Below are 62,433 nucleotides of genomic sequence, written 5' to 3'. Positions count from 1 at the left end.
GCATGATCCAATGCTTTTGATTATATATGTTATGTCCAGTTTATTTCTTTCTTTTCTTTTTTTCTGGCTGAGTTGTTTTGTTCAGATACAAATGCTGAAGTACTTGTGCAATCTTTGGCAAAGTTTGCTCATTCAGTTGTCCTCTTTAAATTGTGGTGTTAACCAAATGTTCTTTCTTCAACTATGGCCGCATAAGTTGTCATATATGGGCAGATACCTTTGAGTGGTAAGTTTTTACATTCAAAATCTTTGTGGTTTGGTCAAATAATTTGGTAGGTTGAACCTTTTTGTTCACTAACTGACTATGGAAGACACTCGATTCCTGTTATTTTCATTTCAAAGAGCTATGACATATAATACTTAGTAAAGCTTTAATCGTATGATTCTTTTTGGTCAACTTTTATTGTAAAGTGGCCTGCAAGGACAACTATTAATACAATTAACATAAGCAAACAACAATATTTCTTTATCAATTTTAAAGTAGTTTTCATTCTTTTACAATTAGTTGAATATATATATATTAGGGAATTTTTTTTTTTTTTTTAATAAAGTTTGGGAAAGGATTCTTAAGAGTTGCAAAACATATACATTGCATTAGTTTGACTTTGTAATGCTCTTACGGCTGCAAATATAGCTAAGGTTTGTTGAATAACCACTATTTTTGCCATTTTTTCATAACCTATTTTTGCTCTTACTGTATGCGATATGACAATCTTCATGTTCTCCACAATATAGCAACTTATAGATATTCTTTTGGCTATTGGATAACAAACAATAATAAGTACAAGTTTGGTCTGGCATTTTTAACAACGCACTTTTTAAAGTACAAATTTTAAAAAACCCACTTTGGTCTTATATACAGATTTTAAAAACCAAGTTTTACCTCATTGTTTAATATAAGTTATAGACACTAAGTTTGATTAAATTTGTTTGATTGCTTCATTATTTAGGATATGTGCCATTGCTTCAAGCTATCTGATTTGGAATTGCTATACATGACTTGCGTAGGTATGTTCTCACTCCCAATGTGTAGTTTTTTAAAACCAAAATTTATATGTCTTATCACTTATGTTTAAAAGCATTGAAAATTGAGTCTAACCTAATTTTAGAGAAATTGCCACAATGGAGGCCGATTGTGCAAGAGATACATAGGGAAGCAACTAACTAAATTAAAATGAGAAATGTTGTTAGCATAAGTTGAATTTATTATTCTAGGTTTTGCATGGTAATCATCCTCTTTTAGGATAATAGGAATGCCAATTTATTAATGAACACTGAGTTTTCAAATTGATGTAAGTTGTCTTAAAGTTTTTCTCATGAAGTCAAGTTTAAGCTAACGAAAACTAGCTCAACTTTGTTATTGGAAAAAAGAAAGAAAGAAATTTAAGCATATGTATATGCAAAGATGAGAGCTCTTGGAATTTCCTTTTTGATATCAATGCTATATTATTTTCAGATCTAGCATAAGTGACAGTGACCTCTGAATGATTTGCAATTTTCTCCTCAAAATGCTATCAAGACTCAAGTCAAGAGTCCTTACTATTTGTCTTAACATTATATCTTGTCATGCTTTATCTGCATACTTGTATTTGTTTCACATTAGCTTCGATTCAGGATTATCTTATCTGTGATTGTCATCTGCATCCAATTTGCCACAATTTAATTTTCTTTCTTTTTTGTTTACACTCATGATGGAAGGATGGCATCCCAATTTCTAATGGGGACATATTTACAACACAAAATGATTGCTTTTGTTATTCTAAATTTTTGTAATATACACGCATTAAACATTAAGGCTTTTCATAGTGAAACATAAAAAAAGGGGATTGTTATATACTTCAAAGTCATAACTATTAGGTTAATCTCCTTTAATATTTTATAACATGTACTAAATTATAGCATCACCTAATAGAATGAAGTCTTAAAATAAACCAAGCACATCCACTAACACTGGTTTAATGGAAGAATGTTAGGTATATTCAATGCACTGCAAACAAAATTGTGTGTAAGGCCACAGCTAAATTAAAGACGTTGCTATTGCCTCAACAATCTCAAGAACACATAAATTCTTCCAAGAGTTCGTCAAAAATCAAATCTTCTAGCTCAAGTGCCACACACTCATTATCAAATTGGAGGTTCATCCAACCATCACCCTTTGCCATGTCTCGAGCCACAACATCATTTAATGACTGGTCCAACTCTGGCCTCAAGATCAAGTACGAACTAACTTTTGCCCAAACCTCCTCTAGAAGGTAGTTCCCTTTAGGCATTGGATGAATGTGGCAATTAAAGGAGAAGGATCTTGGGAAGTAGGTGAATGATCTCTCATAGATCTCAAGAAGTGTGTCATTTATTAAATCATATAGAAGCTGGTGATCACAATTGCCACTAACATTCTCTCCGTAGCTTTCAAGTTCAGGGTGTAAGCAATTCTCCAATTCCTTGAACAAAGAAGGATCCAGTGGCTGGTCTAGTGAGTACCATTCTCCAAGGCACTCATTATTGATGAAGCCTGACAGCTCAAGAACATCTCTCACATAGTTGAAGTCAGCCTCATCCATTTTATCCAAATCAATGCGTAGGAAGTGGTTATCAACATTGTTATTTGCATTTTCAGTATCCTCAGGGTTTACTGAGCTGCAGAAGGTTGGTGAAGAATCTGTGATGGGCCTAATTTTTTGGTCAACAGAAGTAAATGTCTCATCTGTTTGAGTGCTCCTAGGATTTAACCCTGGACCTGCAACAGCCAGCCAAAACAATCAGTAGAAGTAAATTTGAGCTTCAATGGTTAATCATTAGTTCGATTATCAAAAATGAATTATATTTCAATGAGAAAAAACAATGCACTATAAACTTCTTGTTGGGGGATATATATAAATATTAATTTTGATTTTGATAATTAGTATAGTCTTATTTTGAATGCCATTATATTAAGCAAGAAGTTTTGCAAGCCTCAAAAAATTGCATTTTTAAGAGGTACGTATGAATACCTTCATACATTGGAGGCTCTGCAATGCTGTTTATATCATCTGGAAAGAAAGTTTTTAGATCAGAAACTAGACCTGGTTCTCTCAGCTCTGCACAAGGATGTGCAAGCTCGCTGCTGAGGTTCATTGTCAAACCAATCTTCTGATCTTGGTGAAGACTGCTTTCCTCAATTGCTGACTCTCTAGGATCATCAATCTCATTAATTCCCTCATAATTTTTCCCTGCTATTAAATCAGCCGAAGATTTGATATTCCAACTGTTGTCACTTACTCCAATCACATCTTTCAGAAATTTACTCTCTGCGGCATCATGTGTTGGTTTAGATGTATGTGCTTCAAGTGAAGTGCTGACTGACTTTGGTTCACTATGATTTTTACTTTCAGCCATTGTACTGCAATCTGCAGTAGTCCTTCCTGGCATCACTAAAGTTTGAGCATTACCAGATGCCTCATTTAGAAAGGTACACAAAGAATCAAGATCAGGCAAAGAAAGTCTCCTTATGAATGACTTTGGAGGATGCCCGCTTGATGGAACCTTAACTTCATTTGTCAATTTTAGGCTCTTAGAGTGATGCCACTTGGCCTCTCTGCCAAAACTACGCTCAAACAACTCAGTGTATCTATTGAGAGACTCATTCAGAGAGGACGTTCTTCGCATGCGGTCTAGTCTTCCCCTGCTGGGATCATAATCAGGACCATTAGCCTCATAACTTCTAGGGTTGTCTATACCATCTTGGTGCGTGGAAATCTCTGAACTTTTAGACATCTGTTTTCCATCACTGGAAATCTGACATCCAGGAGGAACACTTTCATGGAGTGCTTCCATAAATGTGTGGTTACTTTCATTTCTATTCTCCTTAAGTGCATGCATTATTTTCTGCTTAATTTCTTTGAAACGATTAATAACCCGTTGATTCCACCCTTGGTTACTTAAGCCCTGTGATGATTCTAAAGAAGAAAGGTCTGTTTCTTGTCTTATGGCACTGACTGCACTATTATTGTCAGCCATAAACAGTATTGACTGCAATTGATATTCCTTCTGAGACTTGGATGCACCAGACTGTGATTCTAGAGAAGCAGCAAGAAATTTTTCTCCTCTTGGAAAATACCTACTTTCATTTTGCTTGTGCTTGAGTGTACTAGGCCTAATATTTTTTGTTGATGATGGATTGGCTACAGGAAATGATCCAGACTTGGTTAATCTTGCTTTGGTATTGGAAGTCCGCAGACTCAAGTGCTTCATTCCAATGTTTGGTTCTTGTAGAATCTTGATAAATGATTCCTGGTTAACCTTGAGTATCTCCAGAACATCAAAATACTCATTAAACTGGTTATTGGAAATGTCTCTGCTGGGCTGATTAGATTCCATCGGCTTTTGGTTTGCCGAGGTTTGCATTCTTTCATCATATTTTTCAGGAAAATGTGCATGCCTCACAGCCGACTGCTTATGCCCCAAGTAGTCAACATCATTTAAGGTACTGCGCTCTGTGAACTTTTTATTGCATGTAACTAGCTCCTCTGGGGTCTTTGGAGGAGATGAATACTGGAATCTGGTAGCAGAAATGTCAGCACTCTGTGGAAGGAGACCAATTGTATTTTTCCCATCAGTGTGTATTTCATCAAGAGAATTGTCTGAAGGCTCTAGGTGATGGATCGGAAAAATTCGCCGCAACCATGCCCGTGCAGCAAAGCTTAAATTCCTGTATCTGTGGTTATCTTCCTTAGACATCTCTTTAGCAAATAATTCTTTGATATGAGCTTTCCCTGATCTTTTGTTGTTGGTGGTGGGGCTAATTTTTGTACCATGCTGCTCAATCTGATGTATGTTTCATACAGTTACTGTCAGTTTATGTTTCATTTTATTCAAAATAAACATTTTGCATATACAATAAAGATCAACAAGTCCTCAAAACATTGATGACCACATCATTAACAATATTTCAGATCACAGTTTGCACCTGTCAAATTCTATGGTAAGTTAATGTACAGCGTGAACTTACCGGGAAGGGTTCTGCTTCAGAAGCTATAAATCCCTGTACTTCAATATCACGCGTATTTAATATTTTTCTTGGACTTTTTTTGCCTACAAACAATGAATAAAGCTTTTAAAGCACGTAAAAAAAAAGGAATGGACACAAACATCAAAAATTATATGTATGATAAAGAGGACGATTGCTAAGTGAAAGACAAAATCCACTCCTAACGAGGGTTACTTGCACCACTCTTGAACCAAACTGATGGTAGCTACCATCCTACTTTTCACACTCTTTGGGGGAAAGAAGAACCTCAACAAGCTTCTTCAGAATAGGATTTAATTATCAAGTGGTTTATGACTCATGGTCTCAATTATCTAGGTGAAAGCATGGAACACGTCTGGCGGATAGGTCCAGAAAATCCATAGCTAAATAGGGGATCTGAAAGGATTGCTTTAGCAGCAAGCTAGGAACTACAGATAGAGCACATGCAATTCGTTATACTATAAAAGCAAAATATTTTCCAAACATAAGTGGCTTGAGAACAACTTCAAAGTAAATTATGGCAGCAGATACTTCACATCTTTTTCTTGTGTACCAGAACCAAAAACTTCTAGCCAGAAAGCTCTAGCAGTGGTACAAGGTTCACACTATTCATTCAATTGAGAATCCAACATATTTACTACCATCTGCTTTAATGCCTCAGAATAATATTTGATCATTGCATTCAATTTTACATATATTAAAATTTACCCAACATATTTCTGATTTCACTATAGATACAAAACAGTTCAATTGTTCAACCATAAACAAGAATTTAAATCATGGACTCACACTTCAACACTCCACCTAGATTGCAAACACATGCTGTTCATCAAAAAACGATTGCAAACACATGCTGTAACAAGATTTATGCGTAAGCCAATCTCAATTAGCTATATCAAATTCCTATTTTCATAAAATGGCCATATTTCTATGTAGTATCTAATTCAAAGTACATATCTATATATACATTAGTTTATATGGGGTTTCGGCACCAATCAGTTGGCTAAAGCAACTATGCAAAACAGTACCAATGATGGTCCTGTAGACCTTCCATTAGTGATTTTAGAAATTCCATTTGGTTCATGTAATCCTTTATTTCTTGATAGTTGTTGTAAAAAGTAGGTAAAGACACCACCACTATGCAACTTCCATGTTTCTTTAGTGGAGATGCTAAGATTGATGGAACGAATAACATGGGTATAGAGTGGAAGAGATGCTTGCTGCAGAAAATTGAGATTTACTCACTTCTGGTTTGCCTTCCTCTGTGCTTTTTGTGTGGAAGTATCTTTTTGACATTGTGCCAATGGTGGTAGTCAAGAATATGGACTATGCCCCACATGCAGCTTGGATGACTTTCCTCAAGTTGAAATCCGGAGATGTTGTCCTCTAAGTGCTTTCCCATGTTCAAGACAAAAGAAAGTGATCCTTTCAGTTCTGAAACCCACTTGAGCAACAATTGGTTTCAGCTACTAGGGAAACTGTCTTGCACAAACCTGTTATAACATTAAAAAAAAAAAGGGGGTCTTTAAACAATATGGAAAGCTTGGGACCTTATTAAATATTTCACTGCCAGATGCATGAGTATTGATACTCTGATACAGAATACTAATTACCTAAAACTTATACCTCAAAAGATTCTCAATCCTTATCATTCATTAACATGAAAGATCAAGAACCAAGTAATGAGTTGGAAATCCAGGACTTCAAAAAATATTCTGACTTTTTCAAATATGAAATTCCAGCTCCACCAAATCAAAGGCCAAAATAGTTATGTCCAATCGTCTATAAAGGCTAAAGCTTCCGAATTTTCATTTTTCTTTCATTTTATAATCTGTTTTAGGCAACTGTTTCGAAAATTCCATAAAACACATATTGACACCTGGAAGTAATCAAATTGGTAGGAGCTACAAGAGATTGACCAGAAGGTAACGTAATCATATGTGCCTACTACTAGAAGATGAAAAACGTCTAACTTAAACTCCAAAGCTAGAAGATGACTAAAAAAAGAAGCAGACTAATCAACATAGTATGTATGTCAATTAAGGCTGCAACCTTGATGTCTTATCAAAAAACAGCATCAAACCCGAATAGTAATTTAAGAAATTGAATCCAACTTGAATAGTCAGGGAACTATAGGAAAAAAAAAAAAGAGACTTGCAGATCACATAACAGGAAAAATTAATACAGCTAATAAATGTTTCAAAAACATAAAATCTATGAGGCAACAAAAATAGCCATAACAGAAACCAACTACTTCAACTCATTTATTACGTGAATTCAAGCAACAAAAAGAAGTAACAGAAAAAGCAATATTTGTAACCTTCTTTGTCTGCTCCTCTTGAGTCATGCAAAAGTTTCCAGAGTCAAAGGACGGGCTTTGAAGGTGAAGCAAGAGACTGATAGCAATAAATAAGATAATGAGTGGTATAGATAATAAGATTAGTAAAGTAAACTTATGGGGTATATGAGATTAGGAGGTATATTGCTATGTTTTGTCGTACACGAGAAGATGTAGTAGAAGAAGGTCGTTATAGTAGTTAGTACAAAAGACCCAGAAAAGGAAATAGACGCCAAAGCTATTTTGGCGCCCACAAGCAGCCAAACTAGGTCCAAAATTTCTGTTTCTGACTGAGTTTGGTCTAAACTCTTAGCTTAATAGCCGAGTCTATGAAATACCAGGTCTTTGAAGTGAGGTAAGGGCCACGTTAGATGACCAAACACTATAAAATAAGGTATATAATACAATACATGCAGTGGTGCAGATTAAAAATAATCAGCTTAGCTTAGTGCAGATTACCTACCATAAAATATGAAAATTTAAGAGTAAAGTTGGGCTGGTGATGTCAAGTTGTTAACACTGCTGATTTCAAAGTAGCAGTTAAAATGTAACATTTAACTCTTGGTCATTGTTGGTTATCTACTATACTTATTTCTTAGCTTAGAATGTTGAAATTATTATTTATATAGTGACTGGTAGTATGGGTTTGGTCTCCTAGAATTATTTTTCACAAAAGTATTTTGGTTGGAGAATTTTTAGTTGCAAGATGCCTATACATTTCGGCATTATGTCTGTTACAATTATATGGTAGAATAATTAAATTCACTATTTCTTCAAGCTTTTGAGTAAATCTGTAATTCAACATGATATCAGAGCAAGAGGTCCTCAATTTTATCTCTATTTTCACTCTCTACTCTACCTCTCATTTAAACCCCACACATGATAAAGGGCACAAGAATTATATTGTTAAATAATTAAATTCACAATTATCTAAAAAATTAAGTTTTTTCTAGATTTTATCCCCAAACAAAAAAAAGGGAGATAATCATTAATTTAACAATGTTTTCATGCGAAGACATTAGGGAATCAATCATAAAACACCTTCAAATTGTCATCATTCAAAATGTTTGAAGACAAATTGGGCATACCTAAAGACTGTATCACTTTCTTTGGTCCAAATTTGTCATTTCTAATAGTTGTGCGTGCGTGTAGGTTTTGGGTATTTTCAGTCAGTTTCAAAGTTTTGGGGTATTTTTGGTTATTTAGAGGTTTTGGGGTATTTTGGTCATTTTCTTATAGTTTTTGGATATTTCAGTCATTTCAATGGTTTCTAGGCATTTTGGGTCATTTTAGAGGTTTTGGAGGGGTTTTTTGGTCATTTAGAAAGTTTTGCGAGTATTTTGGTCATTTTAGAGATTTCAGAGATATTTTGATAATTTTAAAGGTCTTAAGGTATTTTTGATGTTTTATTTGAGTAATTTGGTCATTTTAGGGGTTTTAGAGATATTTTGGTAATTTTAAAGGTTTTAGGATATTTTTGACATTTTAAGAGTAATTTGGTCATTTTGGATCTTCCAAGGGTATTTTGTGGTTCAAGGATAGTTTTGACATTTTTACATGTTAAGGCAATTTTAAATCAATTTTAGTTGTTCCTAAGAATGTTTATGAATCAAGTACAGGAATGTTACATTCTTTGATTATGGTGGAATGTAATTCAAACGGCATAATCTTATAATGCTTTAACGTGATTTCATGGATCAAAGATTACAAGAATCTAACACTAGTGTAATGTAACATAAAGTGAACCAAATGCCCCTTGAATGTATAAAATTAAAGAATTTTGTACATTAAATTAACAAATCCTGCACATTCTTTGAAAAATTGTGTACTTTGAATATACAAAATTGTATACAATTTTTTAAAAATTGTGTACATTGAATGTATATAATTGAAAATTTGTGTACGTTAAATATACAGAATTATGTACATTCTTTGAAAAATTATGTATATTAAATGTATAAAATTGAAAAATTGTGTACGTTGAATATACAAAATTATGTGCATTGAATATACATAATTGAAAATTTGTGTGCGTTGAATGTACAAAATTGAGAACTTGTGTACATTGAATGTACATAATTATGTATATTCTTTGAAAATTTGTGTATATTGAAGGTACGTATTTGAAAATTTGTGTACGTTGAATGTTTAGAATTGTGTAAATTTTTTTTTGAAAAATTGTGTACCTTGAATGTACATAATTGTTAACATTTTTTTTTTTTGAAAAATTAATACATTGAATGTGCACAATTGTGTACATTTTTCAGAAAATTATGTACATTATATTTATTAAAATGTGTATATTCTTTTAAAAAAATTTACACTGAATGTACATAATTATGTACATTCTTTGGAAAATTATTTATATGTTGAATATACATAATTGATAAATTGTGTACATTGAACATACAAAATAATGTACATTATCTAAAAATTTGTGTACATCAAATGTACAGAATTGAAGAATTGTATAAATTGAATATAGAGAATTATGTACTAAATTGAAAAATGATGTACATTGAATGTACAAAACTCTATACATTCTTTGCAAAATTGTGTACATTGAATATACAAACTTTTTTTTACATTCTTTGAAAAATTTTATTCAATGAATCTATAGAATTGAAAAATTGTATACATTGAATATACAAAATTACATTAATTATTTATAATTGTTTAAATTATATAGAATTGCGTACATTTTTTGAAAAATTATGTAGATTAAATATACATAATTGAAAATTTTGTGTACAATGAATATACAAGATTATGTGCATTCTTTAAAAAACTATGTATATTGAATATACCAATTGTGTACTTTTTAAAAAAAATTATATACGTTGAATGTACAGACTTATGTACATTCATTGAATGCACATAAATTGTTTACATTCTTAAAAAAATTGTGTTCCATGAATGTATGGGATTTAAAAATTGTGTATATTTGGTGTACAAAATTGTGTATTTATTGCGAGGGATCTTCTACCGCTAATACCTTCTTTTCTTTAAAATAAATAACTATTTGTAATGGTCAAAATGTTCATCACTATTAAAAACTCAATTAGAAAAAAAATTAAAATACTTGAGATGGATAAATGTCATCACAAATGTGAATAGCAAGGGCGGGAATTCTCCCTCCAAATAATTTGACCATTTTTTATGGTTGTATGTTTGTTGCTAATACCTATTTTTTATTTACGACAAAAGAATTTCTATTGTAAATACTTTCACCATAAAAAATATTTATTTCTAACGGACAAAATTCACACAAATGTCAATAGTTCTAATAGTTTTTCTTCGATCGTTCTAAATAATACTTTATTATCAACAGACTTTTTTAGTTCGTCGCAAAAAGTGTGGTAGGAACACCTCCCTCCAAAAAAAAAATCATATTTTCGGCAAAAATTATAAGCATTTCTAATATACTCTATTTGCCGTAACAAATGTTTTAATATTTGACGAGTAATTTCTGACAACAAAGACTTTCCTTCGAAAAAGCTTGTTTTTCGAAAACTTTTTGTAGCCATCGGGAAAGTTTCATCACAAATAGAAATACTTTTTGTTGTAAATGGGGGAGAATAGTTCTTCATGAACTTTCAAGCTTATCTAAGGAAACAAGGGATTGACTCTCAAGCTACCAACCCTGGGAATATTGAACTTAAATATGTACACAAACCTATGCAAACAAGGTTAAAAACAGTAGATATTCTAGTTCCTACGTATTATGGTCAACGAGAACTAATAATCGGGGACTAACAAACTAGAAAAATAGCTCTTGCTATTGATACCATATTAAACTAAAAGCAAATGATCTCAAAGGCTACCTTTGATTATATTGTGTCTATGTAGCGGTTGGGCAGAAACACTCAACCGTGGCACAATTAGTCCAAATCTTTTTAGAAACGAATGCTTTGGAATATTTCATTATTGTAGCAGTAAAATGAAAATTTTAATTAGATGAATTCATATTTTAATTAATCCAATTAGGGTTTATGAACAATCTGAAAATTAGTGGGCGATTCAAATACATAATCTGCTCAACTTATGTAGGTTCTCAATTTTAGTATGATGAAGTGATTGTGTAATATCATCTGCTGGTGTTCTAGAAATCCCTGTCAATTTCATTATGATTCACGACCAATCCCTTTTGAGTTTTGAGTGTATGCAAAAGTTGACTCGTATAAAATGCCTGAAATTTCAAAATTCCCGTGCTGCCGTGCATGTAAATTGTGCCTTTAACTTTAAGAATTAAATTAGAACTTGGACAATGGTGATATTGACCGTTTGTTGACTCGACTTGAACAACTGGATGAGTTCATTTTGCTTTTGCTTGTTTGTCAATTCATCCATGTCCTCAAAATTGAGTCTAAACTTTCAGCTTTAATTTTCCAATGCATTTGGTCTTAATCAACGTCCCAACCGAGAGTATTCCATGGACCAAATTTATCTTGACTGTGTCAACCATGGAATTGTTTGTAAAGCAACAATTTTAGTCTTTGCCATTCACAGTTCACACAAACACAATTAGATTTTTATAATATTTTTAATGAAGAATTGTTACTTTAACACAATGTTTGATATTTAGCTATTGGGAGACCTACCGAAAGGGTCACACAAACACAATTAGATTTTTCTATGTATTAATGACGATTGGCTACTTTAACACCATGTTTGTTAGAAATTTATATTAATTTTCACATCTGTGACACGTCGAAAATATAAAGAAAAATAACACAAAAGCAATTACATGATACAAGAAATTACATAATTTGGCAATTTATCTACGTTTATGAAATTACAATAATTTCCCTATTTTGAAGAAAATATATAAGATGCAGCATTTATCTCTCTAAACCACACGACATACCATGATTTGAAGCAATAGTATTTATATCCTGCTCTATGAACTAAGCTTTAGAAAATCTTTCATTAAAAACGTAACACTTAGTTGAGAATGTAATCCAGATCAGACATAACTAACCATAAGATATCCTAACAAAGTTTGATATTTAGCTAATGGGGACCTACCAAAAAGTGCACCAGCCAACGACCAGCCTGGGCTAACTTTCTTTTACTTTTCTTCTTGGACAAAAATGTCTGGGCCAACCTCAAACTTGTGGTCTGTGGATTAAGATTTATGAGGCCCACAGAAATGTAAAGGGTCAGTGATTAAAACGTGAAACTCAGACATCCACCTGTGAGCTCAAGAAAATAGTAAAAAGTAATCTTTTAAATGCTACTTATGCCTGCGTCGTTGGCCCATTTATTTATTAAAAGCTTGGGTGCCTGACCCAACTTTTGGCCCATTTTTTAACCGAACTTTGGATACAACATGTAATTGTTTTTATAAATATCAATCATAATGTGGTTATGCTCCATTTCTCCTTAAACACACCTTTTTGTGTGCCAGTGCCTCAACTCACATAATGAGAAGAGAATGAAAGGCTGGTGATGGTGGAGAAATTTTTGTCTTTATTTGGCAATGGCATTAGCAGCTGTAAGATTCATATGCAAGTTGATCCAATAAAAAAGTGTTCTGCTGTTGCTGTAAGAGGAATATTTTATAGAGAAAGCAACATAAATTACCAGGTATAAGCATAGAATTCTTTCTCTCTCTTTCTTTATCTATTTTTCCTACTCAGTCTCTCTTTTTATCAAATAAAAAATGACACAACTACACGGCAACAACAACAAAAGGATAGGATATTCCCATCTTTATTAATATTATTTGCCCTTATTATCCAAAAGAAGTTTTCTTACACGAAAGTTTATGCAATTGGCACAACTGTCTTCACGATTGGGTCTGAATGTTTGAGTAATCTGATTATTAAAACTCAATTATTAGGCAAAAGGATTTCAAACAAAATGCTCTTTAAATGCCTACAGTCTACCATGGACATTTTGCCTTATTATTACTTTGAAGGAACTTCTCCAACATATGTTCAAGGATTAGTTTAGAATTCAAAGAGTAAAAAAAAAAATGTATTTGCACTAATCCTTAGCAAAATCTCAAGGATTACCAGTCCATTCAGTGCTTTTTTTTAATGTAAATTATTTGCAATTGCTAAATAATTGTTTAATTGGAAATTTCCTTTTCTTCTCTTCTGGAGGAGGTAAACTAATTATTCTTTTTCAATTCACATGTTTAACCAACCTGTTTAATTACGTTGGATTGAGATTCTTAGGAGTTCTAAAATAATGGATTGAGATTCTTAGAAAGTTTTAAAATAACTTCACAAAATTCTTAAATCTCAAAATTTATAATTGGATAAGTAATTTCAATTTTTTTCATCTTCAACATTTAAATAAATATTACTTAGTACTCTTTTAATATTTAGGTAAGTAACGAATGATGTTACAAATATAAACCAATCATTTAATCTTAGAAGTGTAATATTGCAAAGATAACAATTTTTACAATATTTTTCTTAACAATTAAGTTTGTAGGTTTTTATTGATTTTTATCTGGGCTTATTACTGATATTACTTTATTATCCACCATTCACAACTAAATAAACCATTTGATTTTTTTTTTGGTGAAAAATTTTGTGATTCTAAAGTCTAAACTTATTGTATTTTTGAGATTTAAGAGCATTTGCGCCAATTCGTACAAAAATTCTTGTCCACTTTAACATAAGAACCTACATGTTTTATTTTACATAACCATTTTTTAGAAAACTCATATTAGATTATCTATTTTAAATTACGTTTTATTTAAGTATTATTTCTTTATCAATTTTTTTTATTCTCCCTAATTATCTCTCCCTCTCTCTTTAAAGTATTTTTGTCTATTTTAGAATAAAAACTTGTTTTTTCTATTTTGCATAATCACTTATCAAAAAACTCACATTAAATTATTTATTTTACATTTCATTTCATTAAAATATTATTTCTTTATTACTTTTTTATTATTCTCTATCTAAGAGTAAAGAAAGTATTAAAAAAATAAACTTTCTTATAAACAATAATTGTGTATATATTTTGTGGATCAATACATAAGTTGATATGGATGATTATTGGGGTTAGTTTAGGGGGTGTTTGGAAGAGAAGTTTGAGTTATGTTGTTTGAGTGTTTTTGATATATGTGTAGATGAAAAAGTGTGAAAATATGTATAATATCGTTTAAAATGTGAAATGATGTATTTGAACTAATCTCTCTCTCTCTCTCTCTCTCTCTCTCTCTCTCAATTATCCAAAATTGGGCTACTATGCCACTTCATACCGACTATGTGAACGCTCTAAGAGAGCATCTTGATGGGATTCTAGGCTTCTAGAAGAGTCATGGACAAAAAACTACAAGAGAATTGAGTACAGCCACATGCATGTTTGTACTTGACACGTACGCACAAAAACCCACAACAATGTTTGTCATGGGGCATTCACGTGCAAACTAGTCCCAAGACCAAGAGCATTCTTGTGCATATACGATCATCAGTAAGACCTAGCCATCTCCACTCCATACACGTGCAATCATTCAAGAGTTTCCAGATTAACTATGATTGATGTTGTCGCCCACACTCCAAGAATTACACACCGTTCGTACCAAATCAGGGCCCCATGTACGTTTTTTGGAGGAATTCATTCAGAATGTATTAATAGTGATGTCATTGCCTCTGCATTGGGGAATTTATAGCATACTTCTCAATCCTCATCATCTTTGAAGAGGCAGAGCTATCTGTCATTTGTGGAAGGAGAAAAAAAAAATACTTCATTTCAAATTTGTTTAGAGAGATTTAAAAAAAAAAATTTCATGGTTTTAAAAACCGAACTGAGAATCAAACCGTTTTTTTCAAAATTTCCGGTTTTTGACCGGTTTTGAGGTATTTAACCGGACCAGACTGCACCGGTTGAACCGGTCGGATCAGCCGGTTCGGTTCGATTTTTAAAACAGTGGGTATTTTTATTGAATATAAATTTTGAAAATTTAACTGTTGGATTGTATATTTTTATTATGTTCTCCATGATTGCAAAATTTCAGTAACATGTTTAAATTTCAAATTTTTATAGTAAAAAATTATATACAAAAAATAAGTTTATTGATCGAATAGTAAATAACATTTAATTTAAACAAAATTTGACATGCATGTTAAGAACACAAAGAACATATAATCCAACAGTTAGATTTTCAAAACTCACATTAAAAAAAATATATATATAAGATAATTTATAGGGTTTTTACTTCACCAATCATCTTATGCCAAATCTCATAGCTAAATTACCTTCAATTTGTTGTTTCTTTGCCAGGAAATTGCTTGTGTCACTAACTAACTAGACATGCAGGATCTAATCTCTCCCGATAAAGAGAACAACAATGTTCATACATGATAAATTTTACAAATTTATTTTTTCACAACATGTTGAGATGATAAACTGTGATTAGTATAATATCATTATTTTCACTTTTTTTGAGAAGAAAAACATTTTGGGTCCGTTTAGATACCGCTTATTTTGCTGAAAACTGAAAAAATAAAAAAATAAAAATAAATACTGTTCACGCACTTGGCATTGTTCATAAGCCTAAAATCACTATTCATGGACAATGAACAGTGCAAGAGGCGCTTAGCTGGAAAAAAAATAGGCAAAACCCAAACGCCACCTTTATTTCAATTTAATAGAGGCTATAAGAATCAACCTGTAAAATAGTAGATACATCTGGTGGTATATCTTCCATCCAGACTTGTAAATGAGGAGTGAAAATTGCTGGTATCACAAGCGAGTGAGCTATAGTATTACAATGGCTATGAGAATAATTAAACTCTAAAAAAGAAAAGGGCAAGGTATTGTATATCGTTTGCCATGTGGTCAAAGTGAGATAGAGAGTAAGAGCCCGTTTTGAGTGCTATGATTAGAACCTACGAGTCACCTTCCAAAATAACTCGTGTGAAGTCCGTTTCTCTAGCCAACTCCAGAGCCCTTCTAGCCCCCAAAGCTTCCACTTCAATTGCTGTGAAAGGTAGAGGAATCCTTTGGGAGAAGGAGACCATTACCTGCCCATGATCGACCCTAATTACCACTCCAATCCCTGCACAATTTTCTACTTGAAACAGAGCTCCATTGAAGTTCACCTTATACTGTGAGCTTTCTGGAGGCTTCCAGCATGTAGGTGCTTTGCCCATAGGTGCTGCTGAGGTCGTGTTCAATAGGGAGAACTCCTACAATCTCTCTTTTGCTTGGGCAAACATCTACTCCAAGGTCCCTGTATATTTTCCAAGCCAAAGATTATTGCGTTGATTCCATAATGCCCAAACTGTCATAGAGAACAAGGTCGGGTCTCCATTTTTTTGCAAAAATACATCCCATTAGGTTGATGAATGATGATGCTTGCCTTAAACTGCTGTGATTCCATAATGGGACCCTTTGCCAAAAATCATGAAGTTTCGGGCATGAATAGAGAGCATAGGCAACATCCTTTTTTATGATTCTGGCAGACCTCACAAACATCATTGGTGATAATTTTTCTTCTTACCAAGTTCGTCTTTGTAGGTAAAGAATTTTTCATCACTCTCCAAACTAAATTTTTTTACCTTACTCGGAACTTTCAAGCTCCAAACTGCTTGCCAAAGTGGCTTCAAAAGCCCAATATCGAATGGACCCGGTTGTTCATTCTGATATTCCAGGTATAGGAACTAATAACCAAACTTGACCGAATAAGCTCCATTTGCGTTGTACGGCCAGGTGAGTTCATTAGGTTGATCTGTGTGGCATAGGGGAATTTTTTTGACCATGTCCACTTCAAAACCTAGCCAAGTAGCATCAAGCATATCCCCATTCCAGGTCCTACGTTCCTGATCAATGAGAATGCATACCTTTGCCTTAGGTAATGAGTCCACATACGATGAGAGAATTTTTGGACGATGTTTTACTAGCAGCCATCTATCTCCCCATATTTTAGTAGTCCTTCCGTCCCCTATCCTCCAAATTGCCCCTCGTTTGATCACTCCTCTTCCTTTAATAATACTCTTCCATGCGTAGGATTCTAAGCATGGATTTGCAGATTCCATAATTGTGCAGTTAAGGAAGAATTTCACCTTAAAAACTCAGTAAAAAAGCAATGTTTTGTCATGAAGCAGTCTCCATGTTTGTTTTGCCAAGAGTGCATCATTGAATCTGGATAAATCTTTGAAACCCATCCCCCTTGTGACTTTGGCTTGCATATATCCTCCCAATTAATCTAGTGAACTTTTGGGCTATCCCCCTTTTGGTCCTAAAAACTTTCTAATGAGAGCCTAAATGTCATGACATAGCCCAATCGGTAGCTTGAAGCAAGACATTGTGTAGGTAGGAAGTGTCTGGGCTACTGCCTTTATTAAAATCTCACGGCCTGAAACCTCATAGAAACTGCTTCACTGACATCACTACCTACCAAAGACCAGTAATTTTGATAGAAAAGAGGTGGCATATCGTCTAGTCCAGGTGATTTTAGAGGCGCCATCTATTTTAGTGCTTTCTCAACTTCTAGTATAAAACTCACAGGTTAATTGCTGATTCATATCTGAGGTCACCATATGTGGAATTCGCTTTATTATTTCCTCAAAACTATCCATATTACTTGAAGTGAACAGATTGTGGTAAAACTGTACCACTATGTCAGTCACACGGCTAGATTGAGTACACCACTCCCTTCCATCATCATATAGCCCTTTGATGTAATTCCTTCTTCTTCGTTGCGATGATTTGCTATGAAAAAATCGTTCTTTTCCTGTCACAGTCCTTCAACCATTGCACTTTGGACCACTGTCTCCACGTTGTTGCTTCATGGTCCATGAGTTTGTTTATTTCATTTTCCAGCAATCTCATTTGGTTCACACTACCCCCATTGAGAGCTAACGGTTCTGCCTTTGCCAATAACTTCCTTTTTTTTCTCAAGCTCTCGCCTAACATTCCCAAAACTATTCTTGCTCCATGTAGCCAATTTTTTCCCACAATTGTTAACTTTTTTTAGCATCTTTTGCTCACCTGAAACCTCATAGTTTTCCTTCCAAACTACCTCAATTGTATCCCCACATCCCCTTTTAATCATCCACATTTTTTCAAATTTAAAAGGCCACTGCTGCTTGCACTCCATCCCTTCCAGCATAATCCATAATGGTTTATGATTAGAAGTTGTAACATCAAGGTGATAAACTTTAGTATTTGGAAACATAAAGAACCAATCACTAGTTTCCACGGATCTATCTAGCCTCTCCCATATTGTGTAATCTTTAAAATGTTTGTGCCATGTGCACATAGGTCCCACAAAACCCAAGTCCATAAATCCACACTCATCTAAAATGTCCTGAAAAGCCTGCATTTGAGCATGATGCCTTGCCCTTCCCCCCATCTTTTCAGATTGCTTTGCAACTTCATTAAAATCCCTAGCATAAAGCCAAGGCATTGTACCTCCTGATTTCAAACTTCTGAGCCTCGTCCATGCCTCATGTCTATTCCTTGTGTCTGGTTCACCATAAAACCCTGTAAACCTCCACTAATTGCTTTTTTTTTGTTTATTGTAATATCAATGTGATTTTTTGAGAATGTCTCAATGTCTAAATTAAAATCACCAAACCCCCAGACTCATTTCTTCTAGGAGCCATAAATTTATTTTTAAACTTCAAACAATCCTGAATGAGAACTAGCATTGTTTCATTCGTCCATGTTTTGGCTATAAACACAACGGAGGGAACTTTTGCCCGCACCGTCTCTGCAAGCTATTTTTCTATTCATTGGTTCCCAAACCCCCGACAATTCCAATATAAAAGACTCATTGCTTCTGGCAGGGTTGGAAACCACAATATCTTTTTATTTGCTCTGTCTACACAAGGAACTACTCATCTTTTCTTTTGTAACTCAGATTGAGCTTCTATGTGCTGTGTACCTCTTTTATCCTCCATAACATCCTTCATAATTACATCTGCTCTTGCAGTGTGCCCGGTTAATCTCTTCCACGTACCTTCTATTACTTATGGTCTGTTGAGAGTATCAGATAAATCTGCTAGTACAGCCCATGTTGGATAGGGGTGTGGGATTGCACGTGTTTGCAAGTCGACTGAAGGATTAATCTCATTAATTGTCAAGGCATCCAAAGAATTTTCCTTACCTATGCATGTATTTTTGGCCAACATATTTTCTGGGGATAAATCATATCTGCTTAATTCTCGGTCTATCTCCTCAATTCTCTCCTCAAAATTCTCGGTTGACTTCTCACTTATCTCATAGCCCGGTTTCGAAATATTCGAATCCTTGGAAATCCCACAATCCATGGGAGTGGGCATTGATTTCCTCAAATCTTCCTCCAAAAAATTTGGGGAAATATTCTCTTTCTAAAATGTCTCTGTTCTTTCCTTTTCTGGCCTGACAATATCTGGTGAAGGTTTCCCTGTACAAACCACCACTTATTGTGGCTTCCTACTTGGTGTTAAAGAGGCTGCTTCACGGCCATCTTTTTTCCTGGTGTAGAAACTAGGGACAATAACAACATTCCTTCGTGATGACCTAAAGGGGGCAGTACGTATCCAAGGTCCAAACTGTTGAGATTCAGTTGAAAGAGTACCTTCGTTCTTGAACCATAGTTCACGGTCTCTGTCGTCGTGTGTGAGACTACCACACCAGTAACATAGATTAGAGACTCATTCATACTTAAACTATACCCATAATTCCTTACCATTCTCCAGGGATATTATTCTACCTCAACACAGTGACTGGGAAATATAAATGGTAACTCGAACCCTTATAAAACCATATCCCTCCACTTCACAATCCTCTGCTGGTCTAGTCACCTTGCCAATGGCTCCACAGATTTTTTCCGCCACGTTTCAAGTTCTTAAATGGATTGGTATTTCATGAACTTGCACCCAAAATGTAACGATGTTGAAATCCATATCAGCTGAATACGTATCCTTGTTAGCTTTGTAAAACCATGAGGTGTTTGTCAAAACTCCAGGGTTCTATCGATGGGATTTTTTTTTTATCTCAATTTTGATATCGAAAGTGAACAAAATCACATGATCTCCTTCCTTCTTGACCTTAAAGCCGTTTCAAGACCTCCAAAAAGGGGTGGACGTTTTCGCAATGGAATCAACGTTGAGTGCACGCTTGGTCAAGAACTTTGTTGCAGTAACAAAGTCACTGCCTCGTCCTCTGTCAAATGAAGGACAGATCCTTCCCGGTCAAAGAATGCCAAACAACTCCACGATTTTGTTAGGTCCTCCATCTATGAGAAAAAAATAAAAAATAAAAATTGTTTCCCAAACCCCAAAGGAAAAGAAAACAATCACAAAACCTGAAGGTAACCTTGTTACCTCAGATACTAAGACACTTTACAAGAAGTGATAGTTATTCTATGACCTAGGAGAAGATTGAGACCCAACTTTCGCTAGCAAAGAGAAACTTTACTTAAAATTAGGTGGCTATTCATACTTTCACTTTGCTGTTTTTCACCCGTTCGTTGAATGTGAATCATTTTTGAATTAAAAAAATGAATATTATATTTAGGAAGTAATTGTTAGAAGGCATGAAGATATTTATCACACTATATATGCAAACTTTGATGTGGAGTTAATTCATTTATTCAAACATTTGGAGGGGGAGTCATTTTAATAAATTTCAAATGCGGGTAGTATAATTTTCTCATATATATATATGTATGTATGTATGTATGTATGTATGTACGTACGTACGTATGTATGTATGTATGTACGTACGTATGTATGTATGGAGCAATAATCTGAGGCCCAAAGGATGATTGGGCTTGGATCAAGGCCCTTACTATTAATTTGTAGAGATGGGTTTGCTGGCCAACACTTGGACTCCTAAATGTTAGATTCTGTTCAAAAAGAAAGTATAGACAAAAAAAATTGGGTTTAAATAGGTTGATTAGGGACAAAAATTTAAATTTATCTTCCTCAGAATGGTCAAGGAGCCTTTTACACTTGATACATTACAAAAGTTAGTAGTTTTCTTCCTAATGAGTTTGATTTGATCTTCGTTCATTGGAGATTTCTTCTTCTTTATAGTGTTCCTGTTTTGTTCCTAGCCCTCTACATGGAGGACTGTTGATCTTCCTCCAGGATACTTGTCACATCCTATATTTTAAGGCCATGTTGAGTAGGTTATAGACTATGTTGGCACTGTTCAGGTGTCATTCAGTCATTAATGCGGCTAGCATAGTTGGTGCAGTGCATTCAATGTAGAAGTGATGAGAGCTTTTTCTGAAATGACTACTCTGTCACTCTACTTGGGCATGCTTGGATCAAATAATTTGATAATTAGGCCTTCATACTCCTCGGACCGAACCTCATAATAATAGTTCAATTGGCCTCCCACAAAAAAAAAAAATATATATATATATATATATATATATATATATATATATATATTTATGGACACTATTTATTAACCCATGTGCCGATGTAATGCATACAAACTTTAACCCAAAGAAAAATTTGAGTAAGCCATAAATTTTGAGAGATAACAAAACTAGTATCATTGGGAAACTCTAGATTCAAAATATTTTATTGGATTCTTCAACATCATAAATTTTGATTAGATATACTATCTTTTAAATTAAAATTGTAAAGTTGTTATTTATAAATATTTTGTGTTGGCTTTAATTCCGTACCAAATTTGATTGTAATTTTGTTCAATCATGTTTACCCTGCATTGTATGTGGGATTCCATTGTATGGGTTGTGTGTGTGAAAAAGTGTGAAAACTTAAGCGTGCATTGAAGAAATTGTGGATTTTGCGGGTATTTCGCGAGTAAGCTTCCTGCGAAGTGAGCCACGTGCAGAGCACATGACTGGTATGTAAAGAGTCATGACAATTTGGTGACAGTTAGTTTTCGCGGGTATTTCACGCGTAAAATACCCGCGAAACATTTTGTTTTGCTATTTTGGCTTATCAGCCCCACCATGTCTTCACCCACACTATATATACCCACATTATCCACATATTGTGAGGAGTGCTTTTCAGAGAGAAAACCATATCATACACACTCGAGAGTTAGAGATTATCATACCCACAATCCTCTACACAATCCTTTGTGGTTTTTCTCATACTTCTACCTTTCTATATCTATATCCTTGAGAGGTTGATAGCCCAAACACTTACCACGCCCAATTAGAGTGTCAAGTGAGATTTTGGTGCTGCTGGGAAGCATTGGAAGAAGCAAAACTTTGGCGGATGCGATCGGGCGTATTGCTGGATTCGGAAAGCTAGACAAAACACGAATCCGAGAAGCCTTGTTGGAGTAGGAGATTGGAGGGCTTAGGTGCAATGGGTAGATTAGGCTTGGAGGGTCTCTTGCTATTCGTGTATCCCAACTTATTGTCTAGTGGATCGATTTACCACTTGGAGGGCAGCAGAGAGGTTTTTTGCCGAGTTCTTCGATTTACTCTTCGATAACATATCGACATGTTATATTGTATTTACATCTCTCTTCCTTAATCTTTTAGTCTTCATTTTATTGCTATTATATGATGAATATGGCTTAAAGTAGTTTTATTATTTGCTCGATCGCATTTACTCTATTCCGCACTTATTTTAAGTTAGAGTAAAATCAACTGAGCCGTAATTTTTTAATTTGGGGTTTGAACAGCTCTTGTGTTTTAACACAAATCTGAGCTTTCAAAAATTAAGTTAGTCATATAGTATTATTTGTGCAAATGAAAGGTTTGTAATTTCAATATAAAACTTTGAATTTAAATTAAGCATTTATTTGGTATTTGTAAAATATTTTTATCTTTATTCATGTGAGATAAAATTTTCAAACTTGTAACTTCTTAAAATTTTGATTCTTTAATTAAAAAAAAAAGTTCATTTATGAAGTTTTTGGATTACTCTTGATGCATAGCATATATACAATCATTTTGTCAAAAAATAACAAAACAATAAACTAATCATGAATCATATTAGGACATTATCATTCCAATTATTTTCTTTAAAAACCCAATCTTCTTCTCAATTGATTTTGCATCAGACTCTGCACACTTTCTTATACCGAATATCAATAACATATTTTAAAAAAAAAGAAAAAAGAAAAAAGAAAAAAGACAAGAAACTTGAGATTTTATAATTTTCAATTGTCACTCGTCTATATTAAATTGGTAGAGAATGAGAGGATTTTAACTCAAAGGGGAGCCACTACCAAAAAAAAAACCTAATAAAATCTTAATAACTTTGAAGTGAAACATCATTTCTAAGAAAAATTTAGAGAAAATAAATGGAGCTGATTAGACAAGATAATGAAAATAAATTATTGTTTTGGGTCATTTGTAATGTATTATCACTTTTGACTTTAATCAATTTGAATGTGTATGTTATGAACACATATTAATTTTATTTATTTAGTTAATTTGTTAAATATTATTGCATAAGTGATGATTAAATTAGTCATTAGTTAAATATTTTCCAAATTTATAATAAATATACTCTTTAAATATGTATATTTATAATTTTTTTTTTTAAATTTTATGTAGTGTTTGTGTATCTTACGATATATAATACAAAAAAATAAAAAATCGATTCACGATACGATTCACGTTTTGACATTTTTGCTCCTATGTGTCATTGGTTAGGTTTTTAGGGTATGGGATAGGTTACTTTTGTTAACTTTTCTTTCTTCCTCCCATCTAGTGTTGTGCATTCAAATTTCAACAATTTTTTAGCTAAATTACCTTCAATTTGTTGTTTCTCTGCCAGGAAATTGCTTGTGTCACTAACTAACTAGACATGCAGGATCTAATCTCTCCCAATAAAGAGAACAACAATGTTCATACATGATAAATTTTACAAATTTATTTTTTCACAACATGTTGAGATGATAAACTGTGATTAGTACAATATTATTTTTTTTCACATTTTTTTTTTGAAGAAAGACATTTTATTTCAATTTAATGGAGGCTATAAGAATCAACCTGTAAAACAATAGATACATCTGGTGGTACATCTTCCATCCAAACTTGTGAATAAAGAGCAAAAATTACTGGTCTCGCAAGCAAATGAGCTGTAGGATTACAATGCCTATGAGAATAATTAAACTCTACAAAAAAAAAAAAAAAAAGGAGGCAAGGTATTGTATATCATTTGCCATGCGGTCAAAGTGAGATAGAGAGTAAGAGCCTCTTTTGATTGCTATGATCAGAACATGCGAGTCACCTTCCAAGATAACTCGTGTGAAACCCGTTTCTCTGGCCAACTCCAAAGCCCTTCTAGTTGCCAAAGCTTCCACTTCAATTGTCGTGAAAGTTAGAGGAATCCTTTGGGAGAAGGAGACCATTACTTGCCCATGATCGTCTCTAATTACCACTCCAATCCCTGCGCAATTTTCTGCTTGAAATAGAGCTCCATCGAAGTTCACTTTACACTGTGAGCTTTCTGGAGGCTTCCAGCATGTAGGTGCTTTGCCCACATGTGTTGCTGAGGTCGTTTTCAATAGGGAGAACTCCTACAATCTCTCTTTTTCTTGGGTAAACATCTACTCCAAGGTCCCTGTATTTTTTCCAAGCCGAAGATTATTGCGCCGATTCTAGAATGCCCAAACTGTCATAGAGAACAAGGTCGGGTCTCTATTTTTTTGCAAAAATACATCCTAATAGGTCGATGAATGATGATGCTTGCTTTAAACTGCTGTGATTCCATAATGGGACCCTCTGCCAAAAATCATGAAGTTTCGGGCATGAATAGAGAGCATGGGCAACATCCTTTTTTATGATTCTGGCAGACCTCACAAACATCATTGGTGATAATTTTTCTTCTTACCAAGTTCGTCTTCGTAGGTAAAGAATTTTTCATCGCTCTACAAACTAAATTTTTTACCTTACTCGGAACTTTCAAGCTCCAAATTGCCTGCCAAAGTGGCTTCAAAAGCCTAATATCGGGCGGACCCGGTTGTTCATTCTAATGTTCCAACTATAGGAACTTATAACCAAACTTGACCGAATAAGCTCCATTTGCGTTGTACGGCTAGGTGAGTTCATTAGGTTGATTTGTGTGGCATAGGGGAATTTTTTTGACCATGTCCACTTCAAAACCCAGCCAAGGAGCATCAAGCATATCCCCATTCCAGGTCCTACATTCCTGATCAATGAGAATGCATACCTTTGCTTTAGGTAATGAGTCCACATGCGGCGAGAGAATTTTTGGAGGGTGTTTTACTAGCAGCCATCTATCTCCTCATATTTTAGCAGTCCTTCCATCCCCTATCCTCCAAATTGCCCCTCATTTGATCACTCCTCTTCCTTTAATAATACTCTTCCATGCGTAGGATTCTAAGCTTGGATTTGCAAATTCCATAATTGTGCAATTAGGGAAGAATTTTGCCTTAAAAACTCGGTAAAAAAGCAATGTTTTGTCATGAAGTAGTCTCCATGTTTGTTTTACCAAGAGTGCATCGTTGAATCTCGATAAATCTTTGAAACCCATCCCCCCTTGTGACTTTGGCTTGCATAAATCTTCCCAATCAGGCTTGGTTTGGATACGGATGAAATATTAGGCATCTGTGTCTGTAGCATTTTTTTTTCCTTCTACTGCACGCGTTTTAGAGGGGACAAAATTTACTGTTCACACACTGTTTAACACTATTCACGCACTGTTCATGAGACCCACAACCACTTTATTCAGAATTTTTTTTAAAAAAAATGGGTCCCACGGTACTATTCACACATTTAAAGTTTATTTTGCTACGGTGTTTTCAGTTATATCCGAACGAACCTTTAATCTAGTGAACTTTTGGGCTATCCCCCCTTTGGCCCAAAAAAAATTTCTAATGAGAGCCTCTATGTCATGAAATATCCCAATCGGTAGCTTGAAGCAAGACATTGTGTAGTTAGGAAGTGCGTGGGCTACTACCTTTAAAATCTCATGGCCTGAAACCTCATAGAAATCGCTTCACTAACATCACTACCTACCAAAGACCAGTAATTTTGATAGAAAAGAGGTGGCATACCGTCTAGTCTAGGTGATTTTAGAGGCGCCATATATTTTAGTGCTTTCTCAACTTCTAATACAAAAAACTCACAAGTTAATTGCTGATTCATATCTAAGGTCACCATATGTGGAATTCGCTTTATTATTTCGTCAAACCTGTCCAAATTACTTAAAGTGAACAAATTGTGGTAAAACTGTACCACTATGTCAGTCACACAGCTAGGTTGAGTACACCACTCCCTTCCATCATCATATAGCCCCTTGATGTAATTCCTTCTTCTTCGTTGCAATGATTTGTTATGAAAAAATCATGTTTTCTTGTCATAGTCCTTCAACCATTGCACTTTGGACCACTGTCTCCACATTGTTGCTTCATGGTCCATGAGTTTGTTTATTTCATTTTCTAGCAATCTCATTCGGTTCACACTACCCCCATTGAGAGCTAACTGTTCTGCCTTTGCCAGTAACTTCCTTTTTTTCTCAAGCTCTCGCCTAACATTCCCAAAACTATTCTTGCTCCATGTAGACAATTTTTTCCCACAATTACTAACTTTTTTCCGCAGCTTTTGCTCACCTGAAACCTCATAGTTTTCCTTCCAAACTGCCTCAATTGTATCCCCACATCCCCTTTTAATCATCCACATTTGTTCAAATCTAAAAGGCCTCTGCTACTTGCACTCCATCCCTTCCAGCACAATCCATAATGGTTTGTGATCAGAAGTTGTAACATCAAGGTGATAAACTTTAGTATTTGGAAACATAGAGAACCAATCATTAGTTGCCACGGATCTATCTAGCCTCTCCCATATTGTGTAATCTTTAAAATGTTTGTGCCATGTGAACATAGGTCCCACAAAACCCAAGTCCATAAATCCACACTCATCTAAAATGTCCCAAAAAGCCTGTATTTGAGCATGATGCCTTGCCCTTCCCCCCATCTTTTCAGATTGCCTTGCAACTTCATTAAAATCCCTAGCATAAAGCCAAGGCATTGTACCTCCTGATTTCAAACTTCTAAGCCTCGCCCATGCCTCATGTCTATTCCTTGTGTCTGGTTCACCATAAAAACCTATAAATCTCCACTCATTGCTTTGTTTTTGTTTATTGTAATGTCAATGTGATTTTTTGAGAATGTCTCAATGTCTAAATTAAAATCTTCCTTCCAAAAAATCACCAAACCCCCGAACTTATTTCTTCTAGGAGCCATAAATTTATTTTTAAACTTCAAACGATCCTAAATAAGAACTAGCCATACTTCATCCATCCATGTTTTGGCTATAAACACAACGGAGGGATCTTTTGCCCGCACCATCTCTGCAAGCTATTTTTCTATTCGTTAGTTCCCAAGCCCTTGACAATTCCAACATAAAAGACTCATTGTTTCTGGCAGGGTTGGAAACCAACCTCCGCCAATATCTTTTTATTTCCTCTGTCTACACGAGAAACTACTCATCTTTTCTTTTGAATCTCAGGTTGAGCTTCTATTTGCTGTGTACCTCTTTTATCCCCCATAACATCCTCCATGATGACACCTACTCTTGCAATGTGCCCAGTTAATCTCTTCCACGTACCTTCTGTTACTTGTGAGTCTTTGCCTCTCTGTGGGCTTCAATACTTCTCTGTGGATCATGAACAAGTCCTACTTGCTCTTCCTTGCCTAATGAGCTTTTCCCTTCACTAGTGCATCATCCCTGGGCCTTCATGTGTCAACCTCGCACGATTTTATCCTCCATGAGAACCTCACACGTCACCTTTGTCTAGCACCATTGGCAATAATACTCCTTTGATGAGCTTTTTCCAAGATCGTTTGTGTAGGCTTTATGGGCTTACTTGGTGCAATACATCGTTCCTGCTCCAATTGTGAAAGGGGCCCGTCCTGCTCCATTTGTAAAAAGGCTTCAAGTACACATACCCCATTCCCGCTCTAGCTACGAAAGGAACCTTGATAATCTTGCCACATTTGCCCCACACCACCATAGGTCCTGATACCACTTGTTGGAAAGATAAACACCTTGGTGATCTTCTTTGAGTAATTAATATAACATATAGAGACACTTTAACCCAAAAGGCCTAAGCCCAATGGGTATGTGATCAATTATGTTACATTAACCACTCATTATTCTTATCATTATTCAATATAGAACTTCATTCACACGTGTAAAACAACAATTTGGACTCCCTTATAACAGTAAAAATGACGTTTAATGGTGTACTTGATACTCAACTTTTTTTTTTTTATCTTTATTTCCATTTAAAAAAAAAAATTAAAATGTTTGCAATAATTCACTAGTTACTGAAATTACAAGTCTAGTGATATAGGGGATGTTTGGTTTAGAGATAGCTCAATTTTCAATTCTCAAAACTCATTTCTCATCACTCTAAACTCTAATTCAATTCTCATATCTTTATCTCTACTTTTCTATAACTCATTTCAAACTTGTATTTGGTTGCTTTTATCAGCTGTAGTTCTCACTTAAAAAAACTCAATTTCAGACAAAATTGTGGACCCACACACTGACCCAATGTCAAAAGACTTTTCTCTCTCCTTTTTTTATTTTTACTTTTTCCCCAGACTCTCATCTTTCTCTGCCTCTCACTCTCTTCTTTCTCTTCAATTTTCTCATTCACTTTAGCACTGTCTCTCTTGGTTTTCTCTTAGCTTTTGCTTGGGTTTACTAATTATGGCTCAAATCTCTGAATAGAAGCTAGATCAAAGACATGCAAGACCAGTTCCACCCCTCTCCTCTCTTTCATTTCTTACTTATGGGTTTTGTTTGTGTTTGGAGAAGAAAATTTTAGGTTTATCGTGTGGATGAACATGTTTGTGGGTTTGAATTTGTGTGTTAGTGTGTATGATCGGTATCATGTGTTTATGGGTTTGATTTTCTAGGTTTGAGAAATCAGTACCCATGTGTTTCTTCTTCTTCTTCTTCTTTTTTTAATAAAGTTACCCATTGTAGATGCTCTTTTTTTTTTCTTTTTTCTTTTTTTGTGAGCCCAGTAAGGAGGAAGGCCCAAAGTCATGGGCAAAATAAAGTATTGTGGAAATGCCATTAAGCAAGTGGTAGGAATAACGGATAGTGGGTCTAAAAAGCAAATAAATGAATCTTGAGGAAGTAAGTGAGCCTAGAAAGGCTCGGAAAAAAGTAACAACAAACCTATGGGCTGTATGGATGTGGAAAAAGTGAGAATGAGCCACGACTGGTACAGCAGGTCCAACGTAGTGCAAGTAAAGAAAGTAAGGGACCGTGGAAAACCCATGAGCCCCAAGGGAAAGGTGAGAAATACTTGGGCCGAGGAAGCCCAAGAAGTTAGTAAAAGCTCATGGGAAACATAGAATTGAAAAAGAGCCAAGGACGCCTAAAAGAGTAAGTGGGTCGAGGACGCCCAAGTGGAAGTAGGTGGGACAATGGGAGCCCACAAGTAGCAAAGGGCCTAGTGAGATCATTGGGCCCTCAGAGAAAGAATAAACAAAAAAGGTCTAAAGTGGCCCAGCAAGCTTAAGTCAAGTAGGCCTCACGGCAGACATAACCGAATTGTGTGGCAGGAAGCAAGTAATAGGGGCTGGGAATAAAGGCTTGGAACAGCCCACGAACAGGCATGGCCTAGCCCTTAGAAGATGCAAGCCATAAATGATAAGTCAGGCGAAATAGCCTACGCCAAAAGAAGCCAAAAATGAGCAGCAGGCGGAATTTGAATAAGCATGGAGGCAAGGCACGCGCAAGGCCCCGGCACCACTAGCCTGTACCCAGCTAATACAGGAAATGGTGAGGTCATGGGTCAGAGGTAAGGGGGGACGGTCTGGCGGTGGGGAGGGGGAAAAATCTATTTTTGTGTTTCCTACTCAAGCCCCTTTGGAAGTAATGTCCTGCTGGGAAGGCATATGACCCAAAAGAGGCAAGGTTGAGTGGGAACCACTAGGTGCATGCCGTGAGAGATAGAGGGAAGGAAAGTATTCACACCATGGCAGGAAAGAATGCCAGAAGGAGCAAACAAAACGAAAAAGCCTTCTCTGACTGAGGCGAAGTGGCACTGGCTGGGTGACTAACCAGTCAGTGATGGTCGGTAAAGGAACCCATATTAGACAAAAACGGTTAAAGGCTAAAATGGTAAAAAGCCAAGCACGGCTAGCCCTATATAAGAAGCCCTACAGTGCACCGCTAAGGGGACGGCAACCTCTGGGAGATAGTGGCTAGAATCACCAAAAATAGGGGAATAAGAAAAGAGAGTAAAAAACGAAAGAAAAAGAAAAGGTTAAAAGAAACAGAGAAAAAGAAAAAGACGGAGGAAATAGAGCGATTGGCATGCACCAAATGGATTAATCTCCCTCTCCCCCTTCAATCCATGCCCTTTGGTAATAAAAAGGGAGAAACTTCATTCAACCCAAGTCACTTAGGCCCGTTCCTTCAAAGCAGCTAATTTCCTCCTCAGAAAAATTAGTCGTGTTGAGGGAGTGATTCCTTTTCCTGACGTAAACTCCGTGGAACAGCTTATCGCGGCAGGCTGACATTCGTTTCTTTAATACACTCCTGACTCTCCATCTAACATTTATTATTTCGATACTATAGTGTAAAACGGCCACCCTTCATTAAGGCCCCCTGACTATTTTGCCTAAATCCCTATTACTTTTATTATATATGCCTGCTGTAGTTAACGTGATAGTTCTGCATGCAGTAAAGATCTGATTACCAAAGGGCATTGTTTGCGCACAAGCCGGACCAAGAAAGTTTGCTTTCGGACTGGTCTCAACTCCTTAACCTAGAAGAAAACTTTGGGCCTAGTGTAGCAGCAAGCGGCCCAGCCCAACACTTGCAAAAAAGGTCCACACATTTAAATTGGTGACTCCACTAGGGAGTTGGGAAACAGATAGATACAGAGATCCTCGCAAACAAATGCCGCCAAGATCCAAAACAATACGTAATATGAGCGATGTCCCCTCGCAGGCTGAGTCAAGGCCAGCAACACCTCATCAGCCCAATCAGGCAGAAAACATCAATGAACCGGGGGCTGAGCCCCAGCCACAGGCAAGGAATCCCGCTGACGGGATTGATGCTTTTGTCGAGGTGCTACAAGCACTACAACACTCACAGTAGCAGATGTGGAGGAAATACACCAGTTAAGGATAGAAAATACTAAGGAAAAAGGAGGCCAATATGACCCTGAGCTTGCGGCTGACAAAGAAGAGACGCCAAGTCAGAGGCGTCTCGCAGGCAGAAGGACAACGCTTATCACCATGGCTGAGGTGGCAACTCTCTTAGAGCAGGAGAGGGCCAGAGCATCCAAAGAAAGGTTCTACGCACGCAGACCTCCCTATCCGTTAAGGGTGCTTAGCAAGCCATATCCGGAAAGATATGAGCCACGCGCCTTTGCACAATATGAAGGCAGAAAGGGTAGCGTTGTTGAGCACATGAGCAAATTTATCGATACTCTAGGCCCGTATGCGGCAGACGAGGACTTGTGCCTGCGGGAGTTTTCAAAATCACTATGCAACCGTGCTTACACTTGGTACATAGGTCTGAAACCAAGATCCATCCCAACCTGGGATGATATAGTGGATGTATTTTGTACTAAGTACTTCCATGGAGAAGAAACAGTAACGCTTGCCACCTTGCAAGCTACTAAACAGAGAAATGGAGAAGACTTGATGGAGTACATCAAGAGATTCAAAGACATAGCGCTGGATTGCTATGACCATTGCGAGGAGACGACATTGGTGGAGATGTGTATGACAAATATGATCAGAGAGTATAGAGCTGTTCTGGAGAACTTGAAAATTTCCCAGTTTGCGCAGCTACTACAGAAAGCTAGGAAGACCGCCCAATTGGTGAAGCCAAGTTCCGACAAAAAGAACGCCCCGTAGGCCATGGCGGCATCCACCAATGAAAGGAAGAATAAGACAGATGGGAGGGAATACGACACCCCCCCTCCCCGCCAATACCATGTACTCCTAAGGAATTGGACGTTCTCTTAGACAAGTGGACAGCAGATGGAGTTTTTAAACCCAATCAAGTTGCTAGAGAACCCACAAAGGAAGAACGGAGGGACCCACGCTTCTGCCGCTTGCACAATTATGTGCAACATCCTGCGGCAGAATGTTGGGTGCTCCGCAGGCTGGTGTATCGCAGGATTAAAGAAGGGACCCTAGAGCTGACACAACAGGAAGTTCAGAGGAACCCACTCCCGAACCACAAAGGGAAAGGCATAGTAGTGGTGGTAATCTGTGCAGACCCAGGGGAAGATGAAGAGGAAAACCCAACCCTACCTGCAACAGCTATCACCACTCTGCAGAGAAGCTCTAAGTTTAAAAATCCGTTTAACCAACTAGGTCTCACAGCGAAGGAGCGAAAGACGGCCACAGAGGCTCTGGTAAGCATTGCTTCCAGGGCAGGAATAGAATGCTTGTCAGCAGAAGTTGCAGAAGATAGGGCTCTCCTTCAAGAGTCAACTGAAATCACCTTCAGTGATAGAGACATGGAAGTGGGCTATCCTGACCACATGAGACCCCTTTACTTGGCTGAGTCTATAAATCAAATCCCCATCAAAAGAGCCTTGGTGGATATTGGCGCCTCAGTAAACCCGGTACCATTAAGCACCCTACAGGCGGCAGGAATCTTAGAAAGAAAGATCCAAAGGTGCCCAATGGAAGTAGCAGGGTTCGATGGAAGCGGAGAATACACTGCCGGTCACATTCAACTATGGCTAAAAGTAGGTCCTATAGCCTCTTTGGCTTGGTTCCATTTGGTGAAGACGGAGGTTTCATACCATGTGCTCATGGGGAGGCCATGGCTGCACAAGCACCAGCTGGTACCATCTGCTTACCACCAGTGCGTAAAAGGGAGGCTAAATGACCGCATGATACATATAGCGGCAAACCTATCACCATTTGAGTAGGTAGAGGCTCATTTAGTGAAAACAATGTTTTACGACCAATGGGCACCATTTGGGGAAAGCTCAGTATCAAAACCGAGGGGTACTTTTGTCCCTAGGTGGGAGGACGTTCGAGAGGACCTAAAGCCCGATCTAAGGGAGTTACTCTCTTGGAAGAAGAAGAGAAAGGAAGCGCCTGCCGTAGAACCAGGCGATACACCACAATGTATCAGGGTTCAAGGACTCGACGGCAGGATCGTGTATAAATTATGAAGGTGCGTGGGGCCCACGAGTGAAACACAAGTGGGCCCCAGACGAGAAGAGCAGCGCAGAAGCCTGATGTATTGCATAGCCCAGGAAAACTCAGAAGAAGGAAATTATGAAGAAAGTGATGAAGAGGTTACGACAGACAAGGATGTGCAGGTTACAGCAGAAGAACAGACGAAGGAAGTCGATTTGGGACCTAGCCCGCACGAGCCAAGGCCCATCTTAATCAGTTCGAAGTTGTCAGAAAAAGAAAAATTGGAGTTCATACTATTGTTAAAAGAATACAAGGACGTCTTCACATGGAATTACAATGAAATGCCAGGATTGGATCCTGGGTTAGTAGTGCACACGTTGAACGTGGACCTAGAGGCCAGGCCAGTAGCCCAGCCTGCCAGAATTTTCCATACTGAAATAGAGGAACAAATAGCCAAGGAAGTACAGAAGTTGTTGGCCGCAGGATTCATTAAACCCATTCAGCATCCACGTTGGTTATCCAACATCGTGCCAGTAAAGAAGAAGAATGGGCAGATAAGGTGCTGTGTAGATTTTAGAAATCTTAATAAAGCCTGCCCAAAGGATGAATTCCCATTGCCAAACATGGATATGTTAATAGATTTTGCAGCAGGAAGTGCCATGTTCTCCTTTATGGATGGGTTCAGTGGATACAACCAGATCAGAATGGCACCGCAGGATGCGGAGAAGACTGCCTTCAGAACACCTATAGGCAACTTTTACTATACAGTAATGTTGTTTGGGTTGAAGAACGTAGGTACAACTTATCAAAGATCAATGACGGTCATATTCCACGACATGATGCATTGAGAGTTAGAAGACTATGTAGATGACATAGTGGTGAAGTCAAAAAAGCGGGAAGAGCACATTTAAGTGTTAAGAAGGGTGTTCGAAAGATGTAGAACCTTCAAGCTTAGAATAAAAACCCTCAAGTGCGCATTCGGAGTATCTTCAAGGAAATTCTTGGGTTTTCTAGTCCATAGCAGAGGAATAGATGTGGACCCAGGCAAGGCTACAGCCATAGCCACTATCAAACCTCTAGCTATAGTAAAGGAGTTGAAAAGTTTCTTGGGGAAGGTCTCATACATTTGAAGATTCATCCTAGGGCTAGCATCCATCACCTCTGCCTTCGGAAAATTACCTAAAAAGGGGGCAAAGTTTCGAATAGGGGGAGGTACAGTAGGCAGCCTTTAACAGGTTGCAGCAGATTATGATAAACCTCCCTACCGTGCAAGCTCCAGTCCGCAGGAAGCCACTATTATTATACTTAGCCACCAACCAAAATGCTGTGGGCGCGCTGATCGCTCAGGAAGATGGAGATGGAGTGGAACAGCCAGTGTACTACATCAGCCAAGCCCTGAAAGATGCAGTGACCCGCTACCCAAGGGAAGAAAGGGTATGCTTGGTCATTATGTATGCCTCGTAGAGGTTACGACACTATTTCCTGGCCTATGAGGTGTGGCTGATGACTAAGTCTCATGTTATCAAAGTCTTATTGAGACAACCAATTCTCTCCAGCAGGATATTCCAATGGTTACTGCAACTATCACAATACGATCTGAAAGCAGGAATGCCCAAAGCGGTAAAGAGCCAGGCTATAACAGATCTGTTAGCACAGTTCCCAGGAGAAGAAGAATTCCCGCTGGATGATGGAGTCCCAGGGGAAGTAGTTGCGGTAGAGGAAGTTGGGGAACGGTGGTTAATGAAGTTTGATGGGTCTTCTACTACCCAATCGGGGGGAGTGGGAGTGGTTCTGTATCATGAAGAAAACGAGGCTGTAGTGCTATCATTCAAACTGGAATTCCCCTGTTCAAATAACACAGCAGAATACGAAGCCTACCTAACTGGGTTAGCCACGGCCTTTGAGATGGGGGTCAAACACTTGAAAGTAATAGGAGACTCGAACCTAGTGGTTTGCCAGACCAAAGGGAGCTTCTCCTTGAAGGAACCCAGCCTATCTCCTTACCAAGCAATGGCCCCGAAGATGGAGGAAAGGTTTTCAACCTTTGAAATAGAACACGCACCGAGAGGTGAGAATCGGTTTGCAGATGCTTTGGCCGCTTTAGGATCGTAAATAATGTTCAAAGGAAATAGTGCCAAGATAGAAGTCAGCAAGAGGAGAGAATCGATCATAGAAGTTTTGAAGGAAAAGTTCCAGGAAGAACAGTGCGAAGAGGATTGGCAAAATCCCATAAGGGAGGCCTTGATCAGGGAAAGTGAACTTGCGGAGTTGAGAGCATGAAAAGACTATACTCTGATAGGAGGAGAACTGTATCGCAGGATGCCAGGAGGGATCCTATCAAGGTGCGTGGGGCAAAATGAGGCCCAGAGAAAGCTGAAGGAGATGCACGACAAGGCTTGCGGGTCCTGCGGAGGGATCAACCTCTACCGCAGACTCCAAAAGGTAGGCTTTTACTAGTCGAATATGGGGAAAGATGCGGACCAGGTCCAAGTTCAATGTGGGACCTGCCAGCTTGCAGTTGACAAGGAGGAAAGCTACGTTGTGTTCGTTAGCGAGGATTGGAGAGAGCCATTCACTCAATACCTGGAAGAAGGTGTCCTATCGCAGAAGCACAATGAGCGATATAAGCTTAAAAGGCTAGTAACACGCTACTTTTTGCACAATGGGGTCCTCTTTAAAAAGGGGTATGATGGAGACCCAGTGCGTTGTCTGGGCCTCGAAGAAGCAAAAAGTATGATAAGGGAAGTGCACGCAGGAGAATGTGAAGAGCACCAGGGAAAGAAAAAGTTATACAGATGTCTACTGCAGATGGGCTATTACTGGCTTGCCATGAAAAAAGACACAACAGAATTTGTAAAAAGATGCCACAGCTACCAAGTACATGCCAACTTGATTCACACCCACCCGCAGCAATTGCACAGTATAGTCACCCCATGGTGTTCCACACCTGAGGGCTTGATTTGGTGGGGCCCGTTAACCCGCCATCGTGTGGATATATATGGATCTTGGTTGCCACGGAATACTTCACCAAGTGAGCAGAGGCAGTGCCACTTTGCAAAGCTACTGGAGGAGCAGTGGCCAACTTTATCAAGGAAAATATAATAGTAAGGTTCGGGGTGCCCCATAGGATTATTAGCGACAATGGCACACCATTTGTCAACAGCGATGTAAGGAAGATGCTGGAATTCTACCAAATTAAACACCATCGATCATTGCCCTATTATCCACAGGGGAATGGGCAAATGGAGGCGACGAACAAATTTCTCATAAAAATCATCAATAAGATGAGCCAAGAGTATACAGGAGGATGGGCAACACATCTGCCAGGCGCCCTTTGGGCCTACAAGAATTCGCCAAAGTCAGCCACAGGATTTTCACCTTTTTCTCTGGTCTACAGAACGGAAGTAATGGGCCCGGCAGAAATAATGACCCCTTCCCTATGGATTATGCAAACGAAAGAAAAGGAAAAAGAGAAAGAGATCTTCGTGGCAGAAAGATATGAGGACCTAGAAGGACTTGATGAGAAGAGATAAGAAGCCCAGGAACGCAGCCGCAGATTCAGGCGAAGGCTGACAGAAGCCTACGGCTGGATGACTAGAGAAAGGGTATTCGCGGAAGGGCAACTCGTACTGAAAGTGGCAGATTACGTCAGAAGAGGCATGGCAGGACCGTCCAAGTTTGCGCCTAAATGGGAGGGACCCTTTGTGATAAGGGAGGCACACCCCACTGGATATTACCGCCTAACTCAGACAGGTGGCAAGGACTTGATGGACCTAATCAATGGGAAATGGCTGAAGTGTTATCATGCGTAGAAGGAAGGAGAGTGGAAGATCATGAAACCGCCCTTTTTTTTGTCTTTTCCCTTAAAACATTTTTCTCTTTTATTTTCCTTTGTTTTTCTTCAAAGTGGCTATGTTGCAAGAACAAGGAATTGTAATATGCTTTCATGAAGAGAATATGCAATGAAAAGTTATAAAGCATTATGAAAGACATCCCATGTCATAATAAGTAGCTAGAAAAGAAGGCAGTAGCATCTCATAGTTACAAAACCCAAGTTGTGGCAAACCCGCCAAATAAGTGCATAAGAAAAAAAAAAAGGGGGAGAGACAAGGGAAACGTAAAGGGGAAAAGGAAACTGGAATCACATCAACGGAGGCCGGAGATAAGAGTCTGGTTACCAAAGCGGCTAGAACCACCAATGCTAGAAATAAGGTGCTCGCGACGACCCTCCAAGTCTGCCACCTCTTTCCTCAGAACCTCAAGGCGCGCGTCAATAGCTTCGATGGCAGGCTGAACCTTCCTCATGAAATAAGCATGGGCAATCTCACGAAGGTGGTCTAAAAAAAACCCCACAGCAAACCCCACACAGACAAGTTCTTGAATCGCTACTCTCCACTGAAGAATCCTCTCAGTCGAAACGGTGTCAACAAAGTTGTGCTTAATATCGTTCATCACACTTCCTAACAACTTCAGTAAATGCTCCCTGGTAGAACGGTCAAACCTGAACTCTCGCATAAAGTCACCACGGCTATTGTGAATTGCCTCAAGATGGGAGGCACAGTCCTCAGGAATCCTAAAGCCATAGAAATCAACATAGGGAGGCCCGGAACCCCATAAAATCTGCAGGACCGAGGTCGTTAACCTCGTGCTGATCAAATCGGGTAAAGAAGGCTGCAGCCTTACTCGCCAGATCAGGCGCTGTGGCAGAACTACTACCCACCTCAAATTGAGAAGGAACAGCAAAAGGCGAACTTGGCGGAAGGCATCAAAAGCAGAATAAGAACACACGACTAATGGGGTCGAAACACACAGCGAATGAAGAATGGAGAAAAGAGGAAAAAAGAGACTCACTGGGGCCTACGGGAGTGGGGACTGTGGGAATGGCAGGAACAGGTGCTACAGGTGTGGCAGAAGAAGTCACAACAGGCATATCCTTGTCTGTTGCCACTTCTGGCTCGTCGGAGGTCTCTGCAAATAAGAAGGAACAGGCATGCAAAAATGACGGGAAGCCGTGGCAGGAAGAATGTTATATTCAAAAGAGAGATAACAAAACGAAAAGGGGGAGGAAATTTGGTAACACATAAGGATACGTACCCATGTATTCGACTCCGTGCCCAAAACTTTCCTCCTCTCCTTCAAATTCTAAGACCCTCTTCTTCTTGGCTGGTTCATCATCAAAATCTTCCAGAATACCCTCGGATTCTTTGGAGGACAAGTCTACGGCAGGACCACGCGTGGCAGAATCAAGAATAGAGGAAGGGGTGACCGCCAAAGAAGAGCCGTCCTTCACGGCCTGGGATAGAGATGCAAAGGGGTCACTAGTAGAGATAATGAGCAGCGTGACCGGGGAAGCAGCCTCGGCTTGGACAGCAGCAACAAGAGTATCATTCTCCTGGGAAGCGGGCATTGAAGCGGGGCTGAGAACGATCTCACTGACCCCCTCAGCAGGAGCTCCCAGCGGAGCAGCAGGAGTAATAGGGATCCTAGCAGGAAACACCGTGTCTGCCCCATCAAAGATGCCCTCCGTTGGAACACCCTGGGAGGCAGAAATTTCCGCGGCCGTGGGACGGTACACGAAGATGGGTTGAGGATCAGTCTAAAAAAAAACAAAGGTTGAAGACGCAAGTGTAGATAAAAGAAAAAAAAAAGGTATAATAAGGGAATGAAGGGAGAAAGTCATACCTCAAGCTCGGGCTCATCCAGCGGAATGGGATGGGTAGCAGACGAGTCCTCCTTGTACTTTGACTGCAAGAGAAGAAATAAAGAGGAAGAAACAAGCCAACATGGATTAGCCGCAGGAAGAGATTCTAAACGAGAATGACAAAGAATAAGGAAGAGGGTTAGAGACGACATACCCTCCGCTCAGTAGTGGTGGGCGCTTGGGGGGGAGAAGTGTTCCTCTTACTGTCTCGTGTCCTACTGGAGGGAGGAGCATCAGTGGATGGCCGAGGAATGGCAGGCTTGGTCTTGCCTGCGGCAGAACGTTTGCTGGAACGAGTGCGAATAGGGGGAGGAGGGGTGCTCTCTAACGCTATATTGCTCATAGGAGGCAAATCGCTTTCGAAAGGGACAATATCTGAGCAGGTTTTAGAAGAGTCATCACCTACCTTCTTCTTTGCAGGCTTGGACTTTCTAGAACTTTTCTTCGCTGGCACTAGGACATTGATCACTCTCGCCTTCCTTTCCCAGCCTTCGGGGTAATCACCGTCATGCCAATACCACCCTCTCTCCTCCTCGACCCACTCAAATATGGCCGAATGACTTTGCTTCCTAGCATAAGCCCGCACAGTTGCAGAAGGCAAAAGTAGGCAGGGATTGGCGGAGACGACCATGCTAAGCCCGCTGGGTGGAATAAGGGAAAATCCATGGCTACCCAACAACTCTTTCTCAAAAGAGATCATCACTACTTGCTAGTATCCATGCATAGCGGTAGTACACATACCTTCCCTCTGAGAACCTGGGATGGTAACTGCTGTGAAGTGCTGGCTCCAGAATTCGAAGGCAGTATGCCGCAGGAAGGGTCGGATAAAAGTAGGAGACTCTACAAGAAAAGACGGTCCATCAGGAATGTCATGGTCCAGTCCAAATTGCCTTCGCACACGGTTGGCAGGATAATGTACATACCTAACACCTTCATCGGCCAAATAAGGTAACCACCTAGCATTGGTGGCTATCAAATATGTTATGCCCCTCTCATCAAATCAGTCAACGGGGTGGTGGTGCCAACAACGTCATTAAAAGTGCCCATAACAGAATCCATACATGTATAACCCTTACCTAAGTCCTTATATGCCCTCTAAGAAAACCCAACTCCTTTGTCAAAAAACTCAACGATAGGATGCCCAATCGGCTTTAAACTAGCCCAATGAAAAGCCAAGGAAAAATCGGAATCAAACCTGCCACAGAAGTCCGTAATAACCTCTGGACACGAACTATACTTCCCTTTGGCAAAGCGCACGGGCCTACACTTGGTCAGATGCTTGGTGCAGCGCTCATACAACATATGCTGCAAAATGGTGCTGTGAACAAAAGTAGTGATTAAATGACAAGAGCCTGCTTGACTCTCATCGCTCCGCAGGATGTCTAGTTGGACATATAGATGCCCCAGAAACAGAGGTGCCAGCGGCAGACTCGCCCTAGCAGCGACCTTGATAGCCAAACGAAAATACAAAGGTTTCACGGCGTAATGGGGGTGAGAACCAAAAGCATACTTACATAACCAGAATGCGACAAAGGCTGCACGGCTGGCAGCGACGGAAAGCTTCGAGCGAGAACTAATTTAGAACGACAGTTTGGCGTTACCATTCATCTGTTTCTTCAATTTGGCCTCATTGGCCTCTTCTTCTGAAGAAAGCTCGAGGGTGGCAGGATCGACATCACCAAGAATGGGCAGAAGTAACTGGTTAGCCACATCTTCCAAAGTTACGGTAATCTCACCGTAGGAGAGAAAGAAGGTGTGGGTAGTGGTGCACCACCGGCGGACTAGGTGGCGGAGGTTGAATAGGTCCCTGAAGTTGGCCAAACAACGAGATTGAACAATGGCCTTCAATACGCCGGCCCGCTGAAGCAAACCCATGAAGTGTGTATTCGTCGACTCTCGGTCTGCCCACTCCTTCCAACCCAAGGCGACACCGGACCCAAACTCGAAATGAATAGGAACAAGAAGAGAAACCCCTTGGCGGATAGAGAGATCAAAGATCAAAGAAGGCAAGGGATCCCAAGAGACGTCGGGACTGCGCTGGCAAAGAGCGAGCCATACGCGGCCTGGCGGCGGCAGCACGTAGTCACCAGGAACCTTAGGGAAATGGCCGTGAACATCGTACCAAGGGTCTAGGAGGGGCGCGCACTCGCTGTTGGGGTCGCGCCTCTCCGCTTCTTCATCGGAATGATCCGACTCGGAGTAGGCGACCTCTTCGTGCATAACAGGATCATCAGCTATCTCTTTCCCTTTACAGCGGGAAGAGGGTTAACCTTTGGCCGGAGTCATGTTGTATCGGTTGGTAGGGGAAGAAAAGTCGTAGTGATTAGGAAGGGAAGCATAGAGAAGAAAAGAGAAAAGAAGGAGTGTTCGTGGCCGAAATCTGAAAGGACTTGGCTTTAAATACCCGTGCCATGGGGAAGGGTGTGAAGGGATGCGATGGGTTAGTCAGAATTGAAGGAAGAAGTTAATGAAGCGGAGGCTATGCTTCAGAATAACTGCTAAACTGGAAAATTCAAAGAGACAACACCATTCACAGCAGGAAAAGAAAAGAAAAGGGAGAGACGTATATGGGTTGGGGTCCACTTTTCAAAAAAGCCCGCGAAGGAAAAGAAGAAGAGGAAAACCAAAAGCATAGAAAAGTCTTTATTCGCATATGAACTACAGAAGCATTTCATATGTTCAGGGGCTAAATGTAGATGCTCATTTTTTTTTTTTTGCGAGCCCAGCAGGGAGGAAGGCCCAAAGTCATGGGCAAAATAAAGTATTGTGGAAATGCCATTAAGCAAGTGACAGGAATAACAGATAGCGGGTCTAAAAAGCAAATAAATGGATCCTAAGGAAGTAAGTGGGCCTAGAAAGGCCCATAAGAAAGTAACAACAAACCCATGGGCTGTATGGATGTGAAAAAAGTGAGAATGGGCCACAACTGCTACAACAGGCCCAAAGTAGTGCAAGTAAAGAAAGTAAGGGACTGTGGAAACCCCATGAGCCCCAAGGGAAAGGTGAGAAATACTTGGGTAGAGGAAGCCTAAGAAGTTAGTAAAAGCCCATGGGAAACATAGAATTGAAAAAGGGCCAAGGATGCCCAAAAGAATAAGCGGGCCGAGGACGCTCAAGTGGAAGTAGGTGGGACAATGGGAGCTCGCAAGTAGCATAGGGCCCAGTGAGATCATTGGGCCCTCAGGAAAGAATAAACAGAAAAGGTCTAAAGTGGTCCAGCAGGCTTAGGTCAAGTAGGCCTCATGGCAGACATAACAAAATTGTGTGGCAGGAAGCAAGTAACAGGGGCTGGGAATTAAGGCTTGTAATGGCCCACAAACAAGCATGACCCAACCCTTAGAAGATGCAAGCCATAAATGATGAGTCAGGCGAAATAGCTCACACCAAAAGAAGCAAAAAATGAGCAGTAGACTGGGCAATTTGACATTCAGACCGCAGCAGATAGATGAGCAGCAGACGGAATTTGAATAAGCATGGAGGCAAGGCACGCGCAAGGCCCAGGCACCACCAGCCGGTACCCAGCCAATACAAGAAATGGTGAGGTCATGGGTCAGAGGTAAGGGGGTATGGTCAGGCGATGGAGAGGGGGAAAAACCCATTTTTGTGTTTCCTGCTTAAGTCCTTTTGGAAGCAATGTCCTGTTGGGAAGACATATGACCCAAAAGAGGCAAGGTTGAGTGGGAACCACTAGGTGCATGCCGTGAGAGATAGAGGGAAGGAGGGTATTCACACCATGGCAGGAAAGAATGCCAGAAGGAGCAAACAAAACGAAAAAGCCTTCTCTGACTGAGGTGAAGTGGCACTGGCTGGGTGACTGACCAGTTAGTGATGGTTGGCAAAGGAACCCATGCCAGACAAAAACGGTTAAAGGCTAAAATGGTAAAGAGCCAAGCACGGCTAGTCCTATATAAGAAGCCCTACAGTGCACGGCTAAGGGGACGACAACCTCTGGGAGATAGTGGCTAGAATCACCAAAAACAGGGGAATAAGAAAAGAGAGTAAAAAACGAAAGAAAAAGAAAAGGTTAAAAGAAACAGAGAAAAAGAAAAAGACGGAGGGAATAGAGTGATTGACATGCACCAAATGGATTAATCTCTCTCTACCCCTTCAATCCATGCCCTCTAGTAATAAAAAGGGAGAAACTTCATTCAACCTAAGTCACTTAGGCCCGTTCCTTCAAAGCAGCTAATTTCCTCCTTAAAGAAATTAGTCGCGTTGAGGGAGTGGTTCCCTTTCCTGACGTAAACTCCATGGAATAGCTTATCGCGGCAGGCTGACATTTGTTTCTTTAATACACTCCTGGCTCTCCATCTAACATTTATTATTTCGATACTATAGTGTAAAACGGCCACCCTTCATTAAGGCCTACTGACTATTTTGCTTAAATCCCTATTATTTTTATTATATCTACCTGCTGTAGTCAATGTGATAGTTTTGCCTACGGTAAAGATCTGATTACCAAAGGGCATTGTTTGCGCACAAGCCGGACCAAGAAAGTTTGCTCTTGGACCGGTTTCAACTCCTCAACCCAAAAGAAAACTTTGGGCCTAGTGTAGCAGCAAGCGGCCCAGCCCAACACTTGCAAAAAAGGCCCACACACCCATGTGTTTATGTGAAGAAGAAAAGTAAGAAAAAGAATGAAAAAGAAGAAGAAAAAATGGCCGTTGGAGTGAGTCTGTGAATAAGAAAGAAAGAAAGAAAGAAGAAGGAAAAAAAAAGTAGTGGGAGTGAGCCTGTGAAGAAGAAAGGTGAGAAAAAGTAAAGAGGAAAAAATAAATAAATAAAACCCCGTTGAATCTGACTTGACAGAGACAAGTCAGGAGGGTGGGTTCTACCAATTTGATTTTTTTTACAACTTTGCCATCATAACTCATATTCCATAATTTGCAAACACAAAAAATCCGTTTTCATTTTCCATCACTCAAACCCAATTTTTTGAGTTATGAGTGATGGAAACTGAGAAAAAAAAACTAAGCCAAACAAATGGAGTTGATATGGGACCCACAAAAAGTGAGTTATGGGTGATGAAAATTGAGTAATGAGTGATGAAAATCACTTAAACCAATCAAGAGCCATATTCAATAAAGGTATCAGAACAAAGACAATTAAGTATCCCTAAAGGAAGATGAAAAAACAACAAAGTCTTCCGCTTGACTGTGAACCAACCAAGGCAAAACATCAACACTTTGATTAGCTTCCCTAAATAAATGAAGGATCTTCCTACAAGGGAAGCAATGGAGAGAGAAACCTGCAATTATCAACCAGGGAAATATAAGACAAGGTTAACTTTCATAGAACTGTTCAAGAAATAGGCCATAAGCAGGCATCAGGGCATCTAAATTTACCAAAAGACTAGTAAAACCTATAGCAAGCGTTAATTAAAGATCATCTCTAAGTGCACATAACTCAGCAATCAAACTCTAGGTTTGTACAACTTCTTAATAAAGTGGTATATCACTTCAATATTTATGTCACACTTAGGATATGTCAATTTCGTTTCAAAATTGATTTCATAGTTTAAAATGTTTTTCTTTGATTTTTATATTTTAAAAATATATATTTTTATTCGATTTGGTTATGAAAAATGTTGATGTAACAAATAAAAGCCATGTTACATTGTAGGCTTCGTGTCACTAAAATAACCTCAATTTAAAAAAAAAAATTTGTTTAATATGTGAGGATTTTCCATTGGTTGTAGACGACAGACATAGTGTAAACGATAAGTTCAATAATTAAAAAAGGTGTAAAACCATAAGGACCTAAAATTAAATATACTAATGAACCTAAAAAAATGTAATATAAGAAAGATGTGTACTTTGCTAAACAAAGAAAGGAGATGATGAAAGTTTGAGACCCTCGTTTACTAGATCAGGAATTCTGGATTGCATTTGGCAAATCTCAAATGGCAACTATACTTTCCTTCCCAAATTCCAACCCCACTGTCCCATATCCCTCAACTTCGGCTCTGTCCTAACCCACGTGGCCTCTACTCCCAGCGCGTTTACTCGTTCCCATCTCCACCGCGCGTGGAGAAACAAATAAAAAATATCAATTTAAAATTAAAAAAAAAAAAAACAAAATCAGAAAGACCATGATGATCATCATTCATCAAACCTCATCCTCCACCATCGAACCCAACTCACTCTCACTTCCTCACACTACTGCTACTACTGCTGTTTCTTACTCCTAATCTAAAGCACCACACACTGAGTCCTCTCTCTCCTAAAGTGAGTGAGAGAGAGAGAGAGAGAGAGAGAGAGAGAAAAACCTTCAAAACCACACCAAAAATAATGGCCATTTCAAATCACATTCCCCAAATTACCCCTCTAACCCTCTTCTATTTCCTCCTCCTATCCTCTTCCTCTCCAACCTCAACCTTAGCTATCAACATCACCGCCCTCCTCTCCTCCTTCCCTGACCTCTCTTCCTTCGCATCCCTCATCTCCTCCACCACCATCTCCGCCGACGTCCTCCAACGCACCTCCGTCACTCTCCTCGCCGTCCCTAACTCCTACCTCTCTTCCACCTCCGACCTCCTCACGCGCCACCACCTCTCTCCCACCAACCTCCCCGACGTCCTCCGCTACCACGTCCTCCTACAATACCTCACCTGGTCCGACCTCCACCAGATCCCTCCCTCCGGCACTCTCGTCACCACTCTCTTCCAAACCACCGGTCGCGCCACTAGCAATTCCGGTTCCGTTAACATCACCTTCAACCCTTCCAACGGCGTCGTGTCGATCCACTCGCCGGGACCTTACTCCTCCCCTTCGCAGTCGTCGAACGCCACCGTTTTGTCCTTGATCAAAACCCTCCCTTACAACATCACTATCTTCACCGTTGATTCCCTCCTCATCCCTTACAACTTCGATCTAACGGCCTCCGAAACTCGTCCTCCTCTAGGGCTCAACATCACCAAAGCTTTGATCGACGGCCACAATTTCAACGTCGCGGCGTCGATGCTCTCCGCTTCCGGTGTCGTGCAAGAATTCGAAGCCGACGAAGGCGGCGCCGGAATCACACTCTTCGTCCCTACAGACGAAGCTTTCGCCGATCTTCCGAGCACCGTTAAACTTCAGTCTCTACCGGCGGACAAGAAAGCAGTGGTGCTGAAATTCCACGTGCTCCATTCTTACTATCCTCTAGGCTCTTTGGAGTCAATAGTGAACCCGGTTCAGCCTACATTGGCCACGGAATTCATTGGAGCTGGAAGATTCACGCTCAACATTTCAAGAGTTAATGGCTCCGTCGCCATCGACTCCGGAATCGTTCAAGGATCGGTGACTCAAACGGTGTTCGATCAAAACCCCGTGGCGATCTTCGGCGTCTCCAAAGTGCTATTGCCAAAGGAGATTTTCGGTAAAAACTCTGCGATGAAGCCCGGAAACACCGGCACTCCAATCATCGCGGCACAACCGCCAGACATGTCGTTGTCGCCTGAGAATCCGCCGGAATTGAATGGACCTCCATCGCATTTATCATCTCCGCCGGGCGTTCGCGAAAAAATCAGTTCGGAATCGCCGGCAATTGATGGTGGTGTACGGAGCTCGCTACTCGCTCTGTGTTGTATAGGATTGTATCTAGTGGTATGAGATTTAATTATTTCTTCCACCTCATAATTATTGAATTTTTTGTGACTTTTTTCTTCTTTTCTTAACACGGTGAATTGAATTAGGCTACATAAGCTGCAGCCTTTTTTTTTTTTTTTAAATCTCTTTTTATTATTATTGAATGTCAATTGTGTTAATGTTTTTGAATAATTTAATGTCAAATAGCACAATTTTTTTGCTCTTTATGTAAAGTCCTTGAATTGTTTCGATAATGATATCTCAATTGCATTGTCATTGTACAAAGCTACAATTCTCATTTTATTGCTAATTCGCATTTATGGGTCTTTTGGTTTCTACTTTTCTGTTCTGTTCTAGTCTAGTCTGGTCTTTTTTTTTTTTTTTGGGAAAGGTTCTAGTCTAGTCTTTGATTCATGCATGATGAGAAAGGGAAAAAAATCAGTGGATCCAATGTATTTGGCCTCACATGCATAAACTTATATAATAGAATTCTGGTGTAAAAAACGATCGAATTATTTTAGACACATTGTCTTATTTTGTTGTGGTAAGATTTGTAAAGCTATCATTCTTGTTCTGTAATATCTAGTCTCTTCCAGAACCACTCATTCTTCATGTACTTAAATTTTTTTTTTTTTTGGCAAATATTCCAATGCCTTATTATTTACTATATTGTTCAAACTCAATTCGATATGAAGTATGAACGTGATTTTTATATATTTTTCAAAAATTACATTTTTAGTTGTTACACCTTAAATAAATTAAATCTTAGGCTTTAGACAGTGTTATTATACTTTTTTTTTGTTGTTGTTGAGAAGAGAGTGTAATTATAAGCTAAAGGCTAGAGTTAAAAGTAGTGTAAATACTTACCGGGCTACAAAACAGATAAGAAACTGTTTACTTTCGAGTTTAGGATTACTAAACTAGGGTTTTAATTAAATAAATATAAAATTAAAATATAATTTTTGTTTTTGTTTTTTTAGTAATTGTTGTTTATAATGTGAAAACCAGAAGTGTAGGGAGGGACAAAGGTAATAGTACTTAAAGCGCTCTTCCATTAATTTTTCTCCGCTTTATCAACGACCAAACACAGCCTTGTCTTACTGTAATGCAGGGCAGCCCCGAGGCACACATTTATGACTTATCTGACCCTCAATTGTTGTCAGAATTCAGAAAACCCCACTTGGGGCTGGGTTGTCTTAATGAATGGTTTCGTTGATTTTCACACACAGAAATTGGGGGCAGTGTCTCTATTACTACACACAAACAATTCAGTTTTTTCAATTGAAATTGTGATTTAAAGTCACAATTTTTTAACTGAAATCCTGATTTGAAGAAAGACAGGATATCAGTTTTAAAACTGAATTAGCTTAATTTTCACACAGTGAAATTGGGGGCACTGTCTCTATTTATACACAAACAATTCAGTTTTTTTTTTTAATAACTGAAATTGTGTTTTAAAATCACGATTTTTTTAAACTAAAAACTGAATTAGGACAACTCGATCAATTGTTGTGGGCATTATGGTCAAATGACATTGAGGTATTGCAGTATTGCCACGCAGATTTCTGAGTTCCCGACGTTTGGATTGTAATGGCAATTTGCTTGATTTTTAAATTTTTGTAGTAGGGCAGGATTAAATTGATGAAGAAAGTGGAAGACAGAAGGACAAGCTTGGGTGGTCCCCACAAATTTTTGACGGTGGTGATCTAGGACAAAGCGCAAAAGCTGCTATTGTTTCGGCGATTCTATGCCGTTGGATGTTGATTGGACTTCCACAGGGAGGGACAGTGTACGGTCAGATCTAGTGTGACTGTTTGGAGCAGGGGGTGGGGAATCTATAGTGTGTGTGTGTGAGTACTTAGAAGGACCTTGCTGTGCCTTCCATTTGTGGGCACTGCCCTTGGTCCTTGGATATAGGGTCCAATTCACTAGAGCTTTGACAAACCTTTTTGGTGCCGAAAACAAAAGGTTACAGAAAGTTGATCAGTAAAGCCTGATTATGCGATGATTAAAAAACCCCTTGATCTCACTAGATTGAAATTTTGTTTAAAGATCTTCCTTTTTTTGGGGTCCAGTGAGAGTACCAATCTTCTTCAGGGCCTTAGTGCATACATCCTTGGCTAATTTACACTTTACTACGTTACTTTCACTCTATTTACAATGTCCACACAAATTATTAATTTGTTTGATTAACCACCTAAATTGAAAAAATTGTATCAATATGCCCCTGATGCTTAATTGGGTGTAATTACAAAATTACCCTCATGGATAGCAATGAGAAACCAAAATTTTTGTTAATGTAGTCAATACAATAACAAAGATTATTTCAATTTAGAAACGAAACATGATTGTACGGTTGTACCAATTAGTACCAGAGTATCATTTCAATGTTACCACCATCAATATTGAACAAAACATTTAAAATATCATCGGTACAACTGGTATAGGCTAGTACAGCCTAGTATGTTACTCTGGATTTTCATGGTAGGAAGTGTACCATTACCGGAAATGAGATAAAGAAGTCAATACCGTACTGGATGCTGTACCGGTTTGACCACCGGTACGATATATTTCGAATATCGGCCAATACCGGTGTATCGTTTCGGGTTTACTGCTATTTTATATATATATATATATATATATATATATATATATATATATATATATATATATATATATGCACACACATACACACACATATCAAAATCTCTAGAACCATGTTTATAAGCATATAATATTTCACTTATATTATAGTAAATATAAAAGTTTATCATAAAACATTACCTCAATTCAGAACAAATCATTCATAATTTTAGACTTTAGTATCAATTAAAAGGAAAAAAAAAAACACAATATAAAAAATAGAAAGCTTAGTTGTTCATTGCATACTAAGAGAACAAACAATACTAATAAGTTAAGGTAAATAAGTTACCATTATGACCTTACGAAAATTCAAAAATTACAAAAAAAAAAGCTTTTTTCTGTACCGGCTGGTACGCCCGATACCGGCCGGTATTGCTCGAAATTGGCCGGTATGGCCAGTACGCAGCCGGTATTTTTACCGGTACAAAATAGAGTGTATCGATACCAGTGCACTGGCCGGTACGGTATGTACCGGCCGTACCGGTCGGTACCGGTACGGTATCGACCACCCTGGTATGGGCCTTTCTCTCCCAGAGTATCTAAAGTTTTTTCCTCATTCTCGCAAATTAGGGTAACAGTAGAGAAAAATAATAGTTAGGATGACATTGTAAATGGGGTAAATGTTTAAGATGCAAAAAGTCTAATTTTTCCTATATCCTTTGGAAACTCATAAATAAATCAAAAAGAATTAATATTCTACTTAGTCCAATTACTTGAATAGGTAGTAGCAATGTTAATTTAATTTCTCTCATTATATTTAAAAGGACGGGGAAAAAGCATTTTACTACTGAATTTGATTAAAAAAATGTATACTTTGAATTAATGAAACTAGGAAAAAAAATACAAAGACCTCTAATGTGGTTTTCTATAACATACAAAACCTTATGAAATCTTTTAATATAGCATTTAACCCTTCTTGTGGTATTGTTTTATGTCTAAACCTCGAAGCATCCATAAAAATATTAGTGAGTTGACATGTGCCCACATTTTTTTTTTGATACACGATAGAAATTCTACTCTAACCTAATCTAAGTGTATATGTGTGCGCAACTCTCTCCTAGAAATTTGAATTCCGACCCTTACCCCCTACACCCTACAGACACTTATATTTGTGGAGTGACTATTGCACCAATGGTACATGTGCCCACATTTAAAATTGTATTTTCACATAAAAAAAAAATACTATTAGGGGTTTTGGTTTTTCTATTTTTTAATAACCAGATTAGTCACAAACATGAAGGGAATGACAATATTTCAAACATAATCAAATTTAGTGATAAAAAAAATCTCAAACTTAATAAGCCAAAATGAAAACAATCTAAACTTTACAGGTCAGAATTGTAATTTAGTCATTTTTTAATATCAAATTCGAAATATAATATGTTGAAAGCACTATTTAATTAATAATACTGAAGTTATATACTATTTGAAAGATGATTTTTAAATTTTAATTGTAATAGACTTGGATAATGAGATAAATTGCTCTCTCTCTCTCTCTCAAGGATCAAAATCTTTTATGATGTGTTTGGATAGAGAACTTTTGGCTACAAGTTGGGTGCATAGTGGAATTTAAGATTATGTTTGGTAACAATTTTTGTTTTTTATTTTTAAAAACTTTTTTTTTGGGAATATAAATAAAAAAAATTTCTTGTATTTTTTAAATCAAAAACATGTTTGGTTAGTTGAAATTAATAAAATAATTTTTTGAAGAAAAAAATATAGAAAAAACTAAAATATGTTGTTACTAGGATTTAAACTCCAATGCTAACTCATTAAATGAGATAGATTCATTAAATTAAATACGTGTTTTCATTGACTTTTGAAAATTAGAAACTGAAAACAGTATTTTGCACGTTTTCGGTTTCCTTCAGAAATTGAGTTTAGAGAACAATTTTTGTTTTTTTATCCATTTTAGGCTGCCTAATAAAATTTTTAGTCTCAAAAATAGAAAATTGTTTTTGGAACCAGAAAATAAGGGGAAAAAACAGTTACCAAACATACCCTAAATCTCTATCATTTAAATTTTCTTTTCATATATTACAATAAGAAATTTAAAATTTTAGAAGGAAATTTTAGCAAAGATTTGATAGCTTTATTTTTTTTTTGGTTGAGAATCCAGACTTAGAGGCCAATTTTCATTCAATGGAAAAACTGAAAAAAATTACACACAATCTTGTGTAACAAGAGGAGCTATATCATTAGGGATAGATTAAAGATTTGATAGCTTAAAATCCTTTTTGCGAATTTCTCTTTTTGTAGGCATCCATTATCCACATTAGTCAAACTATTATTTGCTTCATTAATGATGATGATGAAATCCTTTTTGCGAATTTCTCTTTTTGTAGGTATCCATTATCCACATTAGCCATACAATTAATTGCTTCATTAATGATGATGAGGAGGAGGAGGAGGAGGAGGAGGAGGAGAAAAAGGTATTGAAGTTGCAATTTTTTGAGCAATCTGTCAATTTGGCAAAACCTATATTTCCTTTTAAACTAAAAACCACTAATTTATATAATTTTTTGACGATATTAATAGGGCAAAATGAAATAATGATTTATGTGGAATTACGATAGTTCAAAATTTTAATTGAAGTAGTGCATATAGATCCAATTAGTTTAATTGATACGTATCTTGTCGTTGAATGAAATATTTGAGGTTCGAATTCTAGTTACAACAAAAATCAATTGGTGTGTTGATTTGATGATAAAAAATGATTTGATCATCATTGAATGAATAACATATGTTGGTGAAATTCTATCCCGTCTTTAAAACAAAAAAAAAAAGTTTTACCTAAAGTAACACATTTATATCCATAGAAATTTAATCTCTTCTTCTGGGTGTGCTTGATAATTTAATTGAAGTGCAACAAATTTGAACATGAATTTGTTAAATTTAGGCCCATTCAGCAGAATGAGCTAGTAATGAAGCCTGGACTTGTTGTCATTATGTTGCAAATGGAAAAACTGGGCCTGTAGATTGAGGCAATAAAGCAAAGCATTGAGCCCACAAAAATATAGACTTGGGAATCTCACACCCATATGCCTTTGGGCTAAGGCCCTTGCAAGGTATGATTCTAACATGTTGAGCCATCACCATCAGGCAAATTCTAATTATACATCCTCAACATTGCTTTCAATCTTAATAACAAAGGGAATTCTTTTCCTCATGATCTCGTTAGTTGTTACACTTTCATCAAATTTCCATAATTACTTTCCATCATTATTAGCACTACATTTGACTTTGTTAAACCCTTGTTTGGTCAGAGTCTACATGAGACAAAAAGAGAAAATAGCTTAGATTCATCATTCATGTGAATTTGGCCTAGTCACGCGTTTGTTAAAGTCAATTTAACTATTTTTGCTTTTTAATTCTTACTTCCTTTCACATAGGCAAAAACAAAAACAAAAAAAGGGCTCGCAATGGCATTCACATTATTATTTAGGTAACAATTGCAGATCTTAATGGATTACGAAATCTGTTCCAAGTGTTCTTTACGTTTGGGATGGGAAGTTGACTTTTTTGTTTTTAGAGAGAAGAAGATGGGAAGTTGACATTATTACTAATCTTTGGTGAATAAACTTTATGTTTGTTCTGAATGATATCAATTTTGAAAGTGAATATCTATTCGAAATTACAGACCAGTTCAGTAAATTAATTCAAAAATTGAAATGGTAGATAACTTTTAAATAAATAATTAAATATTTTCATCCTAAGGTAAAAGTGACCTAGGGGAAAAAAACATTTAATGAAGTTGGATGACAAAACAACTTACCCTAATCGGCTAAAATACTATTTTGGTTCTTAAACTTTAACAAAAGTTTGTTTTCTGTCCCTAAACTTTAAAAAGTTTTTTTTTCATCTCTAAACTTTGTAAAGAGTTTTTTCAAAAGTTTGAAGACAACAATAGGGATGAAAAAAGAACTTTTTCCAATAGTTTAGGGATGAAAAACAAACTTTTAATAAAGTTTAAGGAAATAAATAAAATATTGTTAATAGTTTAGAGATGAAATATGAACTTTTCAATTGTTTAAGGACGAAAAATGAATTTCTTAAAGTTTAGCAATGAAAAAAAAAAAAAAAATTTAGTCAAGTTTAAAGACGAAAATAGTATTTTACCCTAATCTATCCTATCTTGCTTCGTCCCATGCGGATTTTTCATGCCCTAAAGAATTGACAAGGCAGGGACGGGTTTTACAGGCCTTTCGCATCCCAAATGTATATTTACATATTTTTTAATATAATATTGAATTTATTTATACATATAATCTAATTTGTTCTAAACACGCGCGCATGTACACACACACACACACATATATATATATATATATATATATATATATATATATATATATATATATATTCTATTATTATTTTAAAAAACATTGTCTCTACTTCTCTCTTAGTACTCTTCATTTTTTTTTTCTTCATCTTTCTCTCATCAATGTCAAAGTCATCTCATTAAGATTAATAAAACATTTTCAACTTGCTCTGAACTCGACATACCCCCCCTATCACCTTATTAAGGGTGTCAATTTGAGTTAGCGTGTCATGTCACGGTAGGAGTATTCGACTAAATGGCTTAATCCAAACCTGACCCATTTAATAATCATGTCATTATCCTTCAACCCTAACACAACTTGTTAATAAAGCGGGTTGACATGATACGACCCACTTAACATGTTTAAAGAACGGGTCGTGTAGGGTTGTCATGAAAGTGACACGATCCATTTCAACTAGTTTAATATTAAACAAATTGGGTTGACATAAATTAAATCCATTTAACTTGCTTCAAAAAAGCACCTAATTAATATTTTTAAAATTTAATGAACAACAAATTTAATACAAACCAATAACATCAAAATACCTATTAAACATACAATTTGAAAGTTAATAATAACATCAAATATTTAAAATACATCGTCCAAAAATTCAAAATAATATCAAAGTATTTAATAAATATTCCAAAATGTAGTACCATCCATCTAAAAATAAGTTATTTACATTCCAAAAGAAGGGCATGCACTTCAACCCAAATTCAAAATAACATAATTCAACAAAAATATAACATTCATTTAGAAATAAAATCTTTACATCCCAAAAGAAACGCATACATTTAAACCCAAATTCAAAATAACATGGTTTAACAAAAATATAACTTCCAAAAAACTTGCCAAATGCTAAGTATAAATATTGAAAGAATTGGAACAACCAATATACTAATCATGACTATGAGTATCATCCATAAATTCTCTGTTGATGTCCAAATTCATAACTTCTTCTGCAAGCTCATCCAATTTCATTTGTTGATGTCATGTAGGGTTTTTAAAGTTTCAACATACAACTATATCACTTATAAATGAATAGTTGATTATTATATCAATTAAAAGGGTTAGGTTAAATAGATCATTTTGGGTTGACACAAATAAATTGGTGTATCAAATGTGTTATCAAGGCCGGCTTGATCTATTTGGGGGCTTAAGGCAAAAATTGATTATCTTGTTTTAGATGCAAAATTACTACTAATTAACATAAACTACATATAATTTTTTCTTTTTATAGAAATTTTATAGACAAAAAATTTGACAAATTTTTTCATACTTGTTGATATGATAAATTGATAATGGTAAGGAAAAGATTGGTGTTAGTGGTAAACTTAGATGAGAACTAGTAAAAGTTCGCTAACTAAATTCATTATTATTCATTGTTTTCTTTTTTGAAAGTGCAACATTTACAATATTTTTTTCAACAAATCCTAGGTTTTAAGTTGCTTTTTGTTTTCTATTTGAAAATATCACTATAATTATTTTTCTGCTATCAATAATAGGTTGTAACAACTTGCTACTTAGCATCAGTTGTAAAAATGTTGTGAAAAATATTGTGGATGTTGCATTTTTCTTTATTTTTTATTTGTTTTTCATCTAGTAAAAAAATATTATTTTATTTATTGATTATAAATGACCCTATTGGTTAAAATTTGGGGGCCTTTTTTTTACTTGGGACCTTAAGCAACCGCATCTCTTGCTCACCATTCAGCCGGCCCTGTGTGTTATAAGTAAAAAACTCAACCCTAACTCGTAAAACCTATGTTGTATTCATGGATCGTATTATACATTGACACGAAAGTTTTTCCCACCTTGAAGAGGAAACATGACTGGGATGAGCACACTTGATCAGCTCCACCCTGCACCACCCTGCCCCACCAAATTGGGATCCCTCAACAGCTGAACCGATGACTGGTCATGGTGCAATTGTGCAACCATTGTGCTTTTTGCTTAATGAGTCTCAACGTGGGAAAACGTTGGTCAATATATTTCGCTAACACGTTCAAGTCCAAAGTAAACTCTATGGTCATACCATCCATTTGTTAGTTTAGTTTTTAAAGTCAAAGTCCGAGTTTGAAATTGAATTGAATTTGAAATTAGGTGATCTTTTTGGAATAAAATCATAATTCAACTCTTGGATTAAAGATTGTCTGTAACGGTAAAGAATTTGGCAAAATAAAACTGTATCAAGGCAGGGAAGAAGAAGAAGAAAAAGAGGAAAACAAAAAGTTGTTTGGAAAAAGGTTGCCAAAGGATTACCAAATTTTATTTTTTTGGGGGGAGATCATGGGAGACCTATTCAATGTACGGGTTATATCAAGAGCTATCACACCCTTGCCTTCCTTAAACCCTCCAATATTTGATTAAAGATAAGATTTGATACATGATTTGAGTACAAAAGATTTTACCAACTGACAATTTGCAATTTCAAAAGCTAAATCATTTTAGTTATTGTAGAATTTTAGAAAAATGAAATTGATGACATGATGTGTAAGATCAAACCAAAAAAACAAAGAATTGAAACAAACGACCATGTAAATGGAGGCCATATTCACAAATATGACAGGTTCAAATGTAGCAAAAACCCATGTTGGAAAAAACCCATTTTCAGCACAATGATGAAAAGCATGGCATAGAAAAGAAAAATGAAGACTTGGGTTAGGATATTATTTCCACCATATTCCCCAAATCGAACAATGGAGCCAGCCCCAGCAAAAATTGTTGAGATAGAGAAGGGGATCAATGAAATGTTTCTGAATTCACAGCCAGCCCTCTTGTCAAAGTTGGCAAATAGAAGATGTGGATGGCATAGAATGGAGACAATTCTATAGTGGTTTGGTTTCTATTTGCTAGTGGGAAATGCTGGTGGTGCTGCTGACGGCTTACATGACAATGGACAATTGTGCGGCTTCATAGATTCCCTTTGAGTCAAACTATCTGGATTGTGTTTGCTCAATGGCTAGCATTTCTATTCTATAAATGTCTTTATTTACACTTAATTTCTCCAAGGCATTATATTATTTACTTTTTTTTATTAAATTTATAATTTCTTATAGTTGCAAGTAGGTTTCCTTCACATCTGAAAGTTTTGACATTCTTTTTGTAGCTTAAAAAATCCACCCCTATCCCCTATCCCCCACCACCCACCACCCACTCTTTTCTCCCTCAGAAACTGTTATAATAAGTGTTTTGAGTTCGTTTTGTTTGTGCATTTTTGAAGATAACAATTGCAATTGATGTCAGAAAGAGAGGTGTTTAAGCATTATTGTCGCCGGTTTTATTCTTTAAATATGGGTATTAAAGATCTTTTTAGATCCATTATATGGTTAGTGCTAGACACACTGTCAAATACCCTGAAATTTGTTTTGTTTTTCTTTGCTTACTTTGTCTGCAGTTAACGTTATTATAACTGGCATGTAGCCTATGCAAATGTATGAATGCATTTAAAATTATATACAATTTTTATTATAAAATATAAATAATTAGTCAAATTATTAAAAAAATTAGCATGTAACACATGTAAACGTATAGATACATTTAAAATTAAACACAATTTTTTTATAAAAATATAAATAATTAGTCAAATTATTTTTTAAAAAAGTAAATGTAATTAGTAATATATTAAAATTCTTACCTAAATTTAATACAACTTGTGGGGTCTTGGGCTTCGGTTGAGAGTGTGGGGCTTTGGCCGAGATCGTGAGTAATCCGAGTTCAAGTCCAAGGAGGAATATCTCCTCATATAAGCTAAACGCAGATTGGGTATAGATCCTAATGATCAAAGTGACCTTCCAGGAAGTTTTAATGATAGGGACGAGCATCATGAACGTACAAGAGGAATAAGGACTCAAAAATATCTAAGGGAAAGCTGCTACACTGCATTGAATGCCCTGCAACTAATTTTCTAACCGTATTTATGTGGAAAAAACCCCTGAACAGTGCTACCTTGGCAACCACAACTCACAGAAGGCCAGAAAGGGTGTCTGATGGGACAATCACTCAAGTGGTGGCTTAAAAGATCAAAAAATGTAGGATTAAGATCATCCAAAAGGAACTATATAATGGAAGAGACTCTTCATGAAAAGGGGATGGAAAAAGGAGAAGAGAAAACACTGTAACAATATCAACAACTCTTGTAACTATTGTCATCCAATATATACTAGAACAGAGCTCATCGGACTGTGTCGATGACAAACTTTCTCACACAAACCGAGTTCAATTCTTGTTGGCTCATCATCCAAAACCATATTAACTGTTATTCATGCACTAAAACCTAGCTCTTTAACTCACTCTCTACAAGTTTATTGTACAGGGTTCACTGGACCAAGATCTCTTACATTTTGGGCTTGGTTTGAAAATCGTGTCTCTACATAACTTATGATAATTTTTTTCTTAATTTTTAATAAGTTAAAATGTGTGGTGATTTTTATTGAATATAAGTGATTGGTTTAAAAAAAATTATAGTTTATTAATTTAGATTCTTAGTATTTTGCACTTATTAACTCATTTGGCACAAAGATTAAAAAAACATTAAGTGGACACATCATGCAAACTTAAGTGGATAATTATAGTGTGGTCTCCACATAAATTTAAACACATGGTACAAAATTATATTCTAATTTCAAATTCGAATTAAACTTTTTCTAAGCTTTACCCATTAATATATACTAGCTTATAACCCCATGCATATGCATGGATATACTTAAAAGATAAACATTAAGATGCATAGTATAATAATTTTACATATATAATTTAAATATTATTGATAGTCATTCTTATATATTTTTTTTAACTCTTTAAAAAGTCTTGTAAAAATGTTATTAGGTAAAAAAATGTAAATTGTTCATTTTTCTTAAATATTTTTATGTTAATTAATTCTAAACTCTTTGGTTTTTGAACACAATAACTTACTTGAATAGATATTTATGATATGGTCCCACAATTGATTTCAAAATTAAGAAATAAAACTCTCTCTAAAATAAATAATTTAGCACATATGGCGCAAAATTGAACTTCAATTGTAGAATTTAATTTGATTTTCTCCAAACTTTATCTATTAATATATATATATATATATATAATTTTGTGCCAAATGAATTGTTTTTTGTTATAAAAAAGGCTCTTAAATATAAAATCATTCAAAGTCTTTCTTCCTGTAATTTTATATATAGTGTTAGATATATGATTATGTTTTTTTTTTTTTATGATTTATTTGTATTAGACTCGTCTTTTTTTATTCTAAATTAACTCATTTAGCACAAAAATTAAAAATTTTTGATTAGATGGAACACATGCCATAAAATTAAACTCTAATTGAAATCCAATTTTTACACTGAACTAACTAACTTGGTTCAAAATTTTAAAATTCCTGATTATATGGGACACGTAGCGCAAAATTAGATTGTAATTGAATTCCAATTTAAAATCTAATTGGATTTTCTCTTAGCTTTACTTATATATATATATAGATGACTTATAAACTTGAATTGTTTTTAGTTCTACAAAAAAAAAAAAAAAGACTCATAAATATAAAATCATTAAAAAAATTATGTTTTTTAAGGTTTACTTATATTGGACTTCTCGTTTTTACACTAAATTAATTCATTTGGAACAAAAATTAAAGAACTTAGATTAGATGAGACACATGTCACAAAATTAAACTTTAATTGAAATCCAATTTTTATATTAAATTAACTCACTTGGTACAAAAATTTAAAAACTTAGATTAGATGAGATACGTGACGCAAAATTAGATTCTAATTGAATTCCAATTTGAAATCTAATTGGATTTTCTCTCAGTTTTACCTATTATTATATATTAGCTTGTAATCTCATGCATATACATGGATATACTTAAAGTTATACAATAAGATGCATAATATAATTCTTATATATATAATTTAAATACTACTGATATTCATTTTTTTTTTATTTTTTTTAAAAATTTGTAAGGATATTATTAGGTATAAAATGTAAATTTTCCATATATATATATATATTTTAATTATTGTGAAGCACTTTTTTTTTTAATGATTCATTTATTCTAGACTCTTTGGTTTTTGTATTTAATAACTCATTTGGATGAATATTTATGATGTAGTCTCACATTTGATTCTAAAATTAAGAAATAAAACTTTTTAAGAATAAATAATTTAGGACACATGACGCAAAATTGGAACTCCGTGCATATACACGAATACATTTAAAAACAATCACAATTATATATATATATATATATATATATATATATATATATAATTTAGAATCTAATTGAATTTAGACTCTTTAATTTTTGCACCTAATAATTCATTTGAAACAAAAATTTAAAAATTAGATGAGGCACGTGGCACAAAATTAAACTCCAGTTTAGAATTTAATTGGATTTTCTCTTAGTTTTGATTATTAATATATATATATATATATATATATATATATATATATATATATATATAAAAACTTGATTTATTTTTAGTTACACAAAAAAAGCTCATAAATATAAAATCATTAAAAAATTATGTTTTTTATGGTTTGTTTATATTGGACTTCTCGTTTTCAACACTACATTAACTTATTTGACACAAAAATTAAAAAAACTTAGATTTAATGAGATACATGGTACAAAATTAAACTCTAATTGAAATCCAATTTTTACACTGAATTAACTCATTTGGCACAAAAATTTTAAAAACTTAGTTTAGATGGGACACATGGCGTAAATAGACTCTAATTTAATTCCAATTTGAAATCTAGTTAAATTTTCTCTCAGTTTTACCTATTTTATATATACACACACTAAAAACCTCCCTAAATACATGCTGTATACACCTATGGACTTTTCAACCCTTGTTTTTTAAAGGGTTTTGATTCTCACACATCCACTATTTCACATTTCTTTTTTCACAACCACTTTTTGATGATGAAATGATGACATTCCTGCATTCATTATGGATACTAATGTGTAGCATCGTGCATATGCAAGAGAACTATTAAAGATGATTACAACTGTACCCTTTTTTTTAGAAAATGTTCAAATTATATATGGTTTCTGTTTATGCTTTTTTTAGCTATATATTTCTAAAATACGTAATGGTTTTTATATTATATTATACTAGCTTGTAACATCATGCATATGTATAGATACACTAAAAGATATACAATAAGATGCATAATATAATTTATATATATATAATTTAAATACTATTGATAGTCATTTTTATATTTTGTAAACTCTTTAAAAAAATTTGTAAGGATATTATTAGGCATAAAATGTAAATTGTCCGTGTTTTTTTAAAAAAATTATTGTGAAGCACTTTTTTTTTTTTTTTTTTTTTACGATTCAGTTATTTTAAACTCTTTGGTTTTTGTGTTTAATAACTCACCTGAATGAATATTTATGATGTAGTCCCACATTTGTTTCTAAAATTAAGAAATGAAACTCTGTAAGAATAAATAATTTAGGAATTCTAATTTGAGTTTCTCTTAGTTTCACCTATTATTATTATTATTATTATTATTATTATTATTATTAGATTAAAACCCTTGTAAATCACTTAGTTCGTATTTTTTAGTGTTTTCAACAAAGATATCTATGGTTCATATCATGCACTTGTTATTATTATTATTATTATTTTAATTTTTAATTTATGACCACACAATTAACAAAAATGATCTAAAATAAGATGCTACGTATGCTAAAAATATTGGATTATTGGTGAATCCCAAACTTTGCAAGAAATAAAGCTAAAAATGTCCCTATATGCTTTTTCTTTGAAATGTCATTTACTTTCCATTCATATAAAAGAATTTACAATATATACCTACATAATTAGCACTATGGGTTCAGGATATCAAAAATTAATGCATCCAGCACTCAATTGTTTTTCCTATCATCATATAAGGTGATGAACGATAGAACATATACGAGAACTTGATCTAAACCTAGCAAAATTGGACCCAAACCCCGTTAACCTAATCCAACGTGTACAATGGTAGCTCTATGAATTATTTTTAGGGTGGTTGTTAAGAAACTTAAATTATACAAAATTTAATAAAAAAAAACTTGAATATATCAATATCACAAAATAAACACAAAAATACATGAGGTGTTACTATTTTTTTCTACTAACAAAGAGAAAAAAAAAAAAGAAAAAAAAGAGGATTGATAAAAGATAAAGTAGGAATTGAGAATGTTAAGGTAAGAGTAATAAAATAAGATAACTGAAATTATAATAGAGAATAGAAAGAAAAATGGATGATGTAAGCAAAAAAAGAGCATAACTGCTGGCATTGTCAAGGTGAACTCATGACTATAATATTTTTCTTAAATGACCAGAATTATTTTTGGAGTAATGTTCCATCTACAACATTTTTAAAACAAATCTTATTCGACAATTTGTAGTGGTTTAATAAGTGATGTCAATATTGGACTCAAATTAGAATAAGTAACCAATTTTCGCTTATCACATAAGATTTGTTTTGAAATTATTGTAAAAAATGTTGTGAATGTAGCATTATTCTTATTTTCATTGAATCGAAATTTTTGTAATCCTCAAATTAGGGTGATCAATATTTTTATTAGGTGGTCAAAATAGGTTAGTTTAACATATATATATTTATTGCAAATGTATATATATACATTTTTTGGTAAGTCAAGGTGGTCCTATGACCACCCTAAGATACATGTAGAGTTACAGTTGAACGCGTAGGGAAATAACTTAACTTGTAGGAAAAATGGTCAACACGTGCTCGACCCGTTGAAATGCTAGGTCGAGCCGAGCCAACCTATTTAATGCATGTGGTCCTTTAAGCTTTCATATAATCACAGTTGCTTCTAAATAAACTTC

General features: G+C 36.4%; 5 protein-coding genes across 8 annotated transcripts; 3 read left to right on the top strand and 2 right to left on the bottom strand.

Moving 5' to 3' along the window:
• Window positions 1–1,954: 1,954 nt before the first annotated feature.
• Window positions 1,955–7,468, bottom strand: LOC142605724 (protein TRM32-like). 4 transcript variants are annotated; one of them, XM_075777159.1, is made up of 5 exons: window positions 7,326–7,468; window positions 6,251–6,498; window positions 4,988–5,070; window positions 2,991–4,803; window positions 1,955–2,737 (listed from the first exon to the last, which is right to left on the bottom strand). In XM_075777159.1, the coding sequence occupies exons 2-5, from the start codon at window positions 6,405–6,407 to the stop codon at window positions 2,052–2,054; spliced, it is 2,739 nt and encodes a 912-aa protein (XP_075633274.1). In that variant the 5' UTR covers window positions 6,408–6,498; window positions 7,326–7,468; the 3' UTR covers window positions 1,955–2,051. The 4 variants fall into 4 exon arrangements, with proteins under 4 accessions (XP_075633274.1, XP_075633277.1, XP_075633275.1 ...); XM_075777162.1 differs by having other exon boundaries at window positions 3,063–4,803; XM_075777160.1 differs by lacking the exon at window positions 7,326–7,468 and adding an exon at window positions 6,619–7,050.
• A 10,682-nt stretch (window positions 7,469–18,150) lies between these two features.
• On the bottom strand, window positions 18,151–18,717 carry LOC142606093 (uncharacterized). Its single transcript, XM_075777494.1, has one exon. The coding sequence runs from the start codon at window positions 18,715–18,717 to the stop codon at window positions 18,151–18,153; it is 567 nt and encodes a 188-aa protein (XP_075633609.1).
• Window positions 18,718–31,478: 12,761 nt separating this feature from the next.
• On the top strand, window positions 31,479–33,136 carry LOC142606092 (uncharacterized). The gene is made up of 2 exons (XM_075777493.1): window positions 31,479–32,079; window positions 32,217–33,136. Exons 1-2 carry the CDS (start codon window positions 31,479–31,481, stop codon window positions 33,134–33,136), a joined length of 1,521 nt encoding a protein of 506 aa, XP_075633608.1.
• A 1,465-nt stretch (window positions 33,137–34,601) lies between these two features.
• LOC142606090 (uncharacterized) lies at window positions 34,602–35,465 on the top strand. The gene is made up of 2 exons (XM_075777492.1): window positions 34,602–34,804; window positions 34,913–35,465. The coding sequence occupies exons 1-2, from the start codon at window positions 34,602–34,604 to the stop codon at window positions 35,463–35,465; spliced, it is 756 nt and encodes a 251-aa protein (XP_075633607.1).
• Window positions 35,466–45,152: 9,687 nt separating this feature from the next.
• LOC142606794 (fasciclin-like arabinogalactan protein 4) lies at window positions 45,153–46,849 on the top strand. Its single transcript, XM_075778134.1, has one exon. The coding sequence runs from the start codon at window positions 45,345–45,347 to the stop codon at window positions 46,644–46,646; it is 1,302 nt and encodes a 433-aa protein (XP_075634249.1). The 5' UTR covers window positions 45,153–45,344; the 3' UTR covers window positions 46,647–46,849.
• The last annotated feature ends 15,584 nt before the right edge of the window (window positions 46,850–62,433 follow it).

This window comes from Castanea sativa, chromosome 8 (assembly GCF_040712315.1).
Source record: "Castanea sativa cultivar Marrone di Chiusa Pesio chromosome 8, ASM4071231v1".
In the NCBI taxonomy this organism is placed as follows: Eukaryota; Viridiplantae; Streptophyta; class Magnoliopsida; order Fagales; family Fagaceae; genus Castanea; species Castanea sativa.
Note: the sequence above shows the minus strand (reverse complement) of the source record. Positions and strands in the feature narration are given on the sequence as shown.

Bases quoted from the DNA above. Each gene is read 5' to 3' on its own strand.
- LOC142605724 (XM_075777159.1), bottom strand. From the start codon at position 6,407: ATGGGAAAGCACTTAGAGGACAACATCTCCGGATTTCAACTTGAGGAA. The intron at 5,071-6,250 runs GTGAGTAAATCT...CATTGTTTGTAG, and splicing joins CAGAGGAAGGCAAACCAGAA to GCAAAAAAAGTCCAAGAAAA. The intron at 2,738-2,990 runs GTATTCATACGT...TGGCTGTTGCAG, and splicing joins AGAGCCTCCAATGTATGAAG to GTCCAGGGTTAAATCCTAGG.
- LOC142606093 (XM_075777494.1), bottom strand. From the start codon at position 18,717: ATGCCTTGGCTTTATGCTAGGGATTTTAATGAAGTTGCAAAGCAATCT.
- LOC142606092 (XM_075777493.1), top strand. From the start codon at position 31,479: ATGGCTGAGGTGGCAACTCTCTTAGAGCAGGAGAGGGCCAGAGCATCC. The intron at 32,080-32,216 runs GTTCCGACAAAA...ACGTTCTCTTAG, and splicing joins CGCCCAATTGGTGAAGCCAA to ACAAGTGGACAGCAGATGGA.
- LOC142606090 (XM_075777492.1), top strand. From the start codon at position 34,602: ATGATAAACCTCCCTACCGTGCAAGCTCCAGTCCGCAGGAAGCCACTA. The intron at 34,805-34,912 runs GTATGCCTCGTA...TCTCTCCAGCAG, and splicing joins AGGGTATGCTTGGTCATTAT to GATATTCCAATGGTTACTGC.
- LOC142606794 (XM_075778134.1), top strand. From the start codon at position 45,345: ATGGCCATTTCAAATCACATTCCCCAAATTACCCCTCTAACCCTCTTC.